Source organism: Vigna unguiculata, chromosome 4 (assembly GCF_037176805.1).
Source record: "Vigna unguiculata cultivar grain cowpea cultivar isolate G323 ecotype 2 chromosome 4, ASM3717680v1, whole genome shotgun sequence".
In the NCBI taxonomy this organism is placed as follows: Eukaryota; Viridiplantae; Streptophyta; class Magnoliopsida; order Fabales; family Fabaceae; genus Vigna; species Vigna unguiculata.
Window position 1 is genome coordinate 9,210,393 of NC_140795.1, and position 69,734 is coordinate 9,280,126.

Below are 69,734 nucleotides of genomic sequence, written 5' to 3' on the forward strand. Positions count from 1 at the left end.
CCAATTACCATTGATTCTCATTTATATGGTTGCAACATTGGTACTCAATTTTCTGCAATCACTCAGCTATAGTTATTTTGCATTCTGTTCTTTGTGGATTTTTATTTGGTGCTATACATTGTAAGATGAATAGTTGAATATATTTTCCATACTATAATGTATGAATTCATTGACCATTTATTTTGATGAGTAACTTGTGTTTTGCATGATTGTAATACTATGCACACTCAGTTGAGTGCTTGACTTGTCCAAGATTATATAATAAATCTCTCATTTTCCACTATTCCTTTTTTTCCTAAACTAAATATATATTGTTACAGATTTCAGGTAGATTATTTTCTGATTCTGGTCCTCGACGTAGTTCAAGGCTCTCTAGTAGTGAAAGTGTAAACGCAAATGCTAATTCAGCTGTTGTATCGGGAAATGGAAATAATAATTCTTATAAGGGAGGTTCAAAGGTAAACCATGTGGCATTTCGTGCCATGGCAATTCGTAAAGGGCAGTCATGGGCCAACGAAAACATTGATGAAGGTGATGAATGTTTATATATCCCACTACTCTAGTCTATTAGCTTATTCTTTTATATGGAAATGTTTCCATTAACAAATAGTTGAGTTGCAATATTTGGGAAATCATTCCCTTGTACAAGTTGCATCCCAGCTGACAATGTTAGATTTCTTGTCGGTTTCTTCTGTGCTATAGACTTTCGAAAGATTTCAGAAGGAAAGTTCATATAATTTGATTTTCTTGCCATCTCCTTTGTCTAAAGTGGTGAGCCAGATAGAAATACTATCCATTGCTAGGTGTCAGCATACTATGTTGAACTACTTTATTAACTTTACATATCCATTTATGATTATGATTAATTCGTTTATTTTCCTTATGGTGCTTACTGCCTAAAAAGTTTCCTTGTTCAAATTCTAAATGATTTCCATTTTTTTAATTGTAGGGATTCGTAGTGATGTTCCAGATTATTCTTTAAATAATACATCTACAAATTCTTGTTCATCTCCTGACGTTGAAGCCAAAACATATGAGCAAGAAGCAGCAACTTTTCATATTGGCAGGCAAGTAACAGGTGGTTCTAAGATCAGCACTGGCGCTTCAGAAATATTGACCCTTCTAAGAGTTCTTGGTGAAGGCTATAGACTTTCCTGTTTATATAGGAGCCAGGTAATTAATTAATTCTTTCTCGGGAAAATCCAGATATTTAGGTTATTATTGCAATTAGGGATTTAAAATTGGAAATAAAATGGGGAAAATACCTTGTCCCAAGATGTATTTGTTTCCTAAATATCTGTTTGTGGAAGAGCAGGATGCGCTAGATACCTATCTGAAACTTCCTCAGAAGCATTACAACACTGGTTGGGTTCTTTCTCAGGTAATTTTGGTAGCTCGATGCATTTTCATTGGTATTTATTTGGGATTCGTCATGCTTATTTTGTTTTATTCCAATTTTTGTTCAGTGAACGTACAAATTTTGTTCTTTATAGTACTTGATTATTTTTCCCTTCATTGAAAGAATATCTTATCTGCCCTTAGTTACATTTCTCCACTTTTCTCACTAATAAAAAGACTATTTTTTTCTGTATATGAAGCCTTGTCTGAGGTCCTAACCTCAAATCGAAATTAATCTCACTATCCAGTTAACTAATCTTTTACTACTTTGGGCCCTAATTCAATGAATATAAGATGTGAATAAAATAAAATCTTTGTCAACTTTTGATGAGACTATAAATATAGAAATAAAAACAAAGAACTAGAAAAAAAAAAGCTTAGTTAAATTAAATTTTAGATCCTAAATTAAATCTCAGCACAAAAGTTTTGTTTGGCAGTTGTTCAGGCTTCAAGCCCGGAAGACTCTTTAGTCAGGGTTACTTTAAATGTAAAAATTGCTACTAGGCTTCGTCCTGAATGACGACAATAGATTAATCTTTTTGGATGGACAATAAGATAGTGGGTGGAAGAGATCAAGGGAAGCCAAGACTACGAACTAAAAAGCAAACAACAATTTGGTGTTGTTCATATATTTCAGAAACATGTCTGACATGGCACTTATTTGACACAGTTAGATGTCCACTGTTTGTTTCGGAAGTGGCTTACTAAATAGAAAGTGTTGGGATATTTGTTAAGTATCAGGATGCTGTAAACTTTGGACCCTAATATATATAATGAAGTAAAATTATTTTCCTTGAATTTTCAATTTTATGTTAAGCACCGACAAACTAATATCTTAAAGGCCTCCTACTGGTCTGTCACACCACATATATAAGACTAACACCATAAAACAAAACTGCCTCGTAGAACTTGGCTTATCAGTGCTTCCTTATACAGAAACAATCTTGTCTCGAAGGCTAAAATGAGAAAAACTATCCCTTCCAGCATAGTGGTTGGATTTGTTTTATTAATTCAACTCGTTTGAAATCTCCTCCTTACTTGAGCATGTTTTAATGCAGGTTGGAAAAGCATACTTTGAGCTAGTTGATTACTTGGAAGCTGATTGTGCCTTTAGTCGTGCTCGTCAGATTACACCCTATAGTTTGGAAGGAATGGATATACACTCAACAGTCCTTTATGTGAGTTGAAATATATTTTCTTTGTTAACAGCAAACCATTTTTCTTTGTTGCATTTTGATTTGCACATTTGGTCCTTTCAACCAATAAAGTCTCTTGACAGAAAGATAATAATGTTTTGATGCCCTTGCTCTGTGCTCCTATTCTAAGGTTATATCTAGAATGTGTTTGATGCTATGATTTCTCTGATGTTACATAGCTAGTACTATATATGTAAAACGATTCCTTTTTTAACGGTTGTCTTCTACAAAATTTCAAAAGGAAACTTGGATGTGGGGCACCTGGAATATCCTTGTATTTCTTTAGCTTCTTCCTTCCACATAAAGTTTAAATTTTTAAATGATTACTGGATGTTTCCCTTAAAAACTGACTTATATCTGGTGCAGCATTTAAAGGAAGATATGAAGCTAAGTTACCTGGCTCAGGAATTGATTTCAACTGATCGCTTAGCTCCTCAATCTTGGTAGTGTTACATTGAGCTTTATTTTAATTGTGTAACAATTCAGTTTTTGTACTCAAAATTCTTCTTATGGCATTTTTATGCACCTACTCTCTTCTTTCCAGATTGCTTAAAATTACATCTGCTATGTGTGCTCATGTGTGTGAGTGCGCATGTGTGCACTTACTGTGAGCCAAACTTTAGACATTTTTGTGTATTTTGGTTTTCTAGAGCTATTTGCTTGTGAAGCTGATGAGAATATTACCGTACTGTTCTAGCACCAAGGAATGTTATTTTGGCTGTTCTGTTCTAATTATTGTCACTAATCCTGGTTTGTCTTTTGTATTGAATACTATGGCAGGTGTGCCATGGGTAATTGCTACAGCCTGCAGAAAGATCATGAAACTGCACTGAAGAGCTTTCAACGAGCTGTTCAACTAAATCCCAGATTTGCATATGCTCACACCCTTTGTGGACATGAGTATGAACATTAATCTTACATATATACACGTGTCTAAACATGGTTTAACAACTTTTCATGATCTCGTGAGTCATGATTCACTGTTCTTTGCAGGTATGTTGCACTAGAAGATTTTGAAAATGGGATTAAGTCCTACCAGAGTGCACTCATGGTTGATTCAAGGCACTATAAGGCATGGTATGGACTTGGAATGCTGTATCTTCGCCAAGAGAAGCTTGAGTTCTCTGAACATCATTTCCGTATGGCCTTCCAAATCAACCCACGATCTTCTGTTATACTGTCATACCTTGGAACTGCTTTGCATGCTTTAAAGGTTAATAATCTCTTGCCACTCTAGGTGTATTAGTACATACAGACTACTATTGCATTTGTCTTATGCTCGCGTTTCTGTATCCGTTATTCTGAAAGTATACTTATGTGGTCTGTCAGAGAAGCTGGGAAGCACTGACCATAATGGAGAAGGCTATCTTAGCAGATAAGAAAAATCCACTTCCCATGTATCAAAAGGCCAGCATACTCATCAGCTTAGAAAAATTTGACGAGGCTTTGGATGTCCTAGAGGAGTTAAAAGAGTGTGCTCCTCGTGAAAGTAGTGTCTATGCTTTGATGGGCAATATCTATAGAAGGCGTAACATGCATGAAAGAGCAATGTTTCATTATGGTGTTGCTTTGGATTTGAAACCATCTGCAACAGATGCTGCTGCCATTAAGGTGAACTTGCTTTATAACTGAGTTACAACAATCCTTTTGTTCTAAATGCGTTTACAATTTTTACAAATAACTGATCTTCGGCTCTCAGATTCGTTTGCTGAATGTTTAGTTAATTTGTAAAGTAAATGACCAATTTACTTCCTGAAATTGTATTTCACTATTATTTAGTCTATGAAAATATAAAAGTCAATGTTGGTGGAAGTCACATCCATTAGAGATAAGGTTAATTTAGAGTATATAAGTAGATCCAAACCTCACCTTACAAGCTAGTTTTGTGAGGTTGAGTTAAGTTTAAAGTCAATTTCTTAAAATGGTATCAAAGTTATGGGTTATAGTTTATCTTAGTGAAATTTGATGTTTGTTGGGTCTATTGTTTCATCTGTTATCGGACCACTTATTAATGTCCAGTCCTACGCTCGAGATGTATATACCTAAGCGTGAGGGGATGTGTTAGAAGTCTCACTTCTACTAGAGATAAGACTAATTTAGAGTATATAAATGGGTTTGAACTTCACCTTATAATGGTTTTGTAAGGTTGAATTAGACTTAAAATTTATTTTGTAACAATCAAATAAGTCAAAATTAATCTTTTTTATCGTTTTGCTTCTTAGGCTGAAGACAAAATAATATGTTCAGGCACTAACATCGAAGAAAAAGAAGTTAATTCTAGAGACTTAAAATTTGAGAGACTAATATATAGAGACATACGATGTCAGGAACTAAGTTTTGACTATTTACTGTTAATTTGTATGATCATAGTTGTACACGGAATAAACTTATGGTTGTTGTCATTATTTATTCTTTTTGAAACAGGCTGCTGTTGAGAAGTTGCATATACCCGACGAGTTCGAAGACGGTTTGTAACTCTACCTTTAAAGTGCGAGATACAAGATTGAAGCAGCATGGATGGTTAAGTATTCATCCAAACAGTCATCATTCCATCTAATTTTCGGAACTTTAAAACTGCATACAGTTTTGTAGGAAAGTCGAATAGGATTAGAGATATGATGTATCAGAGGTACCAAGAAGCTCCTATACTTGTACAAATAGTTGCGTTAGGGAAGAATAGGTGTACCATTAGTTTATCCATCCATTTTGTTTATAAATCAACTCTTTAGTCTCATCTCTGGTTTAAATGATTAGAAGCGTCAAATGTGTCATTTTGAATTCTTTTTATGATGAGAAATGTTAATAACACGACACATTCTGTGGTTGGCTAAAATTTATTGAAAAATATAGAATTTATTCAATTATGCAGATCACATAAATAGCCTTTAGCTCCAACACATAAGGATCCTAACTAGGGGTAGTAAATATTCTAATTTTCAGAAAAAAAAGTGTCACCTACAATTTAGGATATTATTTTCTTAATTATAATTATACAATTAATCAGGATATGTGCTCTGCTAATTTATGAAACAATTCTATTCTTGGCTCGTTATCCAAAACTCTTTCACAGGTTGGATTATAGATAACTATCGTACTTAATTTGCAGCCTAAGTTCTTAAGCTTTCATATTGAGCCTTTGACAGCGCCTTGATTAGAATGTTAAGTTTGGGAGCTTGACCTGTGTTTCAACATTACTATTTCACCATCCACATTTTACTTGATGAAGTAATGATGGATTTCCAAATGTTTGGTTTTATACAGACAATAGTATTGTCTGAAGATGCGGTTTTTAGCTCAATAGTAGAAAGTACTAATCACGTGTCTTCATTAGTTTAAGTGTATTTTATGGAAGTTTGTTACATTAATTATGCTCTATAGATAGAAACTTATATTAACAAATATTATTAACTAAGAGTTGTTGTTCAATTATAATAACAAAAATCTAGGATAGTTGAGTAATAGTTTACCGAGAAAGAAAGAAACTTCAAGTTGTAACATCAATTCTCAGGGAATTCTTTCGTGAATGTAATTTGAAGTTCGTTAACACTTGAACTGAACTAAGTTACTTATATGCGTTATTCTTTCTTATTTTTACGTTTATCTTTTCATTGGAAATGTGCAGTATTCTACCTCCAATTGAGATTTCTTATGCTTTCTTCTAGAATGACTTTCAAGTCTTTTATTTCAATGTTATTTTCAAGTCCATCCAGAGGCACATATTCTTTTGTTGCACTGGTTTCATCTTTTGTCTCCTCTAGCTCCACTTCTCGTGATTGGATAGAAATTTTCGTATTAGGAACAACACTTTTTGTTGTAGGTATAGTTTAAAGCCTTAAATATCACTTGGGTATAAAATCCCGCGAAGTGTTTAAGTGTTTAAATCCAATATCCCAATTCAATACAGAAAAATCACCTTAATCGGCTATACGAAAAATACTCCCCTAGGAATATTTGTCCAAAAGTGTCTCACAAAAGAGTATCACCCCTACCACTCATTTCGTGTTTTCAACTTTATAAATTAATAAAATACTAACAATTAATATTTATTAATTAAAAAAAATCACAACTTTGTCTCTTGTATGTTAACAAAGATGATTTTTCTTGTATTGAATTATACTATTAGATTTGGTGGGTTTAGAAGGGGATTGAATCCACGAATCCACGAGTTTTCTCCTCTGATAACAATTTGGAAAAATAAAATTAATTTGATGAATTCAAAATAAGGATAGAAAAGATCGTAGGTTCAACTCTTCCCACTAATAAAAATTAACAACTAATATTTAGCGATAAAAACTAACCATTTTTTTTCCTTTAAAAAATTGAATCATATCAAATATTTTCTCCATATTTCTGATCCACTAACCTGCCTAATATGAATTAGATCATTTAACGAATTTAGAAGTTCTATGCCTAATAAACTTCCAACCTATTCAATTTTTGGTGATAAATTAGTGGAATTGTCTCAGCATGTAGCAGTCTCAAGTTGATGCAATGCAGTATGTTATGTGTTGTCCCATAATGACACTTTGTTGCTACTATGTAGTGACCATCATCTCTATGGCTAGTACCATCATCTCCACATGACATTCTAGTCAAATTTCTTTCATCACTTCTAATACATTTTCACACAACAAAAACATAATAATATTCAATCTCCACATTTTTAGCTAAGGTTTGAATTACTTTGATACCACTAATGTAATGACTCATTTAATCGGATAATGCTAATCGAACATAACTAACTAAAACATACACATCTACTGTTGTAATTATATCATTAATAAACAACCCAGTGGAACCTTAAGTTCCCAGAACATGTTATATAAACATAAATACACATCACCCCGCTACTAGAGAAAATTAAAATATCCTTTTAGCTATGAGTATCTCCTCTATTGCTACCAGCAACATAACCTATTCTTGTACAAAATACAATCATAACATTTTACAATAGATCAAAGTGAATTATTATTTTTTTCCTATATCATCCATACAATATGATATACGTACACATACATAGACACACATGTATGTATTTCATGTATGTATTTGTGTGTGTATAAATACACATATATCATTCACACCACACTTGTAACATAAAGAACACATACACAATAAATTAATTTTGAAAAACTTCCAACCAATAATACGAAAATCTTCACTAGCATCTCAATGAAACAATATAATTTATGACATTCAACGTATTTTGGAAGGGCTTTATTAAACACTAGCGTAAACACATGTGCTATCTAAGGATGGCAATGCGGGCCAGTCCGACTCGTTTAGGCCTGGCCTGCTCCGCCCGCACACTTTATGCGGGCTGCAAACACTGACCGCCCCGCCCTGCACTTGGCTTGTGGGCTGACCTGCTTTTTTTTTTTTTTTTAATTTTTATGATAAAACTTTCAATGTTTAAAAATTGGGAAACTTTAAGAAGTTCACAAAATTAAGTAAAAACTTTGGGGAGTTGGATGATAAATTGATAATTCAACATTTTTATCATATTCATATTCATACTATGACACACACAATGTATTCTTTAAATTTTAGTACATTAAAAAAATACATAATACTTGTCCTTTCCAGTTAACAAGATTTTGAAACATTAATGCAAAAGTCCATAAAAAAAGTAATTAATATACACAAATGCAAATTTTTTTTCTTTTTCAATTTTTATATGGGTCGGGCCACTGCTGGCCTGCGGGCTTACTACCCTGGCCCGCCCTGCATTTTTTCGTGGGCCTGTAGGTCGGCCCAACGGGTCAGGCCCTAATTGCCACCCTTAACGCTATCACACCTGTGTGTTCGTATTTTTTAATATGCGTGATATTATATTAGTAGGTGATGATATTATAATGTTATTAAGTTAATATATAAAATAAAATTATATTTGTTAAAAATAAAGTGAAATATATCAGAAAAAATGAGAAAATAACTGTTGATAAATAAAGAAAAAGAGAAAAAGTACATATAGACCGTTTTATAAAAGACTTGTAAAAGTAATGGTCAATTTTCAAAAATTTAATAAATAATTTTATTTTAAAAGATAAAATTGATATCTTGAAATGTGGAGATAAAAGAGGAAATCCTTTTTATATATATTGTTATAGATATAGATGTTGTAATAGATACTATCACCTAACTTAATAAGGAATATGTTAGGGTAATTTATTAACCTAATTTCTAAAAACCTCATGCACAAACTTTTTATCTTCATGTTACCCAATATCTTAATCTACATGATTAAATCTTCAAGAAAACATAAAAAATCTCTCTATACAAAATACTTTCTCTATTCACTTTGATAACCCAGTCAAGCCTTTTACATCCAGATGTCAAAGTCTATACCAATAATATCTTCTCTTAACAAAATACTTAAACTAGGAAGAAATGAAATTAAATCTTAGTAAAAAATTAATTAAAAAATTTCATTAACTCAACTTAATCTTCACGATATTCTCTCCTCGAAGTTGTATTATGTTATAAAAAAAAATTATATTTTAATATACAAAAGATTTAAAACGAAAAAGAGATTTAGATAAATTAATTTTTTTAATGAAATAAAAACTAAAGACTTATAAGTTTTCCTTTTTTTCAGAATTTTTACCTTTTACCTTGTAAAATTTATCTCCATGAAAGGCTAAATGTATAATATAATATCATAATATTTTACTTTAAACTAAATTCCTGATTTTTTTTTCTTAAATCTCTAAAACAAGTATTAATATATTATATTAAAATGAACTCCCAAAAAAGGAAAATAATGACAGCAAATTTTTGGAGGAATTAAAATATTATATAAAATCTCACTTGTTTCATGAAGGTCACTCACAATGAATTTAAATTTAAAAATGTAAATAAAAAAAACAAAAAACATGTTATGAATTAATGGTCGTCCATTGATTTATACAATTACTCATATGATTGATAATCATATTATTCATTACTCTTTATGATGTAATATTTTGTATTTACTATTTGATTTTATATCCTTTCTGGGTTACCATATTGTACCTATAAATAGGACTCGTCCTATCAGTAATGAGACACACATAAAAACAGAAGTTGCTCCCTACTCTCTCATTCTCTATTCTTCCTCTCCTTTGTCTCTCTTATTACCTTTATTTTATAACACGTTATCAGCACGAGGGTTATCCAACTGAGCGTGAAGGCATATTTTTTTTTTTTCTCCCTAAGAACAACGCTCTATATTCCTTAACCGAGGTTCTTTCTAATCTTTTTCTCATTCACAAACTTTATCTCATTTTCTTTTTTTTGTGTAATGATAATTGTTTGATTTATTTTTCTCTGTCATATTATTATTATTATTATTATTATTTGATTTTAATAATTTCATACATGAAATTTGATTATATTAATATTTTATGTGCTAGTTTTAAACACGCGAAACGTTGCAAAATTCTCTGTCATAATATTTTTATTATGACGATGATTATTATTAATATTATTATTTTGATGATGATGATTATTATTAATATTATTATTTTATGTGTTAGTTTTAAACACGCGAAACGTTGCAAAATTTGGATTTGTGACCCTTGATATTGTAAGGAAGAATTCCTTATATTGGATTTTAAATGTTGAAATATATTTAGATGCAATGGATATTGGGATACCATTAAATAAAGAAATAAAGCAACTAATTTGCTCATAACAAAAATATTGTGAAAAGAGACTTCACAAATATTGTGAATTTATTTCATGCCTATGCATGGCTGGCTGGACAAAGCAATAAAGCTTTTGATGAAAAATCATGAGATCCGCCTAATCTGCTCCATTCCCAGAAGTGAATGGAGCAATCAATATTATGAATTGATTTCATGCCTTCTTGTGGCTGAACAAAATAATGAGCTCTTGATGAAAAATCATGAGGCCCGACCAACTGGTTCTGCTCCATTCCCAGAAGTGAATGCAGCAACATCTGATCCATATAATCATGGACGAGGTCAAGACCATAATAATAATCGTGGTCGTAATTTTGGCCGTGGTCGTAGCCATGGTCGTGGTTGTGGTCGTGCTATTAATCATGGTCGTGGACATGGTTATAAAGGAAATTTTCAAAGAGAAACTTCATCAACAGAAGTGGAACAAGAATGCGAAAAAGGAAAAAGAAAGGGGTGAAAATAATGGCAAAAAGGCTGAAAATATATGTTACCGTTGTGGTAGTAAAGGTCATTGGACCCGTGCCTGTTATACACCAAAGCATCTTGTTGAACTCTACCAAGAATCACTTAAAAAGAAGAATGTAGAAACACACTTTGCTTATGAAGATGGTGATTCTGATTATGGTCATATGGATACTACTCATATTGATATTGGTGATTTCTTTTCTAAACCCGATGGAAGCATTGATCACCTTATTGGTGATGGGAGTGTTAGACAATAGTTTTATTTTATGATTAATTTTTAAGACAATGTTTTATATTTAATTCATGTTGCTTTTATATGTACAAGTTTTTATGTTTTTATGAATAAAATCCTCTATTTTATTTTTTTTTTCTTTCTCTCCTCTTACAAAGTAATCTCTAATATTGATATTTATGTTTATATGAAGAATGAATATTGGCATTAACACCAATGATGAGGATCTGTGCCTTGCTGATAGTGCAACAACTCATACAATTCTCAAGAGTAATAAATTTTTCTCTACTTTGGTAATGCGAGAAGTCAATGTTAGTACTATTTCTGGTACTACAAATATAATTGAAGGCTCTGGAAGAGCTACAGTACTTCTGCCAAGAGGTACAAGATTGCATATTAAAAATGCATTTTATTCTCCTAAGTCCAATAGAAACTTATTAAGTTTCAAGGATATTCGTCTAAATGGATATCATATTGAGACAAATAATGAAGGAGATGTTGAATATCTTTATATCACTCAAATTGAGTCAAATAAAAAATGTGTATTGGAGAAATTATCAGCCTTCTCTTATGGCTTGTACTACACATATATTAATGTGATTGAGACGCATGTTATTGTAAGCCAGAAGCTTACAAATAAGAATGAATTTCTTGTTTGGCATGATCGGTTGGGTCATCCTGGATATATCATGATGCGAAAAATAGCTGAAAACTCATGTGGACATCCACTTAAAAGTCAAAAGCTTCTTCAGTCCAATGATTTCTCATGTACTGCATGTTCGCAGGGAAAATTGATAATAAGACCATCACCAGAAAAAATTAGAAATGAGTCAATCTCATTTTTAGAACGAATACAAGGTGATATTTGTGGTCCAATACACCCACCATGTGGATCATTTAGATATTTCATGGTATTAATTGATGCGTCCACTAGATGGTCACATATTTGTTTACTATCAACTCGAAATCAAGCATTTGCTAAGTTATTAGCACAATTGATCAAGTTAAGAGCCCACTTCCCAGATTATCCAATTAAGAAAATTCGTCTTGATAATGCTGGTGAATTTACATCTCATGCTTTTAATGAGTATTGTATGTCAATTGGAATTGAAGTTGAACATCCAGTAGCACATGTTCATACTCAAAATGGACTTGCAGAATCATTGATAAAACGTCTAAAATTGATTGCACGACCTTTACTTATGAAAGCTAATCTTCCAATGACTACTTGGGGATATGCAATTCTGCATCCTGCAGTATTGATTCGCATCAGACCAACAAGTTATCACAAATACTCTCCTTTACAGTTGGTTTTTGGTCAACAACCAAATATTTCTCATTTAAGAATTTTTGGGTGTGCTGTATATGTCCCAATTTCCCCACCAAAAAGGACTATGATGGGTCCTCAAAGACGTTTGGGAATATATGTTGGATATGATTCTCCATCGATAATAAAATATCTTGAACCATCAACAGGTGACTTATTTACAGCTCGATTTGCTGATAGTCATTTTGATGAATCAATTTTTCCAACGTTAGGGGGAGAAAGAAAGAAACTGGAAAAAGATATTGGTTGGAATGAATTATCATTATCTCATCTTGATCCTCGTACAAAAGAGTGTGAACTAGAAGTTCAACGGATAATTCATTTACAAAAATTGGCCAACCAATTACCAGATGCTTTTACTGACACAAAAAGGGTAACTAAGTCGCATATACCCGCTGCTAATACTCCAATCAGAATTGATATTCCTGTTGGACAATCTAATATAGCAAATGAATCTCAAACACGCCTAAAGCGTGGTAGGCCTTTGGGTTCCAAAGATAAAAATCCTCGTGTGAGAAAAAGGGAAAAAAGGCAAGATGGCCTAATCGAGGGGGTAAAAGTCCCAAAAGATTCTTTTGACATAATCAATGATTCGGTTCCAGAAGAACCTCAGGTACCTGAAATTGTTGAAAATGATGAGATCTCAATAAATTATGTCATGAATCATAAAATATGGAATCGAAATAAAGTCAATATTGACGAGGTTTTTGCATATAATGTAGCAAAGGATGTCATAAGTGACAATGATGATCAAGAACCAATGACAATTGAAGATTGTCGGCAAAGAAATGATTGGCCAAAATGGAAAGATGCAATCCAAGCAGAATTAGATTCGCTTGCTAAACGAAAGGTTTTTGGACCTGTAGTTCGCACACCTGAGGGTGTAAAACCTATTGGGTACAGATGGGTTTTTGTACAAAAACGAAATGAGAATGGTGAAATTGTTAGATACAAAGCACGGTTAGTTGCTCAAGGTTTTTCACAAAGACCTGGTATTGATTTTGAGGAGACATATTCTCCAGTATTGGATGCAACAACATTTAGATATTTAATTAGCCTTGTTGCACAAGAAGGTTTGAATTTGCACCTCATGGATGTTGTTACAGCCTATTTGTATGGCTCTTTGGAAAATGATATTTATATGAAACTCCCTGAAGGATTTAATGTGCCCAACAAAGCAAATTCTAAAAAGGATTATTCAATAAAATTGAATAAGTCCCTTTATGGATTGAAACAATCAGGACGTATGTGGTATAACCGTCTAAGTGAGTACTTATTAAAGGAAGGGTATAAAAATGACCCTATTTGTCCTTGTATTTATATGAAAAGATCCGAGAATGAATTTGCCATAATTGCTGTTTATGTAGATGACATAAACATAGTTGGAACTCCTAATGAGCTCACAAAGGCAATTGATTGTTTAAAGAAAGAATTTGAGATGAAGGATCTTGGAAGGACAAAGTTTTGTTTGGGATTACAAATTGAGTATTTAAACAAAGGTGTTCTTGTACATCAAGAAGCTTATATAACGAAAGTGCTTAAAAAGTTCTATATGGACAAATCACATTCACTATGCACTCCAATGGTGGTGAGGTCATTAGATGTTGATAAAGACCCTTTTAGACCTCAAGAAAAAGATGAAGAACTACTTGGTCCTGAAGTACCATATCTTAGTGCTATAGGAGCACTAATGTATCTTGCTAATTATACTCGACCCGATATAGCATTTGCTGTAAATTTGTTAGCAAGATATAGTTCTTCACCTACAAGAAGACATTGGAATGGAGTAAAACAAATACTCCGTTACCTTAAAGGCACTATGAATATGGGCTTGTTTTACCCAAATGATTCAAAATTAGATCTAATGGGTTATGCAGATGCAGGTTATTTATCAGATCCTCATAATGGTCGATCACAAACAGGATATTTGTTCACATGTGGTGGCACAGCGATTTCATGGCGATCTGTGAAACAAACAATAACAGCAACATCGTCAAATCATGCAGAAATTTTAGCATTACATGAGGCAAGTCGTGAATGTGTTTGGTTAAGGTCTATAATTCAACATGTGCGACAAACTTGTGGTTTATCCTTGGGAAAAATGAAACCAACAACGATATATGAAGACAATAGTGCATGCATTGCTCAATTGAAAGAAGGATATATTAAAGGAGACAGAACAAAACATATTCTTCCAAAATTCTTTTTCACTCATGATCTTCAAAGAAATGGTGATGTAGAGATCCAAAAGATTCGCTCATGTGAAAATCTAGCAGATTTATTTACAAAGTCTTTGCCAAGGAGAACTTTTGAGCAATTGGTTCATAGGATTGGACTCCGCCATCTTAATGATGTAAGTTTACATGAGGGGGAGAAATTAGAAGATGCAAAGAACAATATTATATAGAATGATGTACTCTTTTTCCTTCACTAGGTTTTTATCCCAAAGGGTTTTTCCTAGTAAGGTTTTAACGAGGCACATTCTTTTATCAATGGACACCCAAGGGGGAGTGTTATGAATTAATGGTCGTCCATTGATTTATACAATTACTCATATGATTGATAATCATATTATTCATTACTCTTTATGATGTAATATTTTGTATTTACTATTTGATTTTATATCCTTTCTGGGTTACCATATTGTACCTATAAATAGGACTCGTCCTATCAGTAATGAGACACACATAAAAACAGAAGTTGCTCCCTACTCTCTCATTCTCTATTCTTCCTCTCCTTTGTCTCTCTTATTACCTTTATTTTATAACAAAACACACATTTATAACAAAAGAAAGAAAATGAATATATATATATATATATACTCCCAATAATAAAATCTCCTCCCTCGGTTTTGATTTTGATATCGAAAATTCAATTTGCATTTACCGCCAGACGTTTTCGGTCATCATCACTCTGAACCCTGAAGAGAAGTGTCATGGAAGCAGAAGAACCCTTTCAACTTCCTCGTCTATCTCACGGTCTCTCTCTCTCCCTTAGAATTTCGATCGGAACGTTTTGCGTCAATAAGAAAATAGTCACAGTTTTTCTGCTTTTTTTTTTTTTTTTTCTCATAAACATTACGAGTTGAATCATTCCGAGGATAACCTTCGTGCTAGGGTTTCGTTCAACACGATTTCTGCTAGTTATACTTTTGCTTTTGTTTTTTTGTTATTGAATCTGATGCTGTTTATTTATTTATTGAGCTGAAGTTGCAAATTCTCCGGTTCACGGCATGGAAAGCGTGGTGGCAACGGTTAGCGGTTACCACGGGTCCGAGCGGTTCGATCTCATCAAGCTGATTTCACATGCCGGCGCCAGTTACGTCGGCACAATGTCGAAATCGATAACGCATCTGGTTAGATTTTTCTTTTTCTAATTTGTTCGTGGGAGAGAATGAGAGAGCACGACTGAGAGGGGTAAAGAGAAAGTTTAACTGAGACAGATAACTAAATTGAGAGAGGTTCAGATAACCGAGAGATAATGAGAAAGCTTAAAGGAACTTGATTGAGAGAGGTAGAGAAAATAATTCTTTGTTGGGAGAGATAGACAAACAGATACATATATTTAGAGATTATAGAGATTAATTTGATAGTGGATTTTGATAATGCATCTGGAGTGTTTGTGTATGTGAGTGAGAGAGTGAGAAACTTAACTCGATGGAGAATTTTGGTGCGGAATGTTGAATTTGGTAATTCAATCGAAGAGTTTTGTGTGTTGATTGAGTGAATGAGACAGAGAGCTTAATTCGGTGGTGAATTTAGGTTATGTCCAGGTTGTGACTTAGGAAGGTATGTGTTCTGTTTCTGTGTTGAAAGGGAAAGAGAATTGAGGGAGAATTTAGGCGGAAGAAGAGAGTTTTGGAATGAATGAACAGGTTATTGCAAGCTTCCATTGAAGAACTGTTTTATGATTGATTGTTTTTGTGATTGATCAGGTGTGCTGGAAATTTGAAGGAAAGAAATACGATATTGCGATGAAGTTTAAAATACCGGTAGTGAACCACCAATGGATTGAGGACTGCATAAAGGAAGGGAGGCGTGTTCCAGAAGATTCTTATACCTTGCAGAGGTGAATTTCTTTTCTTTCCCCTCCTTAGGGAAGAATTATACCAAGTGTAATGGATTTTTTCAGAGTTATATGAAAGAAAATAACTCATGATGATTGGTTGTTCTACTCAGCATCCAATGTCATCATCATCATGCTCTTGGAATTAGAATGAGCGTTAAAAAAACATGAGCTGATCAGTTTGATATGGCAATTTTTGCTTTGGATTGTGTTATGGCGTACATTGAAAGTTACTGTATATGAAGTTATTCGCATTCCTAAATCACAACCCAACAACTTAAACCTGAAGGAAAGTAATGTTGACATTTAACATTTAACATGGCATTAGTGCTATACTACAACTTTATTGTAAGTTGGTTATTAATAGTTATGATTTTCTATCTACCATATATGATGTTTTATAATGGGCGTCTTTCTTGTGGACTCAGGAGTTTGCTTCTAGTTTCTTTAGTTTGGGATAATCGGTTTTATTATATGGTAGTTGATTATTAGGTTTGAAAATCTTGGGTGCATTGTCTGGTTATATAGGAGCTTATTTTTGGGTCTTCTCGTATAATCTGACATTTGTGGAATATTTTTTCTTAAGTTCACTTATTATCATTATTATTTTCAGTGGACATGAAGTAGGGCGATTGTTACTGGAAGTTCCACTCACTGCTCGGGCCAGTAGGTTGACAAAGAAAAAATTCGTCAGTGACGAGTTACATGATACTGGGACTGAAAGGCAAAATCCTAACTTCGGTTCTGGAATTTCAATAGCTTATGTTTTGGAAGATTCTTGTTTAATGAAAAAGGTAAATTAAACTCTGGACTCTCTGTGACCTCTTGGACATTGTTAATCTTTATGATGTACATTCTGTGTGTTTTGATGCAAGTTCTGATTCATAATTTTGTTGCCTGAATTTAGAATGGGTCACAACTTTCACAATGTGATATCTGGAGTCATTAACACCCATTTTAAGAGTTGATCATTAACTATAGACAAAAACTTCACTTGCACATCTAGGTGTTCCATTTAAATCTATATGTATTTTTTATGGCATCAGGCAAGGTTTCTTATTGCACTTCTTTGTTATGCCTTGATAAATTAAAAACTAAAGGTACCACCTTGGTTCTGTGACGGGGATGGGAGGATTGTTTTCTTTTTAGATTTGAGTCATCGTCAAAGTTTAGTGGTGACTTTTCTGATATCTTTTGCATCAAAGGATTATTTTAAAATTTGTAGCCAGTATTATTCATCTACAAACTTTAATAAATATGACTACTTGCTTCATGCAACATATGTGGTTTGCCTTCTACAAAATGGTCAATTAAAGAAAAAGCATGCCGTAGGTATGTATATCATAGATTACATGTAGGCTGAACGATAATTCAAAATATGTAGCAGGATAAACTAGCTGTTTGTCTGGATGGACTTTTTTCTGCATCTCTCAATCATTTCTTCATTGTTGGTGCTTTATAAAATACTTGCATTACATTTCCTATCCTCTTGAATACAGCATTATTTGTTCTTTCGGAATGCCTGCTAATTTCTTCTCTTTTCTCTGCATTCCCTATTTTTTTAAGCATGATGAATCAACTTCATATTCGTCTAGACTGTCAAGGAAAGGAAAAAGGAACATTTGTAACGGTAAGGGAGTCAGTACTCTAGCTGGACCTTCTCGTAAAGGAAGAAGACTTCGGAGAAATCTTGTTGATGATGTGGTGTTGGCTCCTTCAATTTTGGATTTTAGCCCAGATGACCACCTTTTTAAAGCGGATAGACTACAAACAGACGCTGAAGCGACATCTAGCCTTTCTGGTGGTGTTAATAGTAACATTATTCTACAAAATAGTGAAGGACCTAATGCTGGATTAAGAACTGAAAGTAGTATTATCAATGGTGGTTCAGATGATATTGAACAGATCAAAGATTCAGTTCATATATCTACTCGTAGAAGTTCAACATTGTTTGTAGAAAATGCCGTACGTGTGCCGCAAACGTCAATAGATTTATGTTCTAGTCATGATGAAAAATTCAGCGACGGTGATCAGGTTGATAATGGTGCTGGCTTACCTACTTCAACAGAGATGTCATGTGTTATATGTTTCACAGATTTCAGCACAACACGGGGAATTCTGCCGTGTGGACATCGATTTTGTTATCCATGCATCCAGAGTTGGGTTGATCTTAGGGTATGCCTTTTCATTTATTTGCCATTTTTACGAATAAAAGCCTATTAATTGATGATCATAATCTTTGTAGCATGCCATTTTCTTTTGACTAGATTTCAAAGTTGGTCTCTGTTTTCCTAATCCTAACTAAACTATATAATTTAACTTTCATTCAATTTATGCTTCTCTTTATCATTTATAATTTGAGGCTCCACCTCATTGTTTTGCTTTATTTTCTTAGTGAAATCCTTGTGAAAGCATATTGGGTAAATAGTCGATTCAATACAACAAGTATTATTATATTTTATTTAGTTTAATAAGTAAAAAACTAAAGTCTTAGTACAAGAATTTTAACTTTGTCAGTTTTATTTGAATTTAGTCAATGGTTAGTACAATTGAGTGTGTTTGGTCTTTAGTAATTGTTTCTTGTGTATATCAAAGGGAAAATTAATGTTAATATGAAATTAACTTTGAAGGAATTAAAGATTAAAAAAGCAAAGGATAAGGCTTCATGTTAACGTATTCAATTACCTCAACAATTAATGGAGTTCAAACAAAATTAACGAAATTATAGTTTATTTACTAAGATTGTAATTTTTTTTATTGTACTAAAGTATTGTAGTGAACTAAATATTTACCCTAGTATATTTATCAATTTTGTCCAGGCTCTCTTACGAATGCACTCGTTTGAATTGATGGTGATTCTAAAATGTACTATTTAAAGATTAAGATGGATTAAGTCAACCTCGTTAGATTTGTCTTAATATTATTTGGTTGTCTCTTTCATTTCTCATTTGTTTTTCAATATTTATAGACTTCGATGAGAAAAGAATCAACTTGCCCTCTGTGCAAACAAAGTTTTGTGATGATTAAGAAAGTCGAGCATGCAGCCACCACGGATCAAAAAGTATACTCCCAGACAATCCCCTGTAACAATTCAGCCTCTGAAATTTTTATCCCCATGGATCAAGGATTGTCGCATACTACCTTTGAGGTATGCTCATTCTTAAGCTATATTAGCTGTTATCTCTTTTGGGTGTTATTTTTTATTTTTTTTCCCATATTAGTTGAAATCACATAACACGGACGAGCCTTAACTCAGCTGTTAGATTGCTACCTAGAGGTCATGGGTTCAAATTTTAAAAATAATCTTTCTGCTTGTACGGTTAAAAAACTATTCTAGATTATTTTAAAAAATAGAGGAAGAGGAAAGAAGTGGCCCAACATAGGGTAAAATTTGGAATGAGTGGTTGTTAAGTTATTGATTATACAGCAACAGTGTTGGCTTGTATACATTCCTTACAATATTGACATCTTTAAAAATATTGACTGGTATTCACTGAAAGCCTGTCATAGATTCTACTGCAACTTAATGTTTCTTATATGCTCTTTGCTTAATTTGGACGGCGCATAAATAAGTGGCAGTTTAACGGTTGTTTCAACCATATAGTGAGAGCGAGTAAGATTTATTTGGCCTAAAAAAAACAATATCACATGAGCTGGCAACTTTTGTTTTACTAGTTAAGTTGGAATGCTTTTATGTGTGGACTCTACCCCACCCAACATTTTGATCATTTTAATAGTATTGTCTTACTTATTAAGGATTGTTATTTGTGTAACAAACCAACATTCTCACTGTCAGCCTTATGATATCCATGATTTTGTAATGTTGGATTTCTATTTGTCCTTTATTAGGCAGACTATGATTCCCACCAATGTCCATGAGCATGTTCAATATACTGTAATGCACACCACCTATAAGAAGCCAGAAATGACTTGATTTTATTCTGTGATTTTTATGATAATTGAAAAAAATAGGAACACTTTTTTAACACATTTTCTAATCACAAATTTTGAGATTAGGTCCCACATTTGATATACATATACATGTATGCATTGATTTGTTTCGTATATTGTCACTGAAACTGAAAGTTTATAAGCATCTTGATATGATTGTCACTCCGTGGTTTGTCTTTTGCTTATACAGTCTACACAGACCGGAGCTTGTGTAATTTGCCGTGGTCGGGAACCTGAGGATCTCCTTGAGAATTGTGATATTTGCCAAATTCAAAAAATCCATTCTTATTGCATGGACCCTCCTCTACGGCCATGGACATGCAATCATTGCAAAGAACTCCGGATGCTTTATCGCACTAATCACTATTAGTGTGCATCTTTCCGGTGCAACTCTTGGGAGACCCAAGTATGTTTTCATTTCATGAGATGTTGTAATTTTGGGAAGTTTATTCATGCTGACAATTTTTAGCTACATTGTAATAAGTTACATCTTTTAAATATGTGATATTTGGAACAAGTATGATTTTGATCTCCAAATTAAAAAATTAATCTCTCAAAACTGAATATTTTCTAAATAAAATTTAAAATAATGCTTACATATATTTTATTAATTAAATTTTGATAGGACAAATTCATTATGTGCGAATTCAAAATATTATTAAAATTCATTTGTATATCAATTAATTTATATTTAAGCAAAAAGTTTAATCTTTTAAGAAAATATAATTTATAAATTTTTTCAAAAAATATATGTAACGTTTATTTCACTCATGGACAATGGTAGGTTAATACATTTGACATGATTTTTATAATGGAAGAGTAAAAAAATGATGTGTCAAATGAATATAAAAGGTGTCAAAACCTTGATTTTATACCAACCCTTTAGAATAATGCTTGTAAGATCGAATCAAAATTATTTGACTCCAATTTTTTTTTTTGTACAGTTACATGCCATCTTTTAATCTTTCCTCTAATATTTAAAACCATGAGCGATGAAAAAGACATCACAATCAATGAATTTAAAATCTGAATTTGTTAATGCACCATCTCAATTGGAATGATATCTTTTATTATAATGACATGAAATAAAATCAAATGATCATTCTATAATAGATGTAATGAAATCAAATGATATAGATATTAGATTGAGATCAAATGATATAGATATTAGATTCAAAATCATTCAACAATGCAAAAAAATCAGTTTGACAAAGAAAATGAAGATTTCGATTGAAACAACCTAACTATTAAAGTTTTAGTTCTTTTTCGTTGTAATTATCCCATCTTCAGGATTACTTCTCTCCTATGTAAAAGTTATTTCCTTTTTCCTTTCGTTCGTTTTTTTAGAAAAAATAACTATTTTATATTATAATTTATATTATCATACACAAATATATTATTTGATAACTTTTGTGTCAATCTTAATGGGATATAATTGGATAATTAAAATTTTTACTAAGCAAAAAATTATTTATTTAATAAATTAAGTAATTAAATAATGTCTCTTTATTTAAAATAGTTAAATGATTTTTATTTTTGTAAATAATCATCACGTAATTTTTTAATATTATTATTATAAAATAAAATATATTAAATTTATGATTTTTTTTTGTTAACTAATTATAAAATAAAAATTATAAAAACTATAAAATTATATATATTTTTAAAAATATAATATTTTAATATAATAAAATATAATATTTTTAAAATATAACATTTTAATATACAGATAGGAGTGCGTATTTTCCTCAATTTATTATATTATTACATGACTATACTTATTAAAATAATATAACTTTCTGGAGTTGTTTAAAACACATCAAATATTTATAAATAATTTAATTTAAATAGATAATTTTATTTTATTATTTTTATTGGGTTGCGCCTTTGCTACAATCTAGTTCTTATTGAGATTCATTCCAGAGTTCCAATAATTATGTCCAATTGCAAACTAAACAAGAAAAATAAATACATGCATATTGTGCATGTATTACCATCAAAGTATATGAAATATCATTATCAAAGAATACATTCATAAATGTTTTGAATCCCGTTCAAACCTTAATCATCTAGAATGGTGGATATTTTTTGTACATATTCAAGTCAAGTCAAATCTTTTAGAAAAGTAGAGGTGGCTTTCAAAATTATGATAAAGTTAGTATAAAAGAACCATTTGTTGTTCAATTATCCCATTTAATTTCAGTACTGTGTTGGATTGAGTTGGACTGCTCATAAGAACAGAAACATTAGTTGTGCATTATGAATGCAGAGCAATCTGAACTTTTTTGATGAAATTGAATTCAGAAGATTCAGTGTATCATGTTTTGTGTGTGAACTTTTGTTTCACAGTCCAACAGAAAGAAAATTCAAGGTTTCATGAACCTAATGGCTTGCTGGGCCCATTTCCTCTACACTCTGAAAATAACATTAATGTTTTTCGTTTGCTCCCTTGTCCTGTTGAAAAAAAAAAAGAAAAAGAAAAACACAAATGAGATTTCAGAAAGGAGAAACTCAATCCTTTAAATTTAGAAAAGAAAATATTTAATAAGAAATATCATCATTTAAAGATTACTTTTTATTCTAATTTTATAAGTTTAATAAATTCTGTTACTAATGTCAATTTCAGCTCACTCCAAAATTAATAGGAAATATTGAACTTATTTTAATTTCAATATGGAAAATAAGTATGTGTATGCGTTTTTTATTTTAAATTATTGAAATAAATGTAATTTATCTTGTAAAATATATGCAATTATAATTGTTTATTTAATATTTCAATTTGATATCATATTTTTCGGGTTAAAATTTTCTTTTTAAATAAATATTTGAATAATATAATTGCATCTGTTTCCCAATAAAAATTATCATAAAATGTAAATGTTAAAATTAAATTAAATATAATTTTGTACTTCCACAATCTCATATTGACATTTTTATCCCAAGCATTCACCTTTGAATGATTAGAATTTGATGTCACTTGTTTTTTTTTTCCTCTCATGGCAATGTTTTATTTTAGGTATTGGGATGTTAGATAAAGATTAGCGTTCTGTATATTCTTTCTGCTGTTGTTTGTCAGTGTTTTTATGTCGGATTGTGTTTGGTTTGAATGTGCATCGTTTTTGTCGCTTTCAAACTTATTTGTGAGGCTACCAAGTCAGAACCAAAGAATCTAAGATCATCCCTCCCTTATTCGCTTTGCCATCGTGGCCTGCTTCTAATCTCTAGAATGATCTTCTTATATAATATTTTTAGATTAATTTTCATTTGATAATTTTTCATTATATATCTTAATATGCCTTGATATATTGATATAAGTTATTAATATTTAGAAATTAAATTTTAGTTTTTAATTATAATAAAATAATTTCATATATAAAAATAGTCTTTATTTATTTATTTTATTAAAAATATTAATTAATTAATTAAAGATTTAAAAATATTTCAATGATTAAGTATTTTTTAGTATATATATAATAAAAATTTATTTGTTAAATATGGTTTTATACTATTTAAAGCAAGTTCTTAAACCTTTATATAAAAATTAAGTTTGCTTCTATTAAAAATTGGTTTTTCATTTAAAAAGGTGAATATTACATTTTGTAAAAAACAAAACAAAAAAATAGATGATTGATTGAATTGTATTTTTAAAGTTTTGCAGTTTTTTTAGTTTGTATTGTCGCAAGATGTATGATTAGATGATACCTAAATAAATATAAGATCAATCAAATATTTTTGTAAATTCACTTTTTAATTTTCCTCAAATAAACTTATCAATTATAACATGCAATACAAAAAGATTAAGGTAAAATAGATACTCAATATTTTTATATTACGCTTAATTCTTGATTAACGAGTCAAGTTTTACAAAATATTTTAACAATGCAAAGTACAATAAAACATTTTTTTGGTCTCTAGCCACTTCTAGAGATGTCATTTAAGTATTACTTCAACAAGGACAAGTAATTTCTGACTCAAATAGTACTTCTAGTTCAACCCAAGTATTATTTTGGCTCGGTCACTCTTGGTTGACATGTTCAAGTATTCTTTTCACAAGTCACTTCTAACTTAATAAACTATTTTTTCAACAAGTCATTTATGACTCAATAAACTATTCTTTCAACAAGTCACTCATGGTTCAAGACAAATACAATGTCTGTGTGATCAAAATATCACAACTTTTTGCTCACTAGAGAAGGTAAAGTCTTTGGACGTATACAATGTTTAGATTCTCTTTATTATACTTTGTAAGGATGAACACAAATAGTGTCGTTACAAAAAATTTAGGGTAAGGAGAAAATTAGCAAAGTTTTAACACTTGAAAATGATATCTCTTATTAGTTTCTTGAAAAAAAAAAAACGTTTTTATATAGGCTCATGAAATGATTGTTGAAATCATTTTTTGTAATTTGAGCAACTTTAAACTCAATTAAATTTCATCTTCTTTTTCCTAATACTGTTTGTTGAGTTTTGATGATTAGAAATACCGTATGTGTTTTATGCAACAATAATTGTTCTTATCTTCTTTACACAACTTCTTTGATAGATGATAACACTTATCTTCCTAGGTTGAAAATTTTGTTTACTTCAAAGAGTGATTAAAAAGTGCACACCATACTAAAGAGATATGTTGCCTAGAGTTAACATAAGCTCGTGTTAGATAAAATTTGCCGACATTTCAACTTTAGTTCGAACCCCAAAAGGTATTGGAATGAAGCTTAAATTTGGCATAAATCACTTTATGTCATATGGAAAAGAAATTCCTTGCATTACATATTAAAATTTTAGAAATATTTTTTGAGTTCATGTCTCCTTAAAGTCTTTTATTGTACTTATCATCATATCACCATCTTTATTTGATCATATGTAGTGAAACTTTGTATGATGTTCTATCGTCTGCCAAACAAAACAAAGTACATACACTCATGATTTTATCAAAGTTCATGTTTTAAGCATTGTGTTTTATTATTTTCAAGCATTCAATCAAAAGAAGAGGGCGTGAGACTTCTGCTCTATCATACTTCAAAGACCTTGAGTAGGATTTTTCTAAAGACTCTAGTGTATGTAGGAAACCTAATATTTGGTGCTATTACAAAACTTATTGTAAGATGATTGAATCGCTCTTATATATTATATCCTCTAGGCTTAACATAAAGGTTGATGTATTATGTGTGTGTTTTTGGTTTGATCCATAAGCAATTTATTTAAAATTGTTAAGAAAGTTTACCATCTCACTAGAATGAATAGCCTTGGGTTTCACTCTATGCATAATGAAAGTTTAACATTAATATAATCAATATTGTGATATAAACTAAGTTGGAGATAAAGTGAAAAGAAAAACCATAATGGAGAATGTCATTTTATTGGAGAAAACATAGTGCCATGGGTTAGCAAGAAGTTAATTAGAGACAATGTACCTCTTAACAATAAGTAGAGTACATATCAACTACAACCTATTGCCCTCAATTGCTATGGATCAAGAACTAGTTAGAGGACTCTGTCTAAAATTTCATATTACATTCACATTCCAAACATACTGATTAATTAGTGACTTAAAAAATATTTACACAATTAATTTTACTTTTTAAAAGATATATGTGTATTAGAATAAAAAAAATATAAAAAAATAAAATAATAAAACTACTGAAATATGTGTCAGCCTTTTCTTTAATGGGATGAGTCAAAATTTACTTTAATAAAAACAAGCCCACTCACCCTCCTTGTTTTTGACAGAACAATGATGATGGGTGCACATAAACAACACTACACCTAAAACTAGATTATGATATATAATAAAGATTGACTAGAAAAAAAAATATTTTTAGTATTTATATACTCAAATATAAGCAACAAAGATAAAATTGAAATATATGTTTTGTGTGATAGTGTGAAGAAATTATGTTAGAGACAGAGGTTTTTGAAGATGTAGGAAGGTGGAGATGGTTTTTGAAGGAAAAAAAATGTGGTAAGTCGTTTTTCATTGAGAAGCACGTTGGTGACCACTTTGATGTTTCATTTTCATATGCAAACAATTAATGCTTTTCAACCTTTTATCTTATCCTTCTTTGTCCTCTTTCGTCAACCCCACTTCAATACTTTCACGTGCACCCATTTCCCACATCACTTCTCTTCAACTTTATTCTCCACCAATTCCTTTGCAACTAACAATCTCACCTTCAATATTTTTAACAACTTCAATATATAAGTGCCTTTTTTTTTTTTCTTATATACATATAAAAAAGCATCCCTAGAACACCAATTAAAGTACCATTTTGTGGTCAAGAATATAGAGTTAATAGTATTTCTTGTTTCGATACACCTACTGGTCTCAAGTCGTTTTAAGGGTCGAGATCAAATGTAGTTTAAATACTCTTTACTTCTTCGACCCTTTGAGACGACTTTTAAGTACAAAATCATAATGAAATTTTAAATTTTAAAGAAGACAATACTTTAAATAGAGTGATTAATCTACAATAACCAACAAAGTAACCCAAGAACATCTCATCTTCATACTAACTCGTTTAAATCCTCAAGGTCATGCCTTCAATTACAACAACCAAATCTTTATTTATCATAAATTTTATTTTGATGTTAAACCATATAATTGTGTAAATAGAATTAATGCATAACTAAAAATAAATAAAAATAAATAATGAAAACCAATACATGATTAGAGATAAATATAAATAAATATATGAAAGTAAATATAAATTGAATAAATAGGACCAGTGAACAACTTGAGATGAATATAAATAAATAAATAAGAACAGGAACTAAATATAAATTAAAATAAGGTTAGGGACACCTTACTTAAGGTAAATATAGAAATAAAAAAAATTATGAAAAGATAAAAACATAAAAGTAAAAAGATAAAATGCTAGATGTTTCCTCCCCATACCTTAGTTTACACCAAGGTTGTATTGAGACTTTGATGATATATAAATTGTTCTTCTTTGTTGCTACTACGTATCCTCACTTTCTCTTTTCTTATAATGGATAGATTTACATTATCAGCTCTTCTCTATTTTTGTTTTTCCTTTATCTCATACCTTCACCCTTCATCTTATTTATAGTACCCAAAGCAATGATTATTGCTGGTCTCCTTTTAACTAAATTTTTTATAATACTATGTTAATCACATTGGTAACCAATTTCTCATTCAAGATATTTTTCATTGATTGATAAATTTTTCTTACTTTCTTATTCTTCAAACAATCCATAGATAATATTGGAAATGGTTATAAAAATTTTCGTATAAACTTTGGACATGTAACAATGTATAAACCATGTTTTATACAAAAATATTTGTGGCCAAAATAATATAACTCAAATATTTATCATAAAATTTTATTTTAAATTCAGACTTTTCTTCTCTTCTCTTCTCTTCTATTATTATAATAAAAGTGATTATGCATTATTTCTCATTTACATATATCAGTATATAAATTCTAAGTATTTAATATATTTTTTTATAAAATATTTAACTATTTGTATATCTTGAATATTTATAATCTTTATATTTATATATTCATAATTTATTAAATTATATACAACATATTTTAAAAATAATGTATTATAAAATTTTAGATATTAATATATTGAAAAATATTATGATATAAATTTTGAGATGTTAGACACTTTATTTAGTATATAATCTAATTAATAATAAACACATTAAAGAAGTAATTAAAGTTGATTAAAGATTGTTTTAAAAGATTGTTTTAAAAGATGTTCTTACCGTCTTTAAACATTCGTTATTAATGATATATTAAAAAGATAATAAAAAATATAAAAGCTGATAACAGAAAAACTTATCAAGCTTTAATTTCATGATAAAGTTAAGTATTTTTAATAGATTTTTTATTAATTTTTTTAAGTATATTGGGTTTACAAATTTTTTATATTTTCATTTAACTTTTTTGTTAATTCGACGATATTATTATATTTCGACATATTATTTACTTGTTTCCACGTATTAAGAAATGTGAGATTAAATCATTAATACAAATATCATGATTATTGTAAAGTAATAAATGACTTTTATTGCTTTAATTAAAATGTAATGGATAATAAATGGGAGTGACTAGTAATATTTGTAGGATAAAAATAATTTTGTCCTTTTTCAATATTGAAATTTATAGGATCTCAAAAATATAATAAAAAAAAGTAAAAATACAGATACATAGAATGAAAATAGAGTTTCTTTTTCATCTTTCAAAAACAAATTTATTTTTTAAAAATTAGGAAGGTTATAATTTATTGTGGTTGTAGAAAATCTAAAAATAAATGTTAGCTAATGATGTAGCCGTTACATATAAATGTCTTGACTTTAGTTTCCCCACAAATGCAGTAAATTCGGTTTCTGGTCAAACTTATTTAATGCTGCATTATATTTTCCTCTTCAAATCTTCCAAAGCTGACACAACATTGGTAATATCAATTATAACTAAAATTAACTATATTAAGGTAAGTTGATTAATCATTTTTATTTTTCTACAATAAAGAAATAGTTGATTTTTCAAAATTACTCTCAAATCAAATTTATTAAAAATAATGTTTGGGTTTAAATATTCACATATTTTCGAAATAATAATACTAAATAATATTTCAAATTTACTTATATTTAACTTCATTAAATATGAGCTTATGCTCATTACTTTACAAAGAAGATGTTCAAATGATGATTAATTTTAATAATTAAATATAATTAAGTATTATAATAATTAATTTAAATATCAATTTATAACTTAAAAATTGTTGTTATCTAAAATAATTTTTATTATAAATAAAAGTTATAATTGATTTTGAAATTGATAACAAAAATAATTTATATTATGAATCGATATCTAAATTTGTCAATATATTCACTACTAAAGATTTGACTACAAAAAAAATTGGCCTCTAATTTTAAATTTGGTCTATAAATCATTTTCTAACCTATTTTTTTTTTTCTAAAATTGATTATTTCATAGAAAATTTCTTATAGGATTAAAATATAAGACATTAATAACATGATAAGAAAAAAATTGATTTAGATAATGTTTTTTAAATGCTACTTATATATCAAATTAATATAAATCATTAACAAGTTTTTTTTTAAAAATAATTAATATATACTACAAATATACAGACTATTTAATTAAGATAAAAAAAAAAAACAAATGTAAAATTATAAAAACACCTTATAGAATTAAGGAACAACTTTTTTTTTCTTCATAAAATGTGTCCTATAATAAGGATGAGAAAAAAGAGATCTTTTTATTATGATTTTAATTAAAAATATATATTATTAACAAAATAAATTATCAACTAATCATAAATTATGGTATCAATTATTTTTCTGGCTGTCAATCTCTTCTACAGGGGTTGGCCAAGACCCAATAGAATCAAATTCTAATCCAACAGTAAAACAGGTACAAATAATTTGATTTATGATTGTTTCCCCGTATTCCCAATATATAAAATAAACTACTTATTTTAATTAAACTGTTATTAAACCCTTTTGTTAATCATATTTTTAAAAAACAGTAATTTTGATTCAACTTCTAATTTTGTTTAAGTTTCTTTAATAGTGTAAACGGCAATAAAATTAGAAACTGATCCTGGTAGTCAAAAAACAATCTTGCAGCCAATACTTCATTTTAAAGTAAATATAATAATAATAATAATAATAATAATAATAATAATAATAATAATAATAACCACTGAGACAAGTAATAAAAAAATAATAAAAATATTAAATTTATAATTTTTGTTTATGTTGTTTTTTTTAAAAAACATCAATATGTTTTCAACATACTGAAACCGTAATAAGACCTGAATAATTATTTTGAAGAGCCAAACAAGACAAAAATTGCCCTAATCAAGTATTTTGAAATTTAACAAGAAATGCCTTAAATTTTTTAAGGGATTGCTTTAATTAAAAAAGAAAAAAAGAGGTATAAGATTTTCTTTCCCTAAATTAGATTTTATCTTTTTTTTCCCCTTTCTTGTATGGTTTTCCATTCTTATCTGAGAAAATGGCATGAAAAAAGCTCACACATATTGTTCCAAACATTGAAAATAAAAAAAACTTTAGCTTTTGGTTGATGTGCTTGATAAAAAGAAAAGAGTGAGAGAGAGAAAAAGAAAGAGCATAAACATAAAGCAAAAACAAAGATCTAATTGAAACTACATATGATGCATGAAACAAAATTGAAGGGAAAACAACATTGAAGAAGAACTAACAAATGTTTGAGTAGAAATCATCATCATCAAAAAGCAAAAGTTTTGGACTTTGGTGAATCAGCCACTTTGAGAGTTTGTTCAATGAGTTTTCTGGCTTTTCTGCTTCTAATCTCCATTCTCATGCTTTCACTCTTCTCCACTTTATCATACTCACTCTTCTTCGCAATCTTCAAACTCCTCATCTTTGATTTCAAACTCACCATCAACCTTCCCAACCCCATTGCTTCTTTTTTCTTCTTCCTTCAACCTTCTTCACTCTGTTCATCAATCACAGTTAGAACAAAAAAGAAAAATAACAGAACTAGAATTCATGATAACTCATAAGAAGAAGAAGAAGAAGAAAGGGACATGTGAGAGGTACTCAAAAGGAAGAGGAACATAGAAACAAACCTTTTGAAGGAGTGATTGTGAAAAGTTTTGACCTTTCTGATGTTATATAGAGTGCAGAAAAAAAGGGTCTTTCTCTCTCTTTATATATATATATATATATATATATATATATATATATATATATATATATTATATATATATTTATATTTTGTGAATGGGAATGAACGAATAACAAGTGCATTCAATGAATTGTGGGTATATTCGGTGTCCGTTTATCAATTCTTATTCATAATTGTTTAAAAATTCGCATCAGTAAATCACCAAGGATAAGATCAAATTTATTGTACATTAAAAACTAAAATAATTGAAGTTGCTATCACTACAATAATCTCATATCGTTTAGAAATTAAGATCTAAAACGATTTAAATATTATTTTTATTTTTTTTTCACTTTTTAAAACGTCTTTTAAAGATAAGATCCTAACACATAGACTCGATAATACTACAGATGTATAATGATTGAACTTGAACTTTTGTGACAACAATCTTTAAATTGCATACCGGTTAAATAAGTTTTTGAAATTTTTGAATTGGTCTATATTAAAATTGATATTTTTTAAGAAATTTGTTATTGTTGATACTTAATATAAATATGTAATACAAATATATCATCAGTAACTTTATTATTATTAAGGTATAATGGTGAGAGTAGCATAGTAATTATCAAGACAAAAAATTAATAAATTTTTTAAAATTGAGTATAAAAAGTACTTTAAAAAATTTAGAGATATATAAATAATTTTGAAGAGATTTTAGAAACTTATATAATCCGATTTTGAATTTTATATTTACTACATGTATCCTTTGAAGCTAAACCATTTTGATTCGTTGATGCATGTCTTCCAACTGCTAATAAAAAACGTTACTTGTTTATAAGTTATAATAATGTCAATTATTTATTTGCGTGAGATGATAATAATACAATTTAATAACTAGTTTTAATATATGTTATATTAACGTATGCATTAATACTTTTATGTTAACCATTAAATAAATAGTAATGAGCTATAAAAGTTATTTAATTTAAGAAAACAAAAAAATTAATCAAATGTACACTTGGCCAAACTTTCACATTCAAAAAACTATTGGCACAAAAAAGTAAATTTATAGTTTTAATATTCTTTAATAAAATATAAATAACAGATCTTATACTATAACAAGAAAAATATAGTTTTTTGGTAGTAGAATTTTTCTTAAAATGTTTCTAATTTTGTTCAAGAAATTAAATATTGTCATCAAACTATTTTAAAAATTTATGTTCCCTCCCTAAACTAAATTATATATTTATTTTATCCTGTATTTTATGTAAGTTATGTAAATTTCTATTTGAAAAACAAAGTTTCACTATTAATTATATAATATGACATCCACTCTAAAACTTTATTTTTAACAAATAGTATTTTTTATGCGACAAAATAAAGTTTCGCTGTTAATTATATAATATAACATTTACATGTTATTTTTTAAAATTAATATTTTGCATAACTTTCACAAAATACAGAGACAAAATATATATAATCTAAAAATATAACATTTTTTTAAAAATAATTTAAAGAATAATAACATTTAAATTTTTAAACTATTATAAACTTATGATAGTAGATTAATATTTATATGTAATTTATTTATTTTTAATATATCTAAATAATGTTATTTATTATATTTTTAAGTTGGGTTTTTGAAAATATTTTACTTTTCCTATGTCATTTTAAAAAGTTAAAATAAGATTGGTTATATTGTTAATTTTTCTGAGTTTAGAAAAGAAAAAGAAGGTAGTAATAATTAACAACCCCAGTGAAGAAACAAGAAAACATAATTTGTGAGATTACTTTTTCTAACTCCATGTTTTCTTTCTATACTTAATATTTTTGAAATACCCATTTTACTTTTTGTGATTTATATATTTCTCTCACCGTTTTTGTGGTTTTTTTTAGTGCAGCATTGAATCTGTCTGGGATCATTGTGAACATATGGCATCTTGTGAATATGCATAGTTACTTAAATGTCACCATGTCAACATGCATTGGACCATGTTGCATCTTTTTGCCCAAATGCTTCATTTTGGACCATCTCAATATTTCAATTTCATAGCTAAAAAGAAGTTAAATTTTGTTACAATTTTTTAAATAGTAATTAATTTTAAAGATAACAAATAATTTGTTATCTTAGGAACTAATTTAAACATCAATTTATATAAAAAAAAGTATCGATCTCTACAATAGTCATTGAATAACAAATTATAATTATTTTATGAATTATACTCTATTTTGATCACTAATATTAACTATCAAGTTTTTGGTTATCAAGATAATTAATATCTAAATTGATGTTAGTGATCAATTTAGAGTCAAATTCACAAAATAATTATAATTTTATTATTCATAATAGAAATTATTTTAGATAAAAAAAATTTTAATTTATAAATTAGTTAAAATTATTTTTATAATAATCAACTTTTTGGTTTTTAAAATTTGTTGCTATTTAAGATTAATTTGTTTAGAATTAGTAACTAAATCTTTGGTAATTAATGTTAGAAATTAATTTAAATTTCAAGTCACATATTAATTATAATTTTTTTATTTATAGTAAAGATTATTTTAGTAGTAATTACTATATTGATCGATTATTTTTTTCTCTATCATTAATTAATATTTAATTAATTTTTTGTAGTGTACAATTAGTTGACATGTAAAGATGTTTTAAATTTATGAAACAAATATTTATAACTTTATTTTTCTTGATAGAGTTTTGGGAAAAATTTATTTAAAGTAGCTTTTATATATATATATATATGTATGTGTGCAAAGTTTTCGACAAGGATAATTTTTTTCATTAATAGTTTTTGAAGATGAAAAAGAAAAACATAAATGACCTTTTTCAAAAGTTAAAAGAGAATTCTCCCATATAGTTTCTCTAAGTTTTTTAATTTTTATGTTATGCATATACAAGTTTTAAAGTATTGGCATCGATTTATAACAGATCATATAAGTAAGCATTTTTTAATTTATGTGTTCTTCAACCATCTTTATTTAATCTATTTTTTTTTGTTTTCTTTTTTCTTCTCACACATTTTTAATAGATTAATATAAAATATAAATCAACTTCAAGTTAGTATTTATTTTATATTTATTTTATTTTATTATCATTTTCCATAATAATCACCATGTCCTTATACTTTATTAATCACAATTAAGTTTATCATAATATTTTAAATAAATCACATAATAAAATTAATTTGTCAATAATTTTAACACTTTCTTTTATATGTTCTCTAAAAAAATTCCAAATAAAATCCTAAACGAAGAAATCATGTAGAGAAACAAGACTCTACTAAAGAAAATCAATTTAGAGAAATTACTCATTCATAAAATTATTAAATAATTCATACTCATAAATTAATGTCAAGAAATATTTTTAATTCTAATAATTAATTTAAAAGTTCAAATATATGAAAAAGGTTGGTGATGAATGTTAAATTTTTTATTGTGGCCCATACTTCTAGGGAAAGCAACACAATATTTAATGAGCATTTTTGGTGAACTTCTGCAAAACTAATTTTAAATTACATTAATTCTGATGAAAATTGATTGTAAACTGACATGATGTGTCCTTGAAAGATTTATCTGAGAAAGAAAATTTGTGGAAAACATGGTCTTACTTTTTAATTATGTATAAAACTATTTAAAATTACTTTGATGCGATGTTGGGACGAGTTTCTTCCTAGAAGATAAAAAAATTAATTAATTGAAATTTTGTAAATTAAATTAAATTTGTCATTTTTTTTCCTAGAGAAATTCTTATAATTAACGAATTGCTATTTGAGACTAACTTGTTTGAGTTAGAAATTGTGTGGGCCTAACAAGCCCATATAAAAGCCCATTTATTCCATGACGGTGGTTAATCACAAATAGCATATGGAAATTTTTTTCTGTATTTCTAAAATTTCTTCTACACTTAAAAAAGAATTAAATTTAAAAAATATCCTTTAATTATTTAATCATATTAATCCAAATCTTACTCCGGAATTGTTTTTGAATATCGACTAATACTTCTAGATATAGATATATATATATATATATATATATATATACCAAAAGTCAACTTTTGATAAAAAAGGCTTTTGGATATAAATATATATATATATATATATATATATATATATATATATATATATATATAATTCTTTTTTCTTTTCATTTATATTTATTTTAGATTTAAAGTTCAAATTTTCTTTTAAAGTTAATTATTTTTTAATTATATTTATTTTTTAACACATGGTATTAGTTCCTGAAATTACATTTAAATATAGTGTCTTTAATGTGTAAGATAATATGGTATTAGTTTCTGAAATTATATTTGAAGGAGTAAATAGTTATATACAAAATTATTTAGGTTCTTAAGTTTATCATTTTAAAATTACAATGCATTTTGTTTTATGAATTTAAAGGATTTCCTTTTAAGTTGAGAATACTAATTAAATGAAAAATTTATTAAGTTGAAGAGATTAATAGCATAATTAAAAATGTTTTTTAAAATACTTGTGTAAACTTAAATATAAACTACTTTGAATTTTTATGGACATAATTAAAAAAAATGTTAACTAATTCATTACTTTTTATTTTTTATTAAGTTAATTATTTGGGTGTCGTGTTTGCTGTTTATTTATTGGAATACCTTATTTATATAAAGTGTTTGTTCGAGTAGGAGATTTTGGATATCTATGGCAGAAGAAGAAGATGATGTGTCAAGGAAGGTAAATGTTTGTGATTATGGTCCATTTATTTATTTTAGTTAATGAAGTTCATATCTTGTTCTTTTCTAACATGGTTTTTTAACAATTTGATTGGTATTTTAGCTTATGGTTCGCAATCGTTGTAAAATAGACTACATTGTTCAAGTAAATGGTTTATTGAGACCAAGACATAGCTATCGAATTGGAGTCACTCCATTTTGGTGGTGTGTTGAGATGGTGAAACCGCTGGATATCAATGGAGTGTTGTTAAAACATACTCTTAGTCAGTGGGTGCCTAAACATGAAAGTATATGTATCAGGCAACATTTGGTACGATTGTCCGTTTTAGATGTTTGTGTTTGTTTGGGTTTGAATGTTGTTGGAGTTGATGTAGAATTCAATAGTCTTGTGTGCGGGGTGATCAGGTCATTATTTGAACATCAACCAATAACAATAGATGACATTATAATAAGATATATATTTTTTTACGAAGTGACGATGATGATGACAATGACAATGTAGACAATGTTTGTCGTTTATATTTGTTGCTATGTTTTGCTCTTTTATATTTTCCTAAGACTTCTAGGACCGTGACAAACATGCCATTTAGATTGTTGGATAGCCTTGACAACTTGAATCAATACAACTGGTCAAGGTCTATCACTTTAAGGCAAGATCAAAATGCGTCTACCATAACTGTAGCTAGGTCAGTGGCTATTTTGCAGGTATTTATTATGTTAGCCAAGTTGTATTTTGTTAGCCTTGTGTTTGTGAAGTTGATGATTATTTAGTTCCTTAAATTTTTTCAGCTTTTGGTTTGTCGATTACTTTCGTTAGGATCTTTTGAAGGTGATGTTATTTTCCCAAGAATTTTGAGTTGGCCGTCCTTGATGATTAGGACTCACAAAATCAAATCTGCATTTGAATATAACAAGGTATTTCATTGCATTGATTTTACTTTAGTTGATTAATTTCTATTTTGTGTACCAATAAGGTATAAAGTTTGGACATCATTGTGCAGATTGTTCTTGATTGGGAATTAACTGAAGAGGAAAGAAACATTGATGTTGTTCGTGATGCCCTAAATATTGCTGAAGATGGCATAAAAAAGAGAGGAATAGATGACATGTCCTTTACTGAATTCAAGCAATGGTGCAAAAGGAAGTTGATAAGAAATTATAAGGTTGTTCGTCAATTAGAAGACCAACTAAGCAGTATGGAAGAAAAGTATGCTCGTGGAGGTGAGAAACCTGATGCATCTTTCTTTCATCAACATCAAGCTTCTTCATTTCATAAAGGTGATGCCTTTGGTGTTGAGGAGCCTCAATCATGTAATTATGATCAACCAGAGCAATGTACTTTTGAATACAATCATTATGGAATGGAAATTATTCCCGTTATTGAACCAGAAAATTGTTCATTAGATGTAGACTTTTCTCAATTGTATCAGATTCTTGTCTTAGAAAACGACAGGTATGTTATTGTTGTGGATATAAATTTCATCATTGTATTTTCACGGTTATATAATGTTAATTCTAAATTTTAAGTTTTCAGGAAAGTTGTTGTTAACATAAATCATCAAATACTAACCACAATTGAGTGCTGTGGATTTTGTCCTCTTGGAAAGCCTTGCAACATAGTAATGACCTTAAGTCATGTATATTTATAAATTTATTATTTTGCCTACTCAAATTACATTCTCGCTTTCAAATTTTGTTAGGCCATTTTGTTTGCTTGCAACACCTTCATGTATAGACAAAGAAAATTAAATGGGTTGATCAAGAGAGTTGTGTTTGGTCCTCTGTATACGATATTATAATTCTTATTGTTTTTTAAATTTATATATTTAATGGATGTTGTTGATGATGGTGTATCAAAATTTAATTGTGATATGTTGAATGCAGACCATAGTTGTAGAAGATAGTAGAAAGGCAAAGGCAAAGAGACGTGTTTGGAGCTTAGGGGACTACAACACTTTCTTGACGCGTGGACTGATTTCAGTAAACAATATATTGACAGTAGATTTTGTAAGAAAAAAGATTTTTAATTTTTTTATTAAATAATTATTGTGGATGTTTAATGACTGTTTTGTTTTTTTTGGAAGGTATTGCTCCAATAATCAATGAGCAACATTGGTGGTGTTATGCAATCAACTGTCAGACACGTCAATTTTTTGTCCTTGACTCTCTTGGAAGGACACAACATGGAAGAAAAAGAATAAATAATGCGATTGTAAGCTTACTTCTTAAAATAATTGCTGTAATTGTCAAATTCAACCATTCATTACTAAAATGTATGTTGAAATTTTGTATTGGATTTTTTAAGGCCCGTAACATGGAAATTTTATTTGGTTTGCTTTTAAATGTTCCTGATGGTGATAAACCTAAATTTGAAGTCCTTACCCAAGACCTTCTTCCCCTTCAACCCAATTTGTAAGTACCAATTTTTGTGTTACATTTTATCCAATATTACTATATTCATATCATATTGTGATTTAATTTATGTTCACATATTTGGAGATATGATTGCGGCATGATGGTGTTAAGATATATTGAGTTGTGGGATGGTGAAACAATTTTTAATGAAAAAAACATGCCCACATACACTTCTGTAATTGACTTTTATTGAATTTCGTTTTCCTCTCATGCTATACACTAGTTATAATTTAATTTACTTCTTTCCACATCGCAAGAACAACTTCAAGCACTCAGGCAACATTACATATTCGATTGGTTCATGGATCCCGAAAAATATTCACCGGAATTACTTCCTCCAAGTTTTAGATGTATATAAACGTAAATAGTTTTTGTTGGCAAGAATTGCAAAATATGATTCAAATATGAGATTTGTCGTTCAAAATGATGAAACAAAGCTTGGCCATCGCCATCCTTAACCATCACTCATCTCTGCTGACCAATATAATTTCTAACATCCCTTTCCATAAAATCCAAGTTTTCATAACCTCCAACATCAAATATCAATGAGCAAAAACTTTTGTTCAAATGTACACCCGCTTGATCATTGATATCAATTACTCTTTTTGCCTGCATATTTATCTTCGTATGACCACACATAAGCCTTGTTTTTTGTGGACTTAAATGGTGATTGTGTTCGTCAACCACACTTCTAATGAACCAATGACGTTCCTTTTTAACAGCAGTTACACGTGCAGGGCAAGCCTTTCTTTGAGTCGGGATTGTCTTCTTTTCCGAGGGGATGTTGGACACACGGGTTCCTTCTCGAGAACAAGCTAGTTTTGATGTAACACAACTCATTATCATCGTCTTTGTTAGATGTTCTGATTCGGACACCGAAACCACTTTTGATTGCATGTTGTTTATAAAATTTCTTTACTTCATCCAAAGTTTCGAAGGTCATCCCCACCTTTGGATAGAAACCTAAGTGGGATTCACCAGAGTCCTTGTTGGCTGAAACAAAACCATTGGGGTTACTGTTATCATGAGGAATATCATCTTCTAATATAGTAATGAGGAAACACACAGAAATTTAACTGTCAAAAAGTAGGAACCTGTCATTAGCAATTACAAGAGATACCATTAAATACTAAGAAGTACTTTTTAAAGAACATTGTTCATATATAAGAAGGTCATAAAGTACTTCTAATTCAAATTATTTCACACATCATTATATTTTCCAACTATTTCATCAACCTCCTTATCCCATAACTTGCATACGGAGTTCGAATAGAACGACTTTTGTAACGTGTGCGTGGTTGATGCTTCATTCGCGCATACACATTGCTTTCCTCCATTTGGACACAAATTTCATTACTTTTATGAACTTCATGATCTTCAACAACAGAATTGCCACCCAAATCAAAACTATTATGATGTGTGTGAGCAAGAGAACCATTTTCTTCATAACATGGAAAATATTCGTTAGGCAGTTGTTTGCTCCTCTCCTTCATCTTTGCTTTTCGATTATGAATTGATTGCTTAAGTTCCTTAATAGTCGCTTCTTGTTGTAAAATTTCATGCATAAGCTCTTCATTCTCTTGTAAAAACCCCCCTCCTTCATCTATCATTTGAACTTTGCCAAATCCATACCCATATTCATGAAAACCTTTTTGAACAACAACATGTTTAAGCTCTTCTTCTGACACGACAACATCATGCAAAACCTGCCATTGTTAACAACATCAACCAACAACTTTAATTAATTCATTGAATAAATTGATGCACTAATAAACATTATAAAATTATAAATTGTAAAAAAAGATAAAACTAATAGCTTTCTTCTTCAAACTACTACTAACTATGGAATCTCTTACTTTAACATCCATCCAATGCAATATTCATGGGAATTGGGTGGTGGGAGTTCCTCCTTTTCTCTTCCAAATCAACAAATGCTCAAAAGCCCATAACTGTAAAAAAAATTAACAGACTTAACTAATAATTCAAGATCATATTTTATAAAACAACAAATTTATGATTAATTTATTATACCTGTAACAAATAAACACAACCATCCACATGAAAGTATTTTGCATTTCCTTCATCTCTCAACAACAATGAAGCAGTACATAGACTCCCAACCAAGTATTCATGCACAAGACTACCTAAATTATATTTTTCAAGACTTTCAATGTCATCCACAATGTTGAACAATATTGGAAAAATTCTACCACTGCGACTTGACAATAGAAACTCACATATGCCTATCAATACATACAATCTACAAAAATCAACTACACTTAAATCTTCATGATGTTGCAATAAGAATTCATAAATGATTTTGACATCAACATTTTCATCATCAAAGTGTTTCCTACACTCACTATGAGCAAAACCCTCATTCAAATCAAATTTAGTTCCAACCACCCTCAACCCTAAACCTAAGCATAAATCTAATAAAGAAAATCTAACAATTTCTTTACTAAGGCAAAAACCTCCTCTCCTCTCAACCCACACATTAACCAACTCATTCAGAAGATTTCTACTTATCTTCATAGACTCTTTCAACTTGGGCATCCAGGCAAATGGTGTTTTTTCTAGACAAATAATTTGTTCTGGTGTTAAGCTTTTATTCAAAGAACCAACATATTGCGTCCGACATGAATGTCTGAAATAAATCTGCATCCACCATAAAAAAACCACATAAAGTCATTATTTAATAAATATATTGAAGAAGCTTATAAAACTATTTCCTAAGTCATACCTTCCTCTAAGTTGTACAACCATCGTCTTCACTAACATCACTCATCATTCCCAAATCAGATTTTCACTTCACCAAAAAAAATATAAATCAAATAATTAATGGTTACACACAGAGGATATATTGTAAATAAAATATCTCATGCTTACACACATGGGATATATTATTCATTGAATGGTAACACTTTTCCAAGATACATAAACACACACATGTATTCAAATATAAAGCTTCAATCACCAAAATAGATAATTGAGGAAAACAATGAATACAACACTACTATTGAAAAAATATAATAGGGAAGACCACACCTAACTATTACTTCGCGATTAACCACAAATATACACTTTGTAATAATAGTCTGGCAAACAACTTATTTTACCCAACCATCACGATTTAGCTTCACAAACTGATGTACATATTAGTTGCGCCACTGCTGAAACAAATCAACAAAAATAAAAATGGAAAATGGAAAAAATAACACCATATGGTAGCTCAATTCCTTGCTAGATTGTATTTCACTGACAACCATCAAGTCACAAAAGTCACAATATGAGCAAAGACCAATAGAACCACAAGATATCAAAATGCATAAAACCACAAAATTCACAACCAATCGAACTTCTCAAAACCATTAAATCCATAGAATGACCAATTTCTTAAAAACATTATATCAAACCAAGTAGGAAAACATTACAATGGTTGAACAGATAAACCCTAACCGAAAATGGAGAAAATGTTACCCTTTCGTGTTTGCTTCTTTATGGGATGGTTGTTCGGTGGCTTTTGCGCTTCTTGTAGGTGTGATTCTTTGGTGTTCGCGATTTTTGTGGTGTTTGTCGTCAGAACAACGTGGAGGGGAAAAGAGAAACGAGTTTATGGATTTCTCACAGTGGAGGAGAAAAAAGATATATTTGGTTGGTGCTTCTTGATTATAGTGGGATTCTTCGGTGGCTTTCGCCCTTCTTGCAAGAATTGGGTTCGATGGTTTCGCAATTCTTGTGTGGTTAAAGGAGATAACTTGAGTGGAGGGAAAAGGAGAAATTGGTTTTCGATTTTTCACAGTGGAGGGGAGCAAGTTTTGTTTCGTGTGTGTGCGCGGGTGGTGTTCGTCAAATGTGGGTGGGGTTCGTAATTGAAGGTTCAGGGTTTGTGGATTTTTGAAAACTAAAAAGGAGAGAGGGGTTTGGGGAAAGGGTTTTGTGATGAAGAGAAAAGGGTTTGGTGGTGGGTTTCACACACGCGCGAGTGACAACGTTGAGCTTCCGTATAATGAATTCAAATTTTAATTAAATTATAAAAAAATATAAAAAATTAAATATGTCAGGCCAGGTAAGGTGGTAAGAGAAATAGTAAAAAAAAAGGAGTCATTTGATCATTACTCTTAATGTTTTACTAGGGCAAACACAACTTGAAGAACAAAGAATATTTCAAGACTATATGTCGACTAAAAACGCTTTGTAAGGATTACTTTTCCTCAAGACCTCTATGAATAGAAGAGTGACCAAGTTAAAATAATACTTAGTTTACTTCTTGCAACATGAGTACGAATAGTAAAACATGATCAAGATTTTACATGTCATACTCCTAATTTAAATAATCTTAAAGTACTTTTCAACACTACAATATTTTTCATGTCTGCCTCACATATGAAAAATGTATCATTTGCAAATTGTAGTAATCCCACGTCAACTAGACTTTCCCTTAGTTTTACCCTTATATAACATACTCTTGGATCTTGTTTTCCTTACCAAACTAACCAACCCTTCTATAATGCCAAGGAATAATAGAATGGCTAAAGGACCATTTTTTCTAATTCCTTTTGATGGATACAACTCTATAATAAGGCTCTGATTCACCGGTAATGAAGTTGATACAAATTCCATACATCCATTTACCACAAAAACCCAAATCTCCTAAAGATATAAGAATTTTCACTTCACTCTAAAACTAGCACAAATGGTTCAATAGTATCATATTCATTGTGATTGACTTGTATTTTATTAATGAAAACCAATTTAGTATTTTTCATCTTCAAATTTTCCAATATGGTGAATGATTGCTTTAGACGAACACAAATTTCTAAGATTAAATGAATTTTAAGCAAGTATTAAAAAAAAATTACATAGAAGTACACATTCCATACAAAATGTGAAATTTTAAAAGCAAATATTACGATGATGTTAATTAGTTTTTAATCTCATCGAAGATATTATTTTGAAAATAAATAATAATATCCAAAGTATGATTTACATTTTTCACATAATCAAGAAAAAAGTATATGAAATATTACAATAATGCTATATTTTAAAATCAAATTATCAATTTATCTATGAATGAATCATATTTTTACTTGTAGATGTTACACTTTCCATTTTCAACATTTCTAGTAGAAAATCACTCCATGAGTCAATTGGGCCTGGCAAGCACCAATGGACACAATCATTATACAGTGTCATATTCTGATTGGGCCAATACCCATATCTATTGGGGTGACCATCTGGTCTCAATAACATTGCTTGTGTGGTGTCAAGTAACATGAACTTCAACCCTTTCTTTATTCCTTCTTTCTTGGCCATTCTAAACTCATCTAATTGAATCTTATGTAACTCTAAATCATAGCCCTCTAACTTTGTTTCATTACTCCTAAATGGCTTAGTTCTCACACAATTTCCACCTTTATTCCACAACCCATTTTCAAAATGAGATGGTGAAAATGTTCTAAGAAATGTGGTGCCCTTAAAGTTTTCTAAACTAATGATGGATTTAAATGTTGTGTTAAAGACCTTTCTATAGCCATAGTACAAGTTTGAGTGAGTGATGTTGTCTAGGTCACAATGTTGACACCCAACAACAAGTTTTTGTTTCTCATAGAACACAAGGGGTCCCAAAAACCATTGTCCTCCATTGATGATCACATAGTCAAACTCTTTAATGTGAGTTGTCCATGTTTCATCAAACTCATCAATGAAAACATTGAAGAGGGTGCTATTTGAATCCACTTTTTTAGCCCTAACTAGATGGGGTGTCCAATAATTAGCCAAGGTGAAGTTGTAAGTTGAGTACTTCCATTGCTTGAAGGCAAAGACATTCGTGTTGGAAACATCTATGGGCCACTCCACCTAGAAAGATAGAAAGACCAAGACTTCAAATTTAGTTATTTAGATTACAAATACAACAAGGAAAAATGTGTGCAAACACAAACACATGTTTGTGAAAAAGATTAAAATGTTTGTTGGATTTTGGAGCTCAAACAAACTATAGTAGTGTTTGTCTTTTTCAATTATTAAATGGGTTTAAAATTCTTGTGATAGTCAAAATGCATTCAAAAGATATTCAAAGCTGTTATTTGAAGGAACAGAATAGAAGATTTAACAGTAAAAAGGAACATTTTTTTGTTCTTGAGAAGGATGAAGAAGATAAGAGGATTACTATTAATATGTTTGCTATCTATAAGAACTTATGGAAGGGGAAAAATAATAAAAGAAAAGATGAATATAAGTTAAAATTAGTTCATATTCAAGTTGTAAAAATAAAAATTTAAAAGCCATCTTCTAACAAAATGATATCTAAAGGTATGCAATCCTGTTAACAAATAAAAGATAATAATATAGTTTGATGCAAAATATGAACAAAATTGAAAATAAGAAATGAAATTGAAAAATGGATCTTTAAATAAAAATTATAAGATTTTTAAATTAATTAAAATTAAAATTATTTTTTATCTATAAAGTTAAAACGATGTTTAAAAAACAGTGTCGTACGAATTTTTTTCACCATTTTATATTTATTTATTACTTCGGTAAATATTTCTTTTACCAAACATTTATAATTTAGTTACCATAGTAAATATTTTAGAAAATTATATCTTTACAACTTAATCCTACTTAGTAATCAATTAGTGACAATCTTTTAATAGTAAGACACCAACTTTTAAAAGAAATTGGCAATAAGTTCTAGAAAAAACAGAATTTTTTTTTGTATTAAAAAACTACAATTAAAAGTGATTTTTGGTGAAAATATATCTCCATACATCCAACCTTTTTATTTTCAGTTTGAAGTTAATTTAAGATACCTACCAATTATGCCAAAACATAAAGTATTCCAACAATTATGGAACGTTTCAATTTTATAGGAGTTATATCGATATATAAGGTAATAGAAAACGTTGTAGTGAAAATTTTATTTTCAGAGTCATCTTTTCCATCCTCTTATCTACAAGAATGATCATGTTTGAAAAAGTTTAAAGACATAGATGAATCAAAGACCAGAAAGAAGCTTATGAATCTGAATCTTGAAAAAGTAGGAGAAACACTAACCCTTGAAAGGAGGCAAATCATAGACTGCATGTGATTTCTGGCTAAGGAGTCTCCAACAAAAGCCAAAGATTTTCCCCTCATAATTTCTAAAAACTGAAAAGGGTTGAAAATGGGGAGTTCACACTCATTTGGCTTCCATCTCCACTTGATGAACTCAGAATCTGGTCTCCCATGTTTCATGCAGTTTTGGTGTTCATGAATTGCCCAACATGTTGTGTTTGTGTAGTATGGTGCCTCAGGATTTGGCACCCATTCCCCACTGAAAATCTCACACTTCTTCACAGATGTTGAGGGCAAGCTTTCTGGCTCCTTCAAATCACCAAATGCAACCTTAAATTTATTCATCTTCAACACTGCTGTGGTCGCAGAAAATATGACAAAGATTATGCATACTACTTTACTTATGTTTGACACTGTCTGTTTTGGGGTTGTGTTCCCACATTCAAGCTCAGTATGTAGGAACTTCATGGAAAAGGAGAAAAACAAGAGGAAGGGATAAAGGATAAGTAACAGGGGAAATATATTCTGTGTAAAACCATGCTTTGTTTTCTCCAATAATTCATTTTTGTTGCTTTTAGACCCATCATTAACCATAATATTTTATCATTTCATAATTTTCTGGTGGACTTATCACATGTCTATATTCCTTTTCCTTTTTCTAATAATTTGGAAAATTCAATTTATTAAACTAATACCTTCTTACTAAATCGGTTCACTTTAAATAAAATGGTTAAATATGTTTTTGTCCCAAAAAGTTTAAGTAAAATTTGGAATTGGTCCATCTTCAAAAATTTTGACCAATTTAGTCCTTCATCTTTAGAAATGTGTGGATTTAATCCTTTTAAACAGATTTTGTTAAGTTTATCTAACATTTCTAACGCATTTCATGATAGTATTTGAATTGTTTACATCGTCCGACCCATTTTCACTTCAATGTCATAAAACGCGTTTGAAACTTCAAATAAACTTAACAAAATTTGATTAAAAGGACTAAATTCATGCACTTTTAAAGATGAAGGACTAAATTTGTCAAAAATTTCAATGAAGGACTAATTTGAAATTTCACTAAAATTTAAGAGACCAAAAACATATTTAACCCTAAATAAAATTATTTTTATTCATGGAGATCAAGTTTGAGAATAACTGTTCAAAGCGAAATCTTATACCGATAAGAAATAAGATTAATTTATAATAAAGAGAAAATCGATAAGATAAGATTAATTTATAATAAAAAAAAATTATAGATTGTGAATTCTAACATTTTGGTATTAAAAAGAGTAATAGATTAACCTCTAATTTTTACCACATATAGATAAAACTCATCTAAAAACAAATGTTGGTGAACTATTGCTTTCGTAAACAGTGGTCCATGTTGTTTCTTTATGAAGAATTATGTACGTAGTGGTTCATGTGCTTGCTTCATCACACTTTATGTAGGTACAAAATGAATGGACCATGCTAGCATTTTTTGACAGCTAAGATTGATAAATGATGTTGTAAAACGAAAGGGTGCATTGCTGGCCTATTATGATGAGGAATCCCTCTTCAACACAGGCTGTCACATCGTTTTATTTTGTCTTGTTCAACCTGCAGACACAACATATCTCTTCAGATATATGTTTCATGCATGTGAACTTATGATAAAGTAGAATCAATTAATCGTATATCACCCAAGACTGGATATTTATCTCATGCTTTATCCTCATTAATTCAAATCAAATCAAATGAAACTCTTTGAGTAGTTTTTTTATACCCTAATCCTACTTTTTTTTTAAGAACTAAACTTTACCTTAACCTAATTCAAATTTAAGTGTGGGATTATATATTTGTGGGTGGATAACGGAAAACAAATTTACCGTATGACCTATCAACATCTCTAGTCAGACCTTCGGTCGGTCGGATTAAGGATAAGCGGTCGAAGGTCACCTACTACAAGCGAATAATCTCGTGGGTTGTTGATGTGGCAATTTTTTCAGAGTGGACCCGAGCGGTCATAGTCCGCTCATTCTAGTGGAACTTTGTTGTCATAAATATTGTGGCTTCGACAGCATGCACGTGTCCGTCGGTCGGGCAGCCAGTGGCGGACCTATGTGGTGACCGGGGGGAGCCGTGGCTCCCCCAATTTTTTTTTTTTTGAATTTTTTTTATATATATTTATATATTTTTTAAATTATATTTATATATTATTTATATTAAGTTTATATTATGAAATTATAATAAAAGATAAAATAAAAAAATTTAATGGAGACATTGATTTATAAAAGATATTAAATTTGTTTTTTCTCGCTATAAGATTTTTCTACCATGTAAATTATGATGAAAGTGTGTGAAGAGAAATAAATACAAAGAGATAGATTGGGAAATAGAGGTTGGAAAATACATAAATTGAGATTGAAGTATACATTATTGCATGATCTCTCAGATCAAGGTTAGTATTTTATTATGATTTATGTATGCTAAATTTATGATTGTTTTTAGAATGTTTATCCCAAATTAATAAAACCCTAATTATGATTTTAGGGATTCTTTTATGAAATTGGTATGAACCCTAATTATAATTTTCCCCATATTATTATAATCCTTAATCTGAAATTCAGGGATTTTGTATTTTTTTGCTGCCTATGGTAATTTTTTTAAAAAAGTTTTGAACTCATACGGTGTTGTTTATTTAATTAAAGTGGTATGAGTTTTGTTATGTTTTGCATTGTGATCATTGTGATTTGTGAATATAAATTTTATTTTTTTCAGATAGGTGAGAGATGATAAATTTATATTAGAAAGATTATGATAAAAAATAAAAAAATTGATTCTTTTTTTAAAGAGGTAGGTTTGTGATAAAGATAAAAAAAATGCATTTACGTTAACTAAACTTGAGAAATTTCATGAGAACCAAGAATTCAAGAAAATAAAAAATAAATATCTAAAATTCTTAGAGTTATAATATACTGAATTTAAAAATTCATTACAACACGAGAAAAACGGCCTCAAATTTGACAATACCACAAAATCAAATTGATAAGGTACAAAGAGCTTATCTAAAATGGTGTTCATGGTTTGATATCATGAAATAATAGCATGATATAATAGTGAATGATAGTAATATTTTTTTTGAATTCTACTATTATGTGTGCTTATTTTAAGTAGAGGAAATGAAGAGAAATGATGAAGAGCTTTTTTTCTAACTAAAAAAAATTATATATAACAAATCTATTTGGCTCCCCTACATTTTTTGTCCAAGTTCCGCCACTGCGGGCAGCCATGTTAAAACCAAATCTACCAATTAAGGTAATACAAGTTAGTAATCATGTTTAAAAAACAATTGGACCGTAATTAAGAAAATCCTAATCACATGCGCATGTCAAACATTATAAATAGGGGTTTAAGGTAAGTTGGTAAGAACTTTTTTACCTCACATTTATTACAGCATTAATTGCACTCACCCGAACGGACTTGAACTGACTTAAGCATCAGAGCCTTATCGACAGGTACCCCGATTGTCTGGACAACCGAACGGGAGAAAGAAGAACGGATAAAAAAAGATTGAACATGAAAAGCGGCTATAAGGAGAAGATAAGAACAAATTGAGTATTTTTAGAAAAGTGCTAGGTCCCTATATCCGAAACATAAATATTATAATAGGTCTATTAAATAATAAATGTTATCAGGATGAAATTTTAAATGGTTTTGATACTTGTAAGATGAAATTTCAAATTGGACACACAATTTATTTTAATTCGTAGAGTTGATTCTCAAAGGAGAATATTTGTCCAGTTTTGATTAATCTGTATTTCTTTTATGAAATATAAAATTGTAAAACACATGAAATGATTATGTGACATCACTAAACAAAAACAAAATGCCTTTGACCTTACCTTGTATTACATATTATTATATAACAGATAAGTAATGCTACGTATTACATTAATATTAATATATCCAAACATATGCATTGTAAGAACATGCCCCTCTGAACTATATATCTATATATAAAGTTTTAAAGAACGTTAGCATGGTGGGTAGAATATTATGAATAATAGATTGTAGATATTCAACAGCTGTTTTTTTTTGTCCTCCATTGGAAGGAAAAAACAGATAAAAGATATAAAATAAATAGTTTAAGGCATGTGAAGGAGAAATTGCGAGCAATTGGTAGGTTCTTAAAATGTTAGCTGAAGCTGGGAAAGTTTGGAATGGAGTGTAGAAGGGTAAGGAACATGGTGTAAGTGACCAGAGAGGGCGAATACTAAATAAATTATGCCATAGATTTTAAGAAAAACAAAAACTGATAAAAATATATTTCTTCAAATCGTTAAAAAGAAATTTTATGACTAATTGAGAATGCACCTTCTTTTAATGATAAATGATTACTCTCTTATTCTCATTCTCTTCCTTTCTCTCTCTATCTTCTCTCTCACACACACGTCTTACTACACTTTCTCTTTCACTCTCTCTAACACACACCTATAACTAGTCACTAGTAGAAAATAAACGTTTAGTATTGGTAGAAAACCAAACATTAATAAGTAAAAATTGATGCTAATTAGTGAATAATATCATGTTTGAATTGTATGTGCAACTCACTCTAAAACCATTAACGTTAATTTATTAGCATTCACCTTTAAAACTTGACCCTAAGTAATGTCAGCATTGCCAACGTTAATTTATCATTAATTTTAAATTATTTTTTAATTAAAGTAATTTAACATCGATTTTTTTTAACGCTAAGACATTTTTATTTTAAAATTGATTTAATTTAGCATATGTTAAATATTAATTTAATTTTGCATTTAACTAACACTAGTGGCAATAGTTTAAAAAAACTTTCCATAACACACCTCCATCTTCAACAAAATAAAATACAAACAAAAAAATTATAGTGAATAAAGAAGATGAATATAAATAAAAGAGACGAGATAAACATTAGTGAAAGAAAGGATTTTGACTGCAATTATTTTTACTATTTGACTTCGGTTTAAGACTCGAAGCATATCAAGCCGAGATAAAAAAAAGGTAACCTTTCTGTCTCGGTTCACAACTGAGACATGTTAAGCCCTTACTTCCTCGGTTCTGGAACCAACCGAGGTAGAAAATTAAGACTTACTATCTCGATTATGGGATAATCGAGGTCTAATAGGCAATAAAAATTATAAGAAAAATTAAATCAAACCCTTCTTGATATTTTTGACATGCTTAGAGGAAAGGGCTATCCTTATCTTGTGGATCTGTTCTTGGGATTCCTTTAAGCCTGACTTGGTGGGCTTCATTGTCGCATACGCCGCCATTGTTCACAATCATGGAGAAGAAACGAAGAAGAAGAAGAAGAAGAAAAAGTCGTTGCCTATGAAAATGAGAGGGACAGAGGAATGGAAAACCTAGAAAGGGTTTATAGGGAAAAAAGTTAGTACAAACCCTATGAAAATACCAAGTAATGCGTGAACGAACATGGTGGCGCAACAACTGTTCTCATCATCGCGAAATGGGGGTCGAAGGTCAACAATGGTAGGAGATGAAGCTGTTGACACGACGACGAAACAAAAGAGAAAATGGGTGGTGTCGAGAAGTGCCTCTCGTGCGTGTAGAGAAATGGAGAAGAAGAAGGGCCCCTCGTGCAATAGAGAAATAAAGAAGATGAAGTGAGTCTGTTTTTGATCTGGGGTTTATTTAACCTAATCCTTTTGTCTCGGTTGAAAAAAATTGAGGCATAAAACTCCTTTATACCTCGGTTCAAACACAACCGAGGCAGAAAACCCCTTTTCGCCTCGGTTCAAACACAACTAAGGTCATTTAGTGCAAAAAAAAATGATTTTTCTATCATTGAACCTCTTATCTGCCTCAGGTTCAAATAAAATCGAAGCAAATAAGAAGTTTATGCCTTTGGTCTTGGACAACCGAGGCAGAACCGTTTTCATTCAAATTGAAGAATTCAAAATAGTGAGAAAGCTGAAAATTTTGGCAGGCATTAGGCCTCATGTCAGTGTGAACTGAAGCATAATAGTGGTTTTTGTCTTGATTATTATGATAACCGAGGCATCAAAGATTGCGAAAATTTCAAAATTACTACCACATGTTCATGTGCTTTGTTTGTTGTGCAACCGAGGCATAAATACCAAGTTGAAAAGCTAAAAATACATTAGTAAAAAGAGATGAGTATGATTGAAAGAGGTGGGTCTCAATAAATTTATATAAAAAATGATAGGAAAATTGTGATTAAAAAAATTCGTTATATTTAAATAAGGATATTTGAATTAAAATTTATTCACGGTTCTTACTCATTATTACAAAGGACATGGATTCAAGCTAATTTATAAATACTAAAATTATATAAGATTAGCATCAACTAGATCAATATCAATATTATTATTTTAGAAAGATTTATATGTGTATTAGATTAACAATATATTTTTAAAATGTATAATTAATTTTTTTTGAAATATTAAACAAAATGAGATGAAAAAAATAAATTAATTAAAAAAAATTTCAATAAATTTGTTAAAATGAAAAAAAAAAATCTCGTCAATGCCTTCCGCAACAAATTCAGAAGGGGCATGATACCACAAATGACTTAGTTGGGGCTCAAATGGTCCCATCAACTGACTTCTTATTATGATACACATATGGTGAAGAGTAACCCCATGTGGAATTCTACATAAGGAGAACCTTCCATTTTCGAAATCAGTAGCATCATTAAAGGAATTATATGCATTGAACTCCTCACAAAAAACCATTTTTACTTATTGTAGTACAACACTCCACAAGTTTCAAAATAAGCCACCACATCCTTAAATAAAACTGACTAACTTCAACTGGACAGCGTGCCAAGGAAGATATTAAATTTAACCACCGTAAAAGCTGACACATATTTCAAATACTTGTAAAAGCACCTTCTCATTATGACAAGATTCTTAAATTTATTGGGAAGTGCCAAAGTTGATTTATTATTTGACCCCTATAAAAGCTAACTGATACTTTAATTGGGATAACATGCGAATGAAGATATTTAATTCCACAACTGTAAAAGCTAACATATGTTGAATTAAATGGGATTATGCTATGTAAAAACAAATTCCCTCAAAGGCACCTTGTCATTAGGACAAGACTTGTCAATGCTATTGAGATAGTGTGCCAATAAAGATACATAATTTGACCACTTGAAAAGCTGACGGATACTTCAACACATGGTCTTACATTGTGTAATCATTAATGGTATCACATGCAACCTGACACTATGACAAGATGTATGCACTTTATTGGGATAGAGTGGCAAGCTTGTTACTAACTTCAATTTTTAAAGTTAAGTCGTCTTACAATGCATGACCTGATTCACACTAAATATTAATGGGCTCAGATGCACTGTGCCACTATGACAAGATATATCACCTTTATTGGGATACCGGGTCATATAGACCTTAATTGAATCCATAACAAGACCCACAACTACTTCCCTTATAAATACAGAAACTCCATAAACAACTTAGTGTACTTTGGTATTGCATAACAAACCTACCAACTATAACAACTATCAAAAGATCAACACATCCAATTTTTTGACATGGAACACTTTGGCATCAACACCTAAGGGAACAATTCAAATTCCTACATTGCAGCCTTGTTTTCCAGTGGCCAAATGATGCAATGCGAAGATGGTGTTAAGTTCCAATGTGAAAGTCCAAAACTCTTTCACATACTAGAAAATTGCACATTCAACATTCTGAGCCTGAAAGTATGCTCCACTCTAGAGGTTCCAACCACCATATCCATAAATAAGATGTAGTTCAGAAGACCCACATTGAATGAAGAAGGAGCCATTATGTATGATGCTCTTCAAATCTCAACAAATGATGACGTTGCAGAAATGATTCATTGTAAGTCTCATCTACCCATTACCACAATAATTGAATTGTTTGTTACGTTTACAAGGTCTGTTGACGAAATACTTAGTCTTCTACAACCAACTCCCTCATCCTCTTCCACAATCCCAAACCTTATCTCGCGTTCACCAACAAAGTTATATTATGGAGGACTTCTTAGACGGGCAAACATCATAGATAGCCTATATGGTTATGGGGTATACTTTAGATCAGACGCTACTGTGACAATGTCAATCTCCCACAATTTCAGCTTTGATGAGCTTCTATAGAAAATAACGCAGAGAATACATTTTGGGCCCCATTTCATAATAACTCATATTGACTACCTTCATCCCATGAGGGTAGTGAACAATAAACTTATCTAGGACACAAGTGAAATCAAAATAGATAGTGGTGTTGCACAAATGATCAAGCGGTGGAAAGAAGTTCAATGTTTGGACCCGTCTATCGCTCGTCCCGACACATGGCAATATATTCTTAACCTATAAATGAAGGTGAAAGTTCTCTTTACAAATTACAGAAGTTAGAAAAGTCTGAGTATTTGAGAACTCTTTATTTGTGTGAGGGTTCTTGTGTGATTGAGGGTTGTTGTTGTTGCTAAGAGAAGTTGTTCATTATTTGTGTGATTTAAATGAGGTATTCATTCATTATTGATTCAAGGAAGATGTTTCATCATCTCTTGTGTGATTCAAGAGAGGTGTTTTCATCCTTTGTCGGACTCAAAGGAGGTGGTCATTCCTTGTGGATTTCAAAAGAGGTGTCTTTCATTGTGACTTCAAGAGAGGTGTTGCCTAAACCCTAAACTTTCTTATTTGTGATTGTATTTGTGGTTTATTTTATTGATTCAGTTAATCTTGTTTTTTAGAGATTAACAATTGGATTTAGGGTCTTTTTATCTGATCTAGTATAAATACACGGTGTCAATCGTGTCTTCCCCTCTCTCTTTATTGTGATTTTTAAAATAAAGGAAAAGATTTTAATTGAACTTTGATATTAAAAAGGGAAAAATTTTAAAAGCACAATTTTTATTAATTAAACTAATTCACCCCTCTTGGATTTTGCTCACACGCAAACATTCCATTGCACGATTCTAACACTATCATAATCTTTTAAATAAAAAAAAATAAATCTTTTAAATTATGTAACTAATAAACTATTTTTTCTTTTACTTAAAATATCTATATAACCTCATTTGTTGTTTTTTCGAGATATAATAATTTCTTGGGTCTCAGATTGGTCATCAAATTTCTCTCCTCGTTTTGAGTAACTTTAATTTAAAATGTGTTTAATCTAAGGTTTGTAGAAAAAAGTTATAAGTGTTTCAAATTTTCACCATCAAAATGTAAGGACTACGGGTGGAAAAAATGGATCATCCCGACCTGTTTTGACTTGCCTCACGCTTGGTTCGCCACTTTTTTTTAATTTAATTTAATTTTCTTTTTAAATTTGTTTGTATATATACTTTATATAAATATTTAAAGTATATTTAATCATATAAATATTTTCTAAGTTTTTAATCGATTAATTAATACTTTTAATTAGATAAAGTAAAATAATTATTACATCTTCATGTTAAATTGCTCTATTAGAGCTAATAATTGAAACTTAATTTATAAGTGTTAATGATTTAAATTATAACAGTATTGCGTATTTACATATTTACAAAAATATAATATAAAAAATGTAGTCTTTTTAATTATTTTATTTTAGTTTTTAGGGTTAAATATGTTTTTGGTCCCTTAACTTTTGATGGAAATTGAAAATAGTCCCTCCTCGAAACTTTAGACTAACTAAGTCCCTCAACTTTGGAAATGCATGTATTCAGTCCTTTTAAACCAATTTTTTTAAAGTTTATTTAATGTTTTAAACGCATTTCATGATAGTATTTGAGTTGTTTACATCATTTGACTCATTTTCGCTTCAATGTTTACTTAGAAACGCGTTTAAAACGTCAAATAAACTTAATAAAATTTGGTTAAAAGGAATAAATTCACCCATTTATTAATGATGAGCACTACAAAAATTCCGATTTTTAGTTGGGGTTTATTAAGAGAGGTTATTATAACCTCTGGTAATTTATATACACACTAGAGGTTTTTTAAACCCCTAGGAAGTCTGAGAGATTTTTTAAATGAACCGCAAAAAATTTCTTCACTCTTTCAGGTCCTCTTTGCTAACTTTTTAGTACATTCTATTCTACCACGTGATCTAACAGAGGCCAATTTTTTCTCTTCATCTCTGCTTCATCTCTCCATTTCAGTAATCGTTTCTGTTTTTCCCTTATTTCAGCAATCGATTTCGCCACTTCATCTCTGCTTCCAATTTCTCTTCCTGAGATGTGCTTTGCATAGCACACTGCCCATTGGTATGGTTTCCTCCACATAACTCACAACTTTGCACTTGTTGGAGTTGAGCTATAGAGGCATTTTGAAGCTCTTGAGGAAGTTGTGACAGTTTCTTCATGAGGGTCTCCAATTGTTGAGTCATAATCTTGTTCTGAGCCAATAGAGCATCTTGAGATTGAAGCTCTAGAATACCATGGCTCTCTTAGTATAAGCTTCATTATCATTAGCTGCCATATTCTTTATTAACTCATACACTTCCTCTGGCGTCTTCCACTTGATACTCCCACCGGCAGAGGCATCTAACATCAGCTTTGACTGAGATTTAAGCCCTGCCAAAAAAAGAGTGAGTTGTGTAGGTTGATGAAACCCATGAATGGGAGTTTTCCTCAGCAGTCCTTTGAATCTATCCCATGCTTGGCCTAAAGACTCATCCATATCTTGTTGAAGTGTCGAGATTTCCTGTTTTCCCTTATTAACCTTGGACTGAGGAAAATATTTGCTCAAGAACTTTGCAACCACGTCATCCTAGTTAGTGAGGCTATTTTCAGGAAAAGAATTCAGCCAAGATTTTGCGGGTCCTACTAGTGAGAACGGGAAGAGACTCAGGCGTATGGCTTCATCAGGAACTTGATGGATCTTCACAGTATTGCATATCTCTAAGAATGTGGCCAGATGAGTGTAGGGATTCTCATGAGACAGGTTGTTGAACTGATTACTCTGCACCAGATGAATAAGAGTTGGCTTCATCTTCATATTGGTGGCATTGACAATTGGCCTAGCAATACTGTTGAAGTTAATATGGTTTGTGAACGTTGCATAATCTTCCAAAGTGTGTCTTTCACGACCTCTACCATCCCCATTAAGATTTTCAGCCATTTGTTCTTCTGGAAAAGAATCAAGATTCTGAGAAGTAGACGGAAGAGTGTCTGAAGCAGAAGAGTGATGGGCGACTTGTTGTGCTTGAGCTCGCCTTCTCCTTGAGGCACTATTGTTTCTGTGGGCAGTTTTCTCTATTTTAGGATCGACAAAGAGTGGTTCTGAAGATGCAGTCCTCCTTGTACGGATCCTACCCTGCATAAACTATAGAGCAACAACAAAAGCAAACTCAAACTACAAGTTAGCCCAAATAATATGTGTATATAAGTAAACAAAAACAGTAAATATGAACAGAAGAATTAAGTCTAAATAAGTCAAAAATCACACAAAAGTCTAGTATTAGACACAGGTCCCCGGCAACGGCGCCAAAAACTTGTTAAGACTTTGACAAGTGTACCAAGTCGCGCAAGTAGTAACCGGTAAGATCGGGATATCGTTTCCCAAGAGACTTGTGTATACTAAATAATTGCGTAATTAGTGACTAATTTAAACTAATGAATAAATCCATATTTTGAGTTTCAATGTATGAAATTAAATTTTGCATAAATAATTAAAATTTAACTTTGGAAGTTAAAGGCACTTAGTGAATGGAAAAGATTAGAAATGATATGACTTGATATTGTCGGGGTTAGAATTCACCAACTATGCTCTCATGCAACTACAATTTGACATCCTCTTCATTAATATGCTAATGCCAACCCACAATTTTACTCAAACCCTAATTCCTTAATGGATTGAGCGTAAATTTCCTTATTAAAAGTCAATTCCTTGAACTCTTAATAAGCAAATTTGCTTTATGCACTAAGGTTTAAGACAACCAATGGGTCAAGCCCCATTCCTAGGTACAAGCTCCATTGAGTTTTCTTATTCCAAATCTAGGTTTAAAAAGATAGTTCCACACCCAATGAACCAAAAATCATGCAATGGATGGCTAAATCGATGCAAGCATTAAGTGAAGAAACAAGAAGACTAGCAATTAATGAAAAAGTCATATATATAATCAAAACATTTGCATTTACACAAGAGTTTCAGGGCTACATCTAACCCCAACAAAAATAGGTTTAGCTCTCCATTGTCATGGAGAGCTCAAGCTTACAAATGGAAGAAATGGAAGAGAAAGAGATACAAAGAGGAAGATGGAGTTGTTCCCACAAGCCTTAGCACTCCTCCAAGCTCTGCAAAATGTGTTCTTCGTGCCTCCAAAATGCCAAAGATACGTTTCCCCTCGTGAAAACAGAAGAAAAAGAGCCAACTTGCCACATCAGCGAAAACTGGCGCTTGGCGGAAGCCTCTCACCGCCAAGCGCTAGCGAGCAAACAGTGGGCAAAGCTTCTATCTACCGCCCAGCGGTGTCTAGGTCCCGCCAGGCGATGAACAGCAATGGCGCCTGGCTGGCGCTTGTCTGGCGCCTAGCGGTGGTGGCCTCTTGCGCCTGGCGCTGGCTTTGTGTCGTCGGGCGCTTCCTGTTGACATTTTTGCTCTTCTCCTTGCTATTTCGGGTCACTCATTTGTCTGGACTTTTGGAGCAAAGCTTCCAATGTACAAAAAGGACACAAAAATGGGGATTAGTGGTATATTTAGATCAATGTAACCCAAAATGTATTTATTTACAAAAGTAAGGTAAAATTGAGGATTAAGTAGGTTAAAACCTTTGGAAGAGATGATTTTGCTAATGAAATATAACTTGGATAATGGTAAAAATTAACATTATCAGTAATGGCTTCCGATTTTTCTTTCACTTTCATGTTAATTTCTCACTTCCCATTTCATCATATTTGTTATGTGTTGTGCGATTACATGTTCATTTTTTTTGTGCTTTGTGCGTTGCTTTGGAGATTGTAGGTTCAGTCTAATTTAATCGAGATTTCTTCAGATTTGTTCGGTTCGTGTTGCTTCAAAGTTGTTTCTCGTATGCGTTGTTAGGTTTGTGCAATGTTTCTCATGTTGTGTTGCGTTATGTTGTAGGCTAGGTTCGGTTGGGTTCGTCTTATGCTTACAACTCAATAATTGTGCTTTGTATATTAATTAGAGTACCAATGTCTCAATCTTGAGGGTTTCTAATTCACTAAAATAGAAATTGTTCAGCTTCCATTCTTTTCTCTCTTGTTTTTCGTAAGTTTTTTTAGTTTCAGGAGTTTGGGAGTTTAGAAGCAATTTCATGAGATGAAATGAACGAACCATGTGGTATTGCCTTGGCTATGATCTCAAACTAGTTGAGCTCAATAACAACATTTAGAACTACAGGGTACACCACAGTAGTGCTAAGTACTACATGATTTTCATCTTTTTCATTCCAAGTTATTTAGGAAGTAATAATGTTTTTACACGTATTCCTTGGCTCATACTACAGTTTGCATCATAGTTTTGCTTTTCTCATCATTTGATTTTTTGCACATCATTTTAAGGCATGCATATGATCTATATTTCTACCTGCCAGGTTCTTAGATATGGTTAAACTCATAGCTTTTGGCTTGCTTTCTACTTAGCAATTAAGGTTCATACTCCATATTATAACAAGTGTATGTACAATAGTCTTGTGTTGATAATGAAGTGTTAAGATGCATTAATGTCAGCCTTTTGTGTGTGCAAGATCAAGGGGATGATAGACTAACTATGTCAGATGTTGTATCTTTCTTATCAAGTGAGTCTATTCTGCTAGCTAAACTAAAGCAACCAACATTCTTCACTAATATTGCAGTGAAAAATCCTAGAAGTCCTATTGTTGGTGGAAGAAATGATTCTCTAAATACCGTAACAATTTCGACAATGTGTGGTAGTTTAATTTAAGATAAACAGAAATGATGAATAAACGTAAAATATTGAACATACATGTCTAAAATAACGTCAAAGTTACTTTAATGTGACGAAAATAGTATAACAATACATTTTATACCAGTTTCCTGACTTGTGTTGAGTGGAAATCCTCGTAGTGTACTCAATAATAATGAATTGGGTTAGAGATCCCATGTCCATTAGAAAGTAAGTAAAACTATCATATATAAATGATGTGCAATCATCACCATACAAAGAGGTTGAATTAAGTATAAACTCATTTTTATATATTGTTTAGTGTTTATATGTAATATAATTTCTTGATATGTTTAAAATTTGCTAAATGGAATGGGCTAAGCCACACCTAGATTCATTTAATTCCTTTGTGAAAATCAATATACAAAGAATAGTTCGCGATAATGATTTGATCGTAGCTACTAAGCATCCTCATATATACCTGAGGTACAGAGCATATTTTATTCTTTATTTTGATATCTTATTATTCTCCTCTTCTTAGATCTGCTTTTGATCACGTCTGCAGGTTTTTAAATGTGAAGGAACCATCGATAGGGGAAGAACGTCTTACTCCAAATATATGTCGTTTAAGTGACTGAACGTGAGATTGATTAAGTTTTTAAGTGTATATATGACAATTTTATTTGTTGTGTTGAATAATGATTTTCTTCAATGTTGTCTGATAAAAAAGGTATATATGTTGATGTTGAGTATACACGTGGAAATGTTGGTGACACAAGTCAACACGAAAGGGTAAATAGTACTATAAGAATGTGCTGAATGAATCTTATTATTAATTTTGACTTGATTTTTTATTTTTATCGCTTAACATTGAAATTGGGAAGATGCTTATCATGTTGCGGAGTTGTAACTGTCTATTGCAGGGAGAGACGAAGTTGAACTTACTCAAGTTGGTTTGTATTTGATATTATATATATATATATATATATATATATCTTTTTTCTCATTTTCCCGTTGTGTTTTTTCTTTTGTATGAAAACTCTTGTCTGTTTTACTTTTTTCTTTCGTTAGGTGAGTGCCCCCTTGATCCTGGAGGATATTTTGGAGGTAATATTCCCCTTTTCCAAGTTAGATACAATGACTAAATTGAATGAATTAATTTTCATTTTTGAATATAATATAATATTTTATATTTTACCAATCAATTCCAAGTAATTTTGATACAAGAGCATTTGCCAAAAAATAGAGTAATCACATACATTGACAGAAAAGGAAAGTAAGTAAGTAATGATTCTCGGTACGATAGTGCCTCATTTGGGCTAATGATTTCTTCTTAACTTTTATTTATTTATTTTGGCTTTCAGCATAACATCATTTGTTTCCAGCATCACGCAAAAAATAAGCTCAAAAACCATTATTGTGATGGAAGATGAGAAATTCTGGTTACAATTGAAACAATTCGCTACACATGTTTACTTTTCCTACATTATAAACATGACTTATTTGCTTTCATTTAGCGCTTTTTTCCATTAAAATTATCTTCTCTACATTAAAATTATTCTATAGGTCCCTCTCATGGTAGTTATGAAGGCTTTGGGGATGGAGAGTGATCAAGAAGTTATACAGATGATTGGAAGGGATCCTCAATATAGTTTTCTATTGTTGCCCTCTATTGAGGTAATTACTGTTCAGACTTGTTAAATGTTATGATATTTACTTATAATTTATAACCATTATAAATTATAAGAGTTTGGAGAATTAAGAGACTTGTGCAATACAACACATCCTTCTCAGTTCATTTTTAGCTTTAGCACTAGTGAATTATATTGTTATTTATGTTATCAATTAAGTGTGAATTATGCTTTATCCCATGATCAGGAATGTAGAAAATGTAAGGTATATACACAAGAGCAAGCATTGAAGTACCTTGATAAACTGGTGAGATAGTATTTGAGATTTATTCTACAAATATCACAGCTGTACCAAATAATTAGTAAGAATTTAAATAGATTGCACTTACAAATCAACATTTATATTGTTATCCAATCAAGACTTCTCATGTTTTTATCATACTCTTAGGTAGAGTAAATACAAGTTTACACGTTCTAGTTTATTTTAGTTTCCTCTTAACTAAATCAAATCCTTTCATAATAGTTCTTGAGACAAGGCTCAAGGTCAGAAAGAGGTTCGGAACAAACCGTGTTGGATTGCATGGGAATTTGATGTTACATTCAAAGCATCTTACTCCCTGTTCTATTCTTAGCTTCTTCCAACATCATAACATAGTTCCCAAATAATTAAGAATCACAACTTTTGTCCCTTTCACACATATAAACACAAAAACTCAAACGAATAATATTACAAAGCAGTAGGATTTGTTCTTAAAAGATCGCTATAGTACAACCACCTCTTCATCAATAGCATATTTCACTCCCTCATCACCGATAATATTTAAATCTTTAGTATATTAATATATTTTTTATATTGTAATGAATGTTACTAATTATGTTTTTTTTATGTTAGGTGTCTGATCAAGGGAGTATTCCTAATGAAGAAACAAATGATTCAGATCAAGATCAAGACTGATAGTCGAAGAATGCTATATTAGACTTTTACTATTTTAATTTTATGAAGAAACAAAGATATTGCAATATTCTACTAGTTTGAACATCTAAATTTTATTGTTTACCTTGAACAAACAAACTTTCTTGTTTTTATATATTATATCTAGTTATAAACAAATATCAAAATTTTAGAATTTTTGTTTATTATTTGATATGTTTCAGGAATTGTGGATTAAAAAAGTGCAATAAATAAAATTAAAGGGATTTAAAACACCAAGCAAAAGTCATCTATAAATAATGAATTGCATTGTAGGAGTGAAACAAACCCCACTAGGGATTTAAAAACGGTGAAATTGATTGAAATTGAAAACTAACAGAGGTTTGAAAAACTTCTAGAAAGTAGCGGAGGTTTCAAAACCGTCGGTAAGTAGCGGGGGTTCCAGAACTGCTGGTAAGTAGCTGGGGTTCCAGAACCGCCGGTAATTAACGGGGGTTCCAAAACCGCCGGTAAATAGCGGGGTTCCAGAACTGCCGGTAAATAGCGGGGGTTCCAGAACCGTCGGTAAGTACTGCTTTACCAGGGGTTGCTGAAAACTGCCGGTAATTTGTTAACGACGTTGGCTTTTCTCGGGGAAAACCAAACCGCGGGTAACGCTTTTAGTGGAGGTTAAAACCACCGGAAATGCCAAAAATAACCTCCGTTAAAAAATATTTCTCTTGTAGTGAAGGGACTAAATTGGTCTAAAGTTTCGAAGAGGGACTAATTCCAAAATATCACTAAAAGTTAAGGGACCAAAAATATATTTAACCCTAGTTTTTATTTAAAAAAAAGGCCAGTGGGTTAGGGTGTGCTTGCCCACCTTTGGTATGCTAATTTGGCAGATTAGACGAGTTGGGCCAACACAAGCTAGCAAGTTGAAAATTCCAACCCTCCGTTTTGGTGGGGTAGCCCATAAGCCACAACCCACTTTTACACCCCTGGTAAGAAATCTACTATCAAATATACATTAGAAAAAAGAAGTTACTACAAAAAAACTTTGGTCAAAAATTAATTTTTAGCTATTTTTAAGGATTTTCACAAAAACGAAGAAATAGTAAAAACACAAAAATATAATAAAATGATACAACAAATATAGGATACAAAGAGTGAATACAAAAATCAAAATGGTAAATAGTAAAACAACGACAACAACATCGAATTAGAAAAACAAAATCAATGGAGACATTCATACATTGTTGTGATTGAGATATCCAAAAACAATCATAGTTTCAATTTCAATAGTATATTGGAGATAAAAAATACCTACTAAGAAACACCTATAATAACTGATTTAGACTACAAAAATGACATCTAAAACATGCACAAACACCCAATTAGTCATTAATGTTGAAGAAATATAATGAGAAGGAGGAGAAATCACAAGGAATAATTAGTTGGGAGCCCTAATATAAATGGTTTTATGTCAAACCCCTAAACAATTTAATGTAAACAAGTTTCAATTATTTACAAAAATAATACTATGTATGTTTTACAATGTTTTTTTTTTCAAATTTATGTCTAACATGAAAGACTAATTTTGCACTAGTGAAGATGCTTAAAGAAATATTACAAAAACTTCTATACATTACTATAAAAAAATTATATGGACATTCTACCATGAGTATTAAACTTTATGGGAAAATTGCATATTTTGATTTTTGTAAAGTTTGCTTGTATATAGACTTTGACCATTGTAATTCAAATGAAAAATTGTTAAGTAAAAATAACAAAAATTTAGGAAATTTAAAAGATTTTAAAATTATTTCATAACCTTGAAAATGCATTGGTTTGTGTGAGATCCAGGAAATTCATAAAAAATTAATAATTAATAGAGTATAAGAAATGAGGGGTTGAGACTACCATAAGAGAGTTCTTTGATAAATCCTAGACAAGAAACAATGTTAACCTAAGTGGTTTAGAGAACTTGATTATGTTGAGTGGACTTGGGTTCAAGTCCTGAGTATGTCATTAGTAGATTTATTTAATTTTGTTTTATTTTTCAATTATATCGTGAACGTGAAAGCATGAATTAGGTTCATACGAATGTATGAGTTAACAGGAATCATGTGATAGTTTGTTGGTGTGCATGTGTTTGATGAGTAGGAAGGATATGGGTTCGAATCTCGGCTAGAGCGAATATATTATCCTTATGTTTTACTATTTTGCCAAGTGGAAATCAAAAAGGTAGCAGTTTAGGTGTAATAATGGCTATTAAACTTTAAATTTAAATTAATTTTATTTTTATAATTTTTTTATTTATTTTGGGGTGAATTGGTGAGAGGGGGAGGAGTGAGTGAGAAAACAAAGAGTCATATTGTGTGGCTAGGGAGTTCTGAGAAATTGCAATCCAGAGAGGGAATTAGAGTGGAGGCAAGGAGGGGAGCTTTGGGAAACAAGAAAGAATTCATTTGGAATTGTTGAAGCTAAAACACCAGGTAAGGGGAGCTAATCTTTTTTTTCTTCTTATTACCATTTGTTTGTGGGTAGAACAATATTTGTAATTTGAATTATAGAATGATGAAGTGTCTTTATTTGATGACTATAATATGATATCTAAGTTTTATGGATGAATCAATGGTGAAATTGTGAAATGCACTTTTTGATTAACTTTTTGATGTAAAGGGAGAAATCCAGATTTTGATTCTGGAAAATTCTTTGGTATGTTTTATTGGATTAAATTAGGAAATTGTATTTTACTTTGTTAGTTAAAATGATTTTGGCCACTTGGTGGGTTGTGATTTTTCCTTCTGTGAATATTTATCGGAGCAAGGCTCTTAGCACTGTGAGTTGCTATTTTTTTTTCGTGATTTTATAACGATGAGGTTTTATTGAGTATGATTAACATTGGTTGACGATTTGATCATATTACTTCTATATTATATGGATAAAGTTGAAAATTGTTTCGGACAATTGCAGATTATTTCATGAATGATGTTAAAGTATTCAAATAGTATTTTATTAATTTGGATATTATAGTTACGGTCAAGTTTTTAAGTATTAATTTTTAGGAAATAAGCAATTGGGATTTACAGTAGTTTTGTGTTCATTGGCAACCCCTGGATCTTTATTTTCTTTTATATTATTACTTGTCAATGTGATGAGTGATGTGAAATTGTGGTGATATGAATAGTAAATGTTGAGGGGTGTAGTTTATGTATTAGGCAACACTTTTGTTATTTGAATGATGCTTATTTCACAACAGTAGAGTTGGTGTGTATACAATATTGTGGATGTGATTAATTTTAGTATGTTTACATCTATATTCGCATGACAGATTTTGGAAAACTGGGTTAATAAAATTTGTTGGTGTGTGTGGTTTATTATAAAGCCTAGAGTTTATAATGATTGATATTTTATAATGGGAAGAATTGTAGAGAGAATATAGATATATTTATAAAAAAAAAAGGGAGCGCATTTTATTAGGTTGATTCTGTAGTAATTTTTCTTCTCTTTATGCTAAAGTGATACATAATAGATTAAATAATATTATTTTGGTTTATTAGCTTAAATCTCATGGGTGCTTTATTGATGAGTTTACGGGTTACTATTCACAATAGAATTCATATTATTAAATTTAATAAATACTGTAGAAAAGTTTGAAATTCTTTCATGTTAAAATCATAGTATATTTATTTTGGACATATAAATTATAAAAGGTCAAACTATATTCTTTTTTATGCAAATATGAAAGATTAAAAAAAAAAAGAAGAGAAATTGGAGTATAGTTTTTAATTCTATTTCTATTAGTAGAATTATATTGATGATAGATTAGATAATAATTTATATGGACTCTCAGTAAATTTTTGGTAGTTTACATATTCTTGGATTATTATATTAAAGATAATATAATATACAATTTTGAATTATTATATTATTTTAAGATAATATAATAATATAAGGTGATTATGGTATTATGGGTTAAGCGGTTTGTAGCCCAATTTTGGTCTGGCGGCACTTAGGCAGCACCAGACGATAGTGTAAGGGTAGGGGTCCATTACAGATGGATTCGCATGGATAGCTTGATGGCTTGGTCAGGGATATGCTGGATTAGTTACGAGCGGGGAGGTTCGTAACGGAGATTGGAGATGCGTGATTGATGCGGGCGGGTAGGTCCGTATCTGTTGTACTCTTGTGTGGGGATACGAGCGGGGAGGTTCGTATGTTCCGTGCTCACACTTGAGGCTACTATGAGCGGGGAGGTTCATAGTAGGTGTTCACGCATGTTGGACTACGAGCGAGCAGGTTCGTAGAGTTGGACTACGGGCGGGGAGGTCCGTAGAGTTGGACCACGAGCGGGTAGGTTCGTGGGAGCATGATAATCCCTAAGGACCAAGGTTGTGCATGGATCTTTCTTATATAGGTTATGAGATTGGGGTATAATGTTATAAAAAGGTCGATAAACTAAAATTGACTAAGTTAGATTGGGTGAGGGTCAATTCTTACTATCTTATTATTTGTATAATTTTTCTTTCTCAGCTCACCCTTGCTTGTTTGTGTGTTTGTGTTTGGCGATGATCACGTGACTTGTTACGTGGGAGCAGACGTGAATTCAGGTGATCATGCTGATGCTTAGTAACAGAGCGGGGCTACCGATGGGGGATTTTCTTTATGCTATGCTTTCCTACCTTTTGTAATAGACATTATGATGTTTTATCCATTATGAACTTGTAATAAAGATGAGACAGTACAAATGGATTATAGCGAGACAAGTTTGAAATTTCCTGCGCTTGGGAATTTATTGAAATGTCTGATTTTCTTAAAGTATATTTTGTGAAAAATCAGTTTTATCTAGTAATATCCATCTGGGGTGTTACATCAGCACAACTGGTAGCATCTGCTGGTGACCCAGAGGTGTTAAAGGTCAGGTTGGGGGTTCGATTCCCACTGGCAACAACCCACCCAGTATGAATGGACGGAGAAGGGTGATGGGTTGGGGTGTATTGGGCTGCAGACCTAACACAACCGGTTTGAGGGTGGCAGGTGGGATGCCTGGTAAGCCCAAGAGGATCCGAGGGTGTTACAGTTTGTATTTGATTTAGAAATAAATAAAAAAAAGGAAAACAAGTATGTAAATACTAAGTTTTTAAAATGCCATTGACTTATCCTTTCATGATGTAGTTAAAATAAAAGTATGTTAAATAAAAGTTAGTTAAAATGTCAATGACTTATCCTTTTATGATGTAGTTGAAATAAAATTATGTTAAACAAAAGTTATAGTTAAAATATCAATGACTTGTCCTTTTATGATGTAGGTCCTTTAAGTTCCAGAAAAAATTCTATTCAAAAGGAAGAAGATGATGTGATCCCAATTCAAGAAGAACCTATGATACGAAGAGAGAATTACAAGAAGAATGCATAAGACATGAAAAAAAATTCTCTTAATATATGTCTTGTAATTTTCTTGTACATTAAAATATAAGATATTATTTTCTTTCTTTAGAAAAAAAAATCAAGACATTAAGTTTGGGCATAAAGACAATTCTTGAAAATCAAGACCTCAATTGGATAGACATGTGTACCATCCAAACAAGGCATACTCTTCATATTTCATGTAAGGACCTCATTTGGAAATTAGAAACACCAACCATGAAAGTCTTAAACCTTCCATTTTCTTAGCTTGCCTATATAAACCTTCAAATTACGTTTGTAACATAAATTTCAAATTGAATTGAAGATTGTTGTGAATTTGTCTCTTTGTTTGTGAGTTCAAGAGGTTAGTTCCTCCTTTCTAGAATCATATCTTGAGTTTTTCAAATTTAAGTGGTGATTTTCCTTCTTGTACTTATCTTTCAATTTTGAAAGGGACACATTTTATTACTTCCTTCTCTTCCATATTTTTTATGCCTTTGTTTGTTCCTATAATTAAACCTTCACACTTGATTGATTTCATTCTTAGTAAAGAGATTCCAAGAACTTGGTGTGTTCTAGTTTCATAATGTTTTCTTACATGGCCGAAACATTTTCTTGAAAAATCATGAATTTAGCTCAATTTCTTTCATGGATTTGATTTTTTTTTAATATTTCTCTTGAATAATAACCTTGTAAACAACAAATCAATCGAAGAAAATTCATCTTAACATCATTTCAATTGTTTTGATCTAATGGATTTAAAATTTAAGTAAGAGCTACATGGGTTTTGTTCTTTCCAACATGTTTGATCTATCCAACTCCTTAATCACAAGGTGGAATCTTATTAGTTTTGTTAAGGCTAAACAAGTTTTTCTATTACAAGATGCATGTTACAATAATAAAAAACCAAACATTTTTTGGTACATCAATATCTCTATGTATTGTGAATTAAGTATAAGATAAAGCTTATTCAGGCACATTTGTAGCTTAAGTAAATATCATGAAGTATGATCAAGCATGACAAAGATAAGATGCAAGTAGTGATAAAACTCTATACGCAGAAGACTTTTGGTCAAACAAATATCTTGACATAATTCAATGACTAGTTATGTCTTCATCTAAACTTGTACAAATATTAGATAGAGTCACACTAGACTTATATCTTCATTATTTTTATCTCTCCACACCTAACTCAAGCACAAAATTGTTTGAATTTCTCCATCACCGAGTCTCTTTTGTCATCAAACCTATAAATTCCTTGAAGAATTATCAAAGGTAACAAAATAAAGTACATCATTGAAGGATCTTACGTTTAATACTACTTATGACAACGGTTAGATATAACATTACATTAAACAATTACGCCAATAAACTTAGTACACTATTTAGTGCAAATATATTCATTTTATCAAATATGAGTTCCTCAAATTGTAGAAAAAATTTCATAAAATATATAACTCATTGAATGATAACATTGACAAAAAAAACTTATCCTTCTTTACGTTAAGATTGTCAATTCCTTTGTCATGATCTAATAACATTAATTATTTATAGTTATACAAGTATAAGTGATTCGTTAATAAATTTAGACTACTAATGAAAAATTATGAATTTAATACTACGAAACAGGTTTAGTCCATTAAAGATAATAAAATCCTAACATATTGAATATACAAAAATAAATTAAAGAAAATGTGATTTCATCGAAAAAATTCATAACATCATGTTGTTATAAGGATCACACATTCCTTAAATTATCTCAATATATGATGTAATCTTTTTTATGTAATAAAGAAATGGAAGAAAACATAGAAAACGGAAAACTTACTTAAGTATATGAATATATTTTCTCATGTAAAAAGAAATAATGAAATGAAAGTAATAAAACGACATTAGAAAAATGATAAGAGAAGCAAAAGTGAATGTAGGAAAATTTTAGAAATCAAATACTTAATAGAAATATTGATTCAAATGGGCAATTGTTCACTTATATTTATTGCATTAACATATATTAAATTGTTAATGAAAAAATATTTTGAAGAATTATTGCTTGATGCTCTTTTATTATTTTCCCTTGTGTGTGATTAATGATTTTCTATTTAATTAATTATATTAATGACAAAATCATGCAAACAATAAAAATGTTGTGTAACCAACCAAGTGTGTACTAAACATATTACACTTGTTATAATACTTATAAATGTACAATGATATATTTTTAATGATTTTCTCTTTTATCTTATCAAACTAAAATATTACTAAATAACTTTTTCTGTAAATATCATCAAACTAAATAAATGCCAAGAAGTTATTAATATGAATAATACTGTACTTAATTTTCTTAAACAAGATTTCAAATTTGAGCCTTGTAACTATAGAAAGAAAAACACGGTTGAGAGGGGAGATTATGTTAAGAATATCCAACAAAAACAATTTTCTATGAAGATTTGTAAATCACAAAACCTACCTATAGTAAGAATATTAAAAGAAATAATTTATATTTCAAAAATAATTCCAAAAGTGAATTAAATTTTCAAAAATCTTACCAAAAGTGAAAATTCTCGAATCCACTGATTTGTTTCTCTTCAAAGATTATGACACCTTGTCTTTAAAAAAAAAAAGTATAAACAATCCATTTTACTTTAATTGAATGAGGAAAATAAGGGAATTTAAAAAACTATTAAAGTTTGAAAACTCAAAAAGTAATTTCTTTATTTCTTAAAAAATAAAAAGCACATCTATATTATGAGTGTTATATTGGATAAAGTTTTCATTCCTTTCCTATATG

At 30.3% G+C, this 69,734-nt stretch overlaps 3 protein-coding genes across 3 annotated transcripts in view; 2 read left to right on the forward strand and 1 right to left on the reverse strand.

Annotated features, from left to right (window-relative positions):
• Window positions 1-5,455, forward strand: part of LOC114180351 (cell division cycle protein 27 homolog B-like) — an 11,597-nt gene extending 6,142 nt beyond the window's left edge. The window contains exons 8-16 of the mRNA XM_028066654.2: window positions 321-531; window positions 950-1,173; window positions 1,316-1,381; window positions 2,457-2,576; window positions 2,961-3,037; window positions 3,375-3,494; window positions 3,588-3,807; window positions 3,924-4,205; window positions 5,019-5,455. Of these exons, the coding sequence (XP_027922455.1) occupies window positions 321-531; window positions 950-1,173; window positions 1,316-1,381; window positions 2,457-2,576; window positions 2,961-3,037; window positions 3,375-3,494; window positions 3,588-3,807; window positions 3,924-4,205; window positions 5,019-5,069 (1,371 nt within the window). The 3' untranslated portion in view covers window positions 5,070-5,455. The remainder of the gene's footprint in view (window positions 1-320; window positions 532-949; window positions 1,174-1,315; window positions 1,382-2,456; window positions 2,577-2,960; window positions 3,038-3,374; window positions 3,495-3,587; window positions 3,808-3,923; window positions 4,206-5,018) is intronic.
• A 9,685-nt stretch (window positions 5,456-15,140) lies between these two features.
• Window positions 15,141-20,839, forward strand: LOC114181291 (zinc finger (C3HC4-type RING finger) family protein / BRCT domain-containing protein). The gene is made up of 7 exons (XM_085672218.1): window positions 15,141-15,281; window positions 15,513-15,658; window positions 16,238-16,371; window positions 16,982-17,162; window positions 17,935-18,543; window positions 19,337-19,516; window positions 20,510-20,839. Exons 1-7 carry the CDS (start codon window positions 15,239-15,241, stop codon window positions 20,687-20,689), a joined length of 1,473 nt encoding a protein of 490 aa, XP_085528344.1. The 5' UTR covers window positions 15,141-15,238; the 3' UTR covers window positions 20,690-20,839.
• Window positions 20,840-43,142: 22,303 nt separating this feature from the next.
• On the reverse strand, window positions 43,143-45,700 carry LOC114181413 (protein trichome birefringence-like 19). The gene is made up of 2 exons (XM_028067865.2): window positions 45,157-45,700; window positions 43,143-43,959 (listed from the first exon to the last, which is right to left on the reverse strand). The coding sequence occupies exons 1-2, from the start codon at window positions 45,622-45,624 to the stop codon at window positions 43,168-43,170; spliced, it is 1,260 nt and encodes a 419-aa protein (XP_027923666.1). The 5' UTR covers window positions 45,625-45,700; the 3' UTR covers window positions 43,143-43,167.
• Between the last annotated feature and the right edge of the window lie 24,034 nt (window positions 45,701-69,734).

Excerpts from the sequence above, each read along its gene's own strand:
- LOC114181291 (XM_085672218.1), top strand. The coding sequence starts at position 15,239 with ATGGAAGCAGAAGAACCCTTTCAACTTCCTCGTCTATCTCACG. Across the intron at positions 15,282-15,512 it reads ACTTCCTCGTCTATCTCACG|TTGCAAATTCTCCGGTTCAC; the intron begins GTCTCTCTCTCT and ends ATTGAGCTGAAG. Across the intron at positions 15,659-16,237 it reads CGAAATCGATAACGCATCTG|GTGTGCTGGAAATTTGAAGG; the intron begins GTTAGATTTTTC and ends GTGATTGATCAG.
- LOC114181413 (XM_028067865.2), bottom strand. The coding sequence starts at position 45,624 with ATGAAGTTCCTACATACTGAGCTTGAATGTGGGAACACAACCCCAAAA. Across the intron at positions 43,960-45,156 it reads TGATTTGCCTCCTTTCAAGG|GTGGAGTGGCCCATAGATGT; the intron begins GTTAGTGTTTCT and ends CTATCTTTCTAG.